General features: G+C 32.4%; 6 protein-coding genes across 14 annotated transcripts; 4 read left to right on the top strand and 2 right to left on the bottom strand.

Annotated features, from left to right (window-relative positions):
- The first annotated feature begins 2032 nt into the window (after nt 1-2032).
- On the top strand, nt 2033-4117 carry LOC137829146 (F-box/LRR-repeat protein At1g67190-like). Of its 2 annotated transcripts, none has more exons than XM_068635942.1 (2): nt 2033-2204; nt 2396-4117. In XM_068635942.1, the coding sequence occupies exon 2, from the start codon at nt 2652-2654 to the stop codon at nt 3909-3911; it is 1260 nt and encodes a 419-aa protein (XP_068492043.1). In that variant the 5' UTR covers nt 2033-2204; nt 2396-2651; the 3' UTR covers nt 3912-4117. The 2 variants fall into 2 exon arrangements, with proteins under 2 accessions (XP_068492043.1, XP_068492049.1); XM_068635948.1 differs by having other exon boundaries at nt 2048-2200.
- Nucleotides 4118-11568: 7451 nt separating this feature from the next.
- LOC137821373 (transcription factor TGA9-like) lies at nt 11569-18816 on the top strand. 5 transcript variants are annotated; one of them, XM_068625957.1, is made up of 13 exons: nt 11569-11953; nt 12131-12276; nt 12407-12495; nt 12802-12878; nt 13144-13374; nt 14200-14247; nt 14396-14455; nt 14559-14636; nt 14730-14775; nt 15753-16024; nt 16326-16547; nt 18183-18325; nt 18536-18816. In XM_068625957.1, exons 2-13 carry the CDS (start codon nt 12167-12169, stop codon nt 18621-18623), a joined length of 1464 nt encoding a protein of 487 aa, XP_068482058.1. In that variant the 5' UTR covers nt 11569-11953; nt 12131-12166; the 3' UTR covers nt 18624-18816. The 5 variants fall into 5 exon arrangements, 4 of the variants coding, with proteins under 4 accessions (XP_068482058.1, XP_068482049.1, XP_068482041.1 ...); XM_068625948.1 differs by having other exon boundaries at nt 12125-12276; XM_068625940.1 differs by having other exon boundaries at nt 11585-11953; nt 12799-12878.
- Nucleotides 18817-30764: 11948 nt separating this feature from the next.
- LOC137833835 (uncharacterized) lies at nt 30765-33545 on the top strand. Its single transcript, XM_068641953.1, has 5 exons — nt 30765-30894; nt 31213-32188; nt 32380-32571; nt 32652-32736; nt 32823-33545. Exons 1-5 carry the CDS (start codon nt 30765-30767, stop codon nt 33543-33545), a joined length of 2106 nt encoding a protein of 701 aa, XP_068498054.1.
- Nucleotides 33546-34363: 818 nt separating this feature from the next.
- On the top strand, nt 34364-35795 carry LOC137826023 (uncharacterized). The gene is made up of 5 exons (XM_068631867.1): nt 34364-34435; nt 34522-34800; nt 34881-34982; nt 35059-35490; nt 35579-35795. Exons 1-4 carry the CDS (start codon nt 34394-34396, stop codon nt 35473-35475), a joined length of 840 nt encoding a protein of 279 aa, XP_068487968.1. The 5' UTR covers nt 34364-34393; the 3' UTR covers nt 35476-35490; nt 35579-35795.
- Nucleotides 35796-43577: 7782 nt separating this feature from the next.
- LOC137816305 (uncharacterized) lies at nt 43578-53932 on the bottom strand. The gene is made up of 17 exons (XM_068619433.1): nt 53803-53932; nt 52543-52909; nt 51849-52086; nt 51092-51369; nt 49728-49877; nt 49414-49547; nt 48792-49332; nt 48614-48708; nt 48234-48296; nt 48051-48139; nt 47869-47934; nt 47091-47714; nt 46917-46991; nt 46747-46817; nt 46511-46568; nt 44961-45225; nt 43578-44735 (listed from the first exon to the last, which is right to left on the bottom strand). Exons 2-17 carry the CDS (start codon nt 52809-52811, stop codon nt 44077-44079), a joined length of 3675 nt encoding a protein of 1224 aa, XP_068475534.1. The 5' UTR covers nt 52812-52909; nt 53803-53932; the 3' UTR covers nt 43578-44076.
- A 13635-nt stretch (nt 53933-67567) lies between these two features.
- Nucleotides 67568-70178, bottom strand: LOC137828667 (uncharacterized). 4 transcript variants are annotated; one of them, XM_068635357.1, is made up of 5 exons: nt 70031-70178; nt 69687-69901; nt 68882-69093; nt 68357-68618; nt 67568-68033 (listed from the first exon to the last, which is right to left on the bottom strand). In XM_068635357.1, exons 1-5 carry the CDS (start codon nt 70044-70046, stop codon nt 67698-67700), a joined length of 1041 nt encoding a protein of 346 aa, XP_068491458.1. In that variant the 5' UTR covers nt 70047-70178; the 3' UTR covers nt 67568-67697. The 4 variants fall into 4 exon arrangements, with proteins under 4 accessions (XP_068491458.1, XP_068491452.1, XP_068491466.1 ...); XM_068635351.1 differs by having other exon boundaries at nt 69687-69937; nt 70031-70171; XM_068635365.1 differs by having other exon boundaries at nt 69687-69878; nt 70031-70166.
- Between the last annotated feature and the right edge of the window lie 1911 nt (nt 70179-72089).

Here is a 72089-nt window from a genome sequence, read left to right as displayed (position 1 = left end):
TACGTAATCTGTAATCCATGATGGAAGGTGGAGGAAGAATTAGTCTCTCATTCACCACCGAAATCTCGTCAGTCTTTTAGACTCTGTTTGGATTGAGGAGGGGATTTGTGAGGAGGGGAGAGAGTGAATTTGTGGGGATTAGAGAGGATGTGTGAGGATATGTGAGGTTGTTTGGATTGAGGGATGATAGAGTGGATTTGTGAGGATGGTCTATTGTAAATTTACAAATTTATCCTTGTTATTAAAAAATATTTGAATAATAAATTATAATTTTTTTTAGGTTTGAATTAATTAAATATTTTTAATATATAATATTCATAATTATGTATATTTTTTAATAAAAATTAAAAAATATAATGAAAATACTTTTGTGTTAAATTGAAATAAATTTATTAAATATATTAAAATTTGTGAAAATAATATTTATTATTATATTCATTTGTTACTCTATATATTATATATATATATATTGTTGATATATATTATAATTTTTATTTTTATTATTTTTATTATTTACAATTATATGTTGTTATTAATAGTATAATTAAATATTTTTAAAATTATAAATAATAAATAAATTTATATAATATTTAATTTTATATATTGTACTAAAATGAATGCAAAAGGATATTTTGGTAAAAATACAATAATTTACATCAATCCCCCAAATCTCTTCATGTTGTGAAGAGTGAAAAAAATCATCCACCCTCTCCCCCATCCTCTCCCCCACTCTCAAAACTATGGAAACAAACACAAAAAACACCTCCTCCCTCCTCCCACTTGGAAGCAAACACACCCTTAGACTACTTCCAAGATAACAGTCTTCGATTTCTTACATAGAAATATGTGCCTAATGAAAACGTCTCCAGTCACTTGTATGGTAAATTCATATGGTATAAACTTTCACTTCTACTCTTTTATTTTTCTGTCCTTTGTTTTACTTCATAGATTTTATTCATTCCTAAATATTATTTTTTAAATGTTTTTTTGTAAAATAAAAAAATAATACTGCAATAAAAGATAGGGCATTAATTGAAGTTAATTTTTTTTTATAAATTGATAAATAAAGTAGAAGTAGTTGAAGTAGGTTTATATTTTTTAAACATTATAAATAAGAACACAAAGAGAGAATAACACTATTTTTTAAAAGCCAGATACTCAAATTCTTTATACTGATGGGAACTTATTAAAAATTGTAAAGATTAATGAGTATCACAAAAATAAAATTATTCTCTTAGTTTTAAATTATTAATAAAATTGAATCAATAAAAAAATTATGTAACTAGCAGTTCTTCAAATCATAAAAAGAGAGAAAGACAAAAAAAAATCATAATTGTGTCATATGATGTCATATTGAACACTAACGGGGTATCATGCATTAGGGGTACGTACGTTGAAATCAAACAATAAATATATATTACAATAATTTATTGAAAAAAATTAAAGTTAAAGTGAAAAATCTATTAAATATAATAAAATAATTAATAATAATTTTTTTAGTCTCACAGACACGGACACTCATACGACATAGACATGAACATAAAAATACGTATAATTTTTAAAATATAGACAAAGATATAATATATATTATATAATTATGAATTATATAAATTAACAATAAAAAAATTACATACTTAAGTATGTTTCAGATTTTTTTTATCAGAAAAATATTTTTCATAATTAATTTAAAATAATTTGTTTTTTATTTTTATAATATAATAAAAATTTATACAATAAATTTGAGTTTTTAAAAAATTATTAATTTTTAAAAAAAATTATGTTAGAATCATACTAAAATTTTCAGAAATTTAATAAATATTTTAAATTAAATATTTCACCAATACATTAGAATCAAATACATATGTTTAACATATCAAACACCATTAATTAAACAATAAAAAGGTAGAAGAAAACATTAAAAAGTTGTATTGTAATTATGTAGACATAAATAAATATATAGTAATAATGAGTAATATTTTAAATAATAAATAGAAATAAAATTTTGGGGTTTATAAGTACTGTAGACATTAATACAAATTTTCAGAATTGTATTACGTGTAACTGAAAGGCGTAGTAAAATCATGGGAAATCCTAATCAAACTCAAAGATACCACTCTGAGATTTCACGACTCGTTCTGTGCGGTTCGATGGCTAACCCAATAGCAATCAACGATAATCCTCTTTCGTAATTCCTTATTTTGTAGGTAAACAACCATTTTACACTTTTCTGTTCTTTTCCAATCAATTATTGTTATTACTACTATTGTTCTTGATCATTATGCTTTATTTAATTTAAATTCTGATCCTTAATTCAATTCCCCGAATCCCATTTTACCTGATTGATTAAATCTTTATTACTTCCCCTAATTTCGTGATTGTTTGCAAACTGATCTAGCGAGAAGAGAAGAGAAATTGATGAGAGATGTTGGGCATTTTGCATCTGATGAAATGCATTCTAGATTCTGGATTGATTTCTGAGGTTTCTTCCAAAATTGCTATTGAATTGAATTGAAGGATTTTTGAACAAGTTTTGTTTTGGTTTTGGTTTCTTCTTTGGGTGTTGGTTGGTTGTTGTCAACACAAACACAAGACAAAGGCTGTTGGATAGATATAGCGTTGTGGAGGGTTTGCAAGTTGGGAATTGAAGCGTCATGGACCAGCTTCCTGTTGAAGTGATTGGAAACATTCTGTCTCACTTGAGGGCTGCACGAGATGTGGTGATAGCCTCTGCAACATGCAGGAAATGGCGACTAGCGTGCTGCAAGCACCTTCATACCCTCTCTTTCAGCTCCAAAGATTGGCCTATTTATCGAGATTTGACGACTACTCGCCTCGAGATTTTGATCACACAAACCATTTTACAGACCTCAGGGTTGCAGGCTCTCTCCATTTTGATGGAAGATGTGGATGAATTCTTGGCTTCAACGGTTACTGCATGGCTCTTGTACACCAGGGAAACTTTGAGGCAATTGCATTATAATGTCAAGACTATGCCTAATGTTAACATTCTTGAAATATGTGGCAGACACAAGCTGGAAATACTAGATCTAGCTCATAATTCCATTGTGGGGGTTGAGCCTAATTATCAGCGGTTCCCTTGTTTGAAGTCTCTTTCCCTGAGTCATGTCAGTATATCTGCATTGGATCTGAATCTTTTGGTATATGCGTGTCCAAAGATTGAAGCTTTGGAGCTTGTCAATCCTGAGATTGCAATGTCTGAGTCACAGGTGACTGTTGAATTGAGTAGTTCAACGCTGAAGAGTGTGTATGTAGAAGCAATTAGTTTGGACAAGTTTATATTGGAGGCTGATGGACTTGAGACCTTGCACTTGAAAGATTGCGCACTTGAGTTTTTTGAACTTATTGGCAAAGGGAACTTGAAGCATTTTAAGATTGATGATGTTAGTGTTATACATCTTGATATTGGCGAGACAGTTGAGGATCTTGAGACTGTGGATATCAGCAACTTTACAATTATATGGCCAAAGTTTTACCAGATGATTTCAAGATCGTCGAATTTAAAGAGGCTTCGGCTTTGGGATGTGATGTTTGATGACGAGGAAGAGGTTGTGGATTTGGAAACAATTGCAACTTGCTTTCCTTATCTGAGCCATTTATCTCTAAGCTATGATGTGAGAGATGGAGTTCTTCACTACGGTTTACAAGGCTCTTCCTATCTTGAGAATGTTGTTGTCCTGGAGCTTGGTTGGACTGTGATCAATGATCTTTTCTCCCATTGGGTTGAGGGGCTGCTTAAGCGATGTCCCAATCTCAAGAAGTTGGTCATTCATGGAATTGTTTCTGAGGCAAAGTCTCACGAAGAATGCCAGATGTTAGCCAGTTTCACTACATCCATGGTTGAGATGATGAGGAGATACATACATGTAGATCCACATTTTAAGTATGAATAGGATTTTTGTTAAATACCTTCCCATAGCTCATGCTTGCTATTAAGTTTGATTGTTTTGGCACATTTGCAGGTAACTCTTTGAATTCAAAAAGTTAAAAGTTGTGCACTTAAGGATTCACACACACACACATATAACATGTATGTCTGTGCTGCAATTAGGAACATGTTTGACGTATTTATAGTGGCTATGCTCTCGTTCTTCCATTTTTTTTTTCTGATGGTTTTATGCCCTCATTTTCTGCAAATCCTCAGGTAGCAATTAGTGACTATAATCATTCATACCTTGCAAATACTGAGTGGAGAGATACAGAACTGTTTACAAATATGGCAACTACTTAACTAGATGATGAATTGGTGTCAAATAGTGCTGAAGTGGTGATAATGTGAAACTATAAAATATTGTTTCAGTACGCTACTCTTTTACTGTGTAGAGATGTAAAACATATGTTTTTATGTAGATTGTCAGAGTAAGAAGCGATATTCCTTTTCAAATACTGGCTGGATTAAAATATCAGAAAGTTTACAGCATAACCGAAGTATCAACTTAAATCCACAGGTCATTTAGCTTCAGAAGAACAGCTTTTGGAGGTTGTAATGTCCTTAATACTGGGATGTTTTCAGTAAGCTTTTTCTTTTTCACAAAACACTAACATGGCTGAAGAATTACATAGAATTGGACCTAGTCTTGCTTTCCTTCTTAGTTTATAGGTTCATGTTATCACCACTTCAGCACTGAAACATATAACACTTTCACTTTCACCCTCACTTCAGCACAGAAACATATAATGATATAACACTTCTCCCATTGAGTCTGTCAAGGATTACATACCACACTTTCGCCGATTTTGATATATTAAAAAAGTTTTTAATGTATTTTAAAATATTAAAATAATTGTATTTTGAAACTACTCTATTAAGACAACATTAAGAATTCAGCAGAAAATCTAAATTTTTGTTCGTCTTAGGCCTTTGGTCCAATCTACTGCAATCATACCTCTGTATGTACGCTTCTTTGGCAAATTCTTTCTGTACCATATCAACGATTTCAATGAAATGACAAAAATATTTTTGTAAAAGGTGATTGTGGATAAAAATAACTTCTGGAACTCCTTTTCTGGAATATATTTTCAGATTTAGATTTTTGGAACACATTTCTAGATTTTGTGGTCTGATTTTTTGTTTTCAAAATGTTTTTTTTTTTTTTTTTTTTGCATTTTGGATTTACTAAATGAGATTTTGATTTTCAAAGTGTATTTTGTGAATTCCAGATTTTTAAATCTAAAATAGAGAATAATTTTGAAAAGTAATAAAATGCAAATTCAAATTAGTATGATGCAGGAATAATTTGCCTCTTGGAAATTAGGCCTTGTAACATTCCCCACAAATACTCAAATTTCAAGGCCTTATAACAACCTCCTTGTCACAATCCTTCCTGATTCAGAAAACTCACATAATTTTATACTTAATTTTACAAACACACCCTTCTCAGAAACTAATTTCCTAGAAGGTATATGTTTTTGGGAAATTTGTAGATGTCCTTTAAATTAATTTTCAAAAATATATTAAATACATTCCATAAACTAATTTTTAGGAATTTATACATGTCGTAGAAATATATTTTCAGGGTACATTTATACATTTTTTAAATTATGAAGTTTTTGGAAAATATTTAACACTTCTAATACCAAGAGTGTTAAACTTTTTTTGCCGGCACTCAACCTTGACAGACTCAATGTGGGGAAGAAGAGTGAAAGTGAAAGGCCATGTTATTCGTACCTTTTTTTCCCCTTCCCACTCCTTAGTATTTTTTTTCTTTTGAAATTTCCAATTTTGCCCTTTCAATCTAACCTAACTGAATTACATTTTTATGGGTTAAATTAAACTATTAAATTGTATTAATTCTTGTATTACATCCAATTAGAATTAACTTGCACAATCAATTTATAAATTTCAAATTGGATCAATTCACATAATAAATATATAACTCAATTATCAATTATCTAATAATTTAATTATAAAAAATATAATTTTATATCATGTGAATATTATTGATGAGTTTGTAATAAGTAGTGTTTTCATTATTTTAGGACAAAGACTCTTCATAAATATTTGTTCTTGGAGATTACCTCTGGTACATTAATCAATGATTAAGATATTGATAACCTAACTAAGAACAAAAATAATAAATAATAAATGGTATCTACCTAACAACCCTTATGCCTAAGCTTTCTATTATTGGATAAAAGCAATCTAGTTTCATCTTCAATTTCACAGGGTCAAACTATTTGGGATCACAACAAAGTAAATGAAACTTAGAAAAATAAAAGCCTTTATTTTGTATTGCAATAATACTTTTAAATTTAATCATTTTATGAATAAAACTTAATTACAAAATAATAAATGTTTTTGATATTAATAATTTCTATTTTTTAAATTTAATTTAATATCTTTTTGAAACAATTAAAAATATAATACATTTTATTTCTTTTAATAAAAGAGTTATGAAATTTTATATTTTACATTTATAATTAAATATTAGAAGAAAAATAAATGTATAATTGACAAAAAATAATTAATATTGTTTTGAACTTTGAAAATAAATTACAATTATATAGGAACTATTTTTTAAAAAATCAAATAATTAAAGGAAATGGAAAAATTATAACTAAATATAAATAAAGACTTACAATTTTAAGTCCATACAAAATGAACTTGTTTTAGATTTTGGTTACTGTAATTTGTTTTCTTTATTTTTAGTATTTTTAAAATTTTAAAATAATTGTTTTCGGAGTCCCTCTATTGCATGACATTCATTATCTGTTTATGCGTTGGACAAAAAGTTAAGAAACGATCTTAAATAATATCTATCAATATTAGTAAGTAAAACTCATAAATTTTTAAAACAAGTAAAATATATGTTATATATTCTAAAATAAATATTAGAGACTAAATTAGTGATTTCAAAATTTCGAAATACGAAAAATAAAGAAAAATATTTTACAGAAATTAAAATTAAAATTTCTAATTTTATAAGGAGTAAAAATAATTATTTCAAATTTTATAGAGATGTTTTTTTGATAGGATAAAAATCAAAACTTACTTATTTTAAATAGAATAAAAACATATTCAAGTTTAAAAATAAATTAAAGATATAAGACTTTTAAAATTAAGGAAATAAATTATATGTCTGTTTATTGATATGGTGTGTAAAACTTTTAATTGAAATTAAAATTTAAGCAGTAAAATAAAAAAGAATACACATAAAAAAAAATTAATGAAAGAAAACGTACGTTCTTATTTGAAAGAAATCTTAAATATTTTTATTTGATAACAAAGACTTAAAATTATAATATAGGGATTAATGTTTCTTCTATTTAAATTAAACATGAACTTAATTTATTCAGTTTTAAATTTAAATATATTTGTATTCTTTACAAAATAGAAAAATATTTATTTTTGTCCCTAAAAGTTTTCATTCTTTTTCTTCCTAGTCAAATTTGTAATTATTATTTTTAATCTTTATAAAATATAATTCTTTAGGCTTCAATTTTAGTAAAATATTTTTTTTCTCCAAAAAAAATTATTATTATTATCTAATTTTAATTTTAATAAATAATATTTAATTTACAAATCTTTAACACTTTTTTTAAATTGCACTTATGATATTTAAATAGTAAACTGGCCTCTTTAAACACACAAGTAATATAAGTATTTAATAATGTTATAAATTAATAAATTTTCAATTTTAAAATGACAACATCAAACAAAAGATTTTAAAAAATCAAAAGCAAATGGTTCATGTACTTGGAATTTAAACCTTATTTCAATAAAACTAATGTTTTTTTTTTCTTTATAATTATTAACACTACAATAAAATAATTAATTGAAAACTAATTTTAATAACAAAAAATAATTTGTTACTGCATTAACTAAATTAAATATATTTTAGAAACTAAAAAAATTGTATGTAAAGCAGTTTCTATTATAATAAAATTTTATAAATTTATAAATTAATAAAATTTATAAATTATGTTTTATATTGGTATCTAATTAACTACAAACTATTTTATATTATAAAATTGGTAGCTAAAGTTTTAGTAGCTAATTAGATGTTAATTTAAAAATTATTTATTAATAATAGAAACTATTTTAGATATCAATAATTTGTTTAGTTTCTAAAACATTATCTAATTTAGTCAATATAGTAACTAATTATTTTTTGTCTCTAAAATTAGTTTTTACACTACGAAACAAAATCATTGCATAAAGACTAATTTTAGAGACCAAAATAATTAGTTACTATATTGATTAAATTAAAGATCACTTTATAAACTAAAAAAATTATTGATATCTAACTTAGTTTTTATTATTATTAATAAAAAATTATAAAATAGTTTTTAAAATGATATCTAACCATTAACTACCAATGTTTTAACTACTAACTTCTTATATTCTAGTTTAAAAGACTATTTTAGAATGTAAGATATTAGTAGTTAAAACCTTCTAGTTAATTTAGATACCAATTTAAAAATCATATTCTAATTTTCTATTAATAATATAAACAATTTCAGATACCAACAATTTTTTAGTCTATAAAATATAATGAGTAATTTTGTTGTTTTTAAATTTGATTGGTATGTATTGTTATTTAGTAATTTTTGTATAGTATCCTAGTAATAATAACTGATAGATGTTTTGTTCATTTAAAGAAGATATAAATTATTGGAAAAATTGGGGGGTCATTTCAAGATTCTGATTGTCTTCTCGATGGGTCCATCTCATGACTGCTAATTCCCACACACTCCATCTCTATTTGCTCTTCCAAAGGCTCACACACACTGCTCAATGTCAATATCAATGCAAATAGTCACTCTACCAAAGCCAGAAGCAAAAAAGAGAAAGTTATCAGCAAAAGAAACACCAATGTATGTTCCTTTACTTACTTGCTTAGACCACAAGTAATAAATGACTTAGCATAATAATATATAGCACACCACAATCAACAAATGAATAATTAACTCTTCTAGAATCAACACCAGTTACCTCTCTCAAAGAATTACGGCTCAAGCTAATAAATGCTCCATTTATGGAACAATCAAACATTTGCATGTGATCAACATTGGTGGTTGGTTGTAAGGTATATTGGGAACAAAGGTACATACATACTTAAAAATATAAATTGACCTAATCTTTCATAGAGTTTGTGTTAGAGAATTTGTATTTTCAGCCAAATCACCACCTTTATAATGACCAATCATGAGGGAATAATTGGTGAGAAGCTATAAAAGGTGTTATTAGATGAGCACAAAGATATATATTTAATATTTGATTTCACCACTTTAGAGGGTTCATCGGGTAATTTGCATAGATGTCTCCCTCATCCTTCTTTTTCTGTCTCATCTTAATCAGCACACACATTTTCATAGCATTTTTTCAATGCAAAGTTCTGTGCAGTGAATCAAACAGAAGTTATGACAGATGTGATTTTCAATAGGGTTATCATCATCATATATTTATTTGTGAATACTGCTGAAACTGATGAAATATGATGCTTAAGATAGTGTTTGAGAGACAGAAGAAAAACACATATTGCAGATTATAGATATATAAGTATGGATTTATGAGAGTAATGAAGACAGAAAATGAAAATAAGTTGGAACTGATTTCATGATTGTACTGTGTACCATATTGGTTTGCAGACATGTATGTGTATGAGTGGAAAAGAATCTTAAGATGGCATAGTTTTAGGTGGTGACAGGGAATGGATGTTGACCTATGAACGAAGGGGAAAATACCAAACAAATCCATCTCAGAGGTGGGATTAAATAGAGAAAGTGGGTGTGGTTGTGGAATATTATTCTAATGGTTTTGGTTGAAATGGCATGAGCACAAGTTTAGGGTGTGATGTGTAAAAAGAAGTGACTTTGTTATGGCTCTTGGTTGTTGCAAAAAAGAAGTGAAATTGGTTATAAAAGGGTGAAGAAAATGAGCTTTAGTTTTAGATCTTTCTCTTTTGCCATCTTTAACAAGAAAAGGAAAAGGGAAAAAAAGAAAGAAAAACTTGTCTCATCTTGGTGTAGTAGAACTCATATGTTGTGTTCCTCCATAAATGAATGCATGACTTTATCTGATGAAGTACATGAGGGCCTGTGGAAGCCCCCACCACAGAACCAATAAGATAACACAGTCGGTTAGAGAAGACAGAGAGAGAGTGGAGTAGGACTCACTCTTCCTGCACAACTTATTTCTTTCATAACAAATCAAATGAAAAAAAAATATTTGTCTGGTTTTGAAAAATGATTTCATATTAAATTTATTAGTAATTATTTTAGTCATTTTAGCATTATATTTATTATGTGAATCATTATCTTGAAAATGTAAAATAAAGATGAAAAGGTGAAAGAAGAGAAGGTGAGAGATGAGAGAAGAGACATATCCATCTAATTATGCAGCCAAGAACATAAAAAAATCATTTATTTTCTTCTGGGTTGGGCTAGCAGAATTAAAAATTAGGATAGATAATTATTATTATTTTTTTTCATGAAAGAGTTGTTATTTTAACATTTGAAATTTCAATACGAAAAAACAATTACTCAATTATTTAGATTGTCGATTGATTTGCAAGAGGTCAACATACCTTCAAGTTATAACTATTAAATATATGAGAATAAGAAATTAAAAGATGGGAAGAAAGTAAACTCTTTGCATATAATTTATGTACAATACAAGACTTAGTTGAAATTTAAAAAAACAAATTTAAGGATAGAAATGACAACTTTACTAATGCTTTAATTGATTCACTTTATTGTATTTTTTTTCGGTCACATTAATTATGTTTATTTTAATTTTTTTATTCAAGTTTACTTATTTTTTCTTTATCCAAACAACGTGACTTTACACTTTTTTTATTTGATTTGCTTTATATCATACCTTTAAATGGTGAAGTTCAATAACTTTACACATCGTCTACATATATAATTAGTTGTTGTTTATATAAAAAAAAAAGTATTTTAAAGATGTTCTAATTCTTGTACAAAATATATAAAAAAACACACACATATATATAACATATATATGACATCACATATATAATATTATATATTTTTCATGATAAATTTAGAATAATTCATTCCTTCACCCTAACAAAAAATAACCTCTTTTTTTTATAATTTTCCGTTTCTTTTTCATATCAAATAATTTTCTTCCACTCATTTCTATCATTCTTGTATTTTCATTCAGACCAAATACCAAAGATAGTTATCTAATTTTTCTTTTAGAACTAAAAGCATGAATAAAAAGGAAGAAAAAGTTATTCCAATAAAAGTGATTTTGAATTTAGATCTTGCATATGCAATGTAGTAAATGCATGTTTGGTACAAGGGTACATTCGATCAAAATGGTTCATTTAAAAGTAAAACAACACATACATATTCCTTATATTTTTATCAATATCTAAAAGGAATAGATTGAAAATGTTTTGAAAACGCATTAGAAATACTAAGCAAAATGGTTTCTTTAAAAACAATATCCTTGTGTTATTTTTCAATCAAAATAAGAGTTTTACTTCCTTAATTTACTCAAATTTTTAATAATTTGTTTTACACCTGAAAGTGAAACATGAATTTGATTAAAGAATACAATTCTAACTTTTATGACCTATTTTATGAGACTTTGAAACTCCACAAGCTTAGAGAGACTGACACAACTCACAAGGTTGGTGAATTGCTTGGACAAAGTTTTGTGGTACCACACTACCACATGATGAGTTACTGAATCGAAGTATTTACAACTAGGGACAGTGATAAAGCAAGCCAAACACACTTATCAATCAGGTTTCTTCCTAGAGAAGGAGAAAAGAAAGACAGAGACACCCCATGAAAGATAAAATGTTGCAAGGATGAGCATACATGAGAAAAAGACTGGACCCTCTTCTTCTGGCAACTTATATATTTTACTTTGACAACAAAGCTTTGATCTTTCTTTACTGTGTGAACTTCTCCATATAGTATTCTTTTTGTCCATTGAATTCCAAACAAAGCAGAGGTAATTTAAAGTCATAAGACTACCTGGTTTTCATACACACAATTCTCTATATTTGTGTATAATATATATATTATATGGACACATGCACACAATTTTTATATTCATCGGCTTTGGCTACCAAGTTTTGTTCTTGTGAATTGAGTTTATTTCTACTGAATGAGAGCCTTTCAGTTTCAGCTTCAGAGAAGGTGAGAATGGTCTAAGTAGCTTTGCATGGCGGGCCAAAGAGTTGGAGAAACGGGTCTGTCTGAGTCAGGACCTTCAAGTCACCATGTCCCTTATGGAGTTCTTCATGGGATTAATACCTCAGCATCAGGGCTAATGTATTCATTAGATTATTTCTCCATCTCAGCACCATGTCCCTTGGAAGATTTTCTCAGACATATGGTGTTTCTTCATTTTTATATATATGCCTTGTTTTAATTTCTATTTCTTTTACCCTTTGTTTTTTAGGAATCAAGGGTCTGCTTTTGATTTTGGAGAGCTGGAAGAGGCTTTTGCTCTGTCAGGAATTAAGATAAGAAGTGATGAAGCCAAATCATGTATGTTTCATTGTTTTTCTTTCCATGGTTCTCCTTTTGATGGTCATGGATGTGAGCATAGAGAGGAAAGAAGTGGGAGGAGGAAGGAGGTTTGAATATGTATAAAGAGCTGAGTGGGGGGGTACCATTTCCCATACCAAAATGATAATAAACTTGGATGGCATAATCTTTGAAACTTGCATGATGTTCTGACTCCATGACCATTGAAAAGGAGGATTAGGTTCCTCCACCTTTTCATATGATTGATGCTCATAAAGCCTTTATTTTTGGTGATCCTCTGAGATTTTTCTTTTGTGATTGTAGCAGCTTTATTCACAGGCAGGCCTTCAGCCACACTGGAAATGTTCCCTTCATGGCCAATGAGATTCCAGCAAACCCCAAGAGTACTACTCTCTCTCACTTCTCCATCTTTGACCAATCCATATCCAGAGATGTTTACAACTAACACAAATTCAACAATATCCCAACCTTTTCATTTTTTTTAAAAAATTTGAGTAGGATATGGCTCAATTCAAATCTTCATTTTCAAAAGTCTAAATAATCTTTCACAATTTGGTTAATTAAGTACTAGCCAATGAAACAAAGAAATGGATTACTATATTGTTGGTCTTGAACATTTGAATCAAAATTTATGGTGGATTTACACAGGGAGGTTCAAAGTCAGGAGGGGAAAGCACTGATTCAGGATCAGGAGTGAACACTCTTTCAAGCAAAACTGAGCTCCAATTTGAAACAGAATCTCCCATAAGCATAAAAGCATCTTCTTCAGATCATCAACAGGCTTTTGATCAGCTTCAACAACAACAGGAGACAGCAGCTGATGCCTCAAGAGCAGGCACATCACAGACTCAATCAGCAGCCAAATCACCACAAGAAAAGGTTCTTAAAATAACTATTGTTGCCACTGTTAATCTCTCAGTTTCTCTCTTTCGATGTCCCCAAAACACTGGAAAAGTTGACCTCTTTAAAGGCAATTATTATTACTGTGTTGGTTGGTCTTTCTCTTTCCCTCTTTGTGCACATCTTCTCAGCACAGATCCCAACAGCCCTCAGAAAATCAAAGAGACACAGAGTTTCTCTGATTCCTGAACGATTTTCTGATGAATGTCTGACATGAAAGTGAGAGAGAGAGAGAGGGAAAGATGAACGTGACAAACAAAAAAACAAATTGAGAATCTTTTCAGTACTTATCAATCAATGTTTCTCTTTTTAACAGTGACCCACTCCCACTTCACTAGTCCTCCTTTTAAAAAACTTGTGCTTTCTCCCAATTTAATTGTAGTGTTAGAAATCTAAATCAAAACCACACTATACACCAACACAATGGCAGATAAAGATGCTTTTTTCTACCCTTATCATATTGATAGCACACCACCACAAGAGAAATTGCCTAATAAAGGGCCTTTTCATTCAGAAATGCCTCCCAAACATTCTGTGAGCAAATCACATTCATTTATTTTATCTTTGCGTTCATGTTTTAAAGCATGGCATCTCTTTCAGCTTTGCTTTAGCCAACCTCAAAGCTAGGATGAATTTGAGTAACGTTGACCAATTTTCTTCATTTTCCTTCCTGACTTATTTAGTTGCTTTTGCTAGAAATCTACAATTTTTCTGGTTTTTAAGTCCCTTTAAGTTCATCTTTCTATATATTTCTCACCTTTCAAATCCCTTAATTCTTTTTCTTTTGGGGTTCTTTTTATTCAGAGGAAAGGAGCTGCTGGTTCCACATCAGAGAAGCCACTTGATGCAAAGGTTTTGAATATGACACAATCACACACACATCTATATATAATATTAATATATATTTATATATATATATATTATATTCCAAGGTTGGTTATTTTTTTGGATTTTTCACATGGGATTTGTGTCAAGATTTTCATTTTTGCTTTGGATTCAGACACTGAGACGTTTAGCTCAAAACAGAGAAGCTGCAAGGAAAAGCCGTCTCAGGAAAAAGGTGTGTCCCATCAATTGATAAAAATAGAAAAAATATCGTATATTATAGTAAAAAAAATATAACCTCAGACACATTGCGTAAATGTGCTGTTCTATTGCAATAGGCTTATGTGCAGCAACTAGAGTCAAGTAGATTAAAGCTCACACATCTTGAACAAGACCTTCAAAGGGCTCGCTCTCAGGTTCTTCTTTTCTCTCTCATTACACTCACAATATTGCATAATTTTTTTAATTATTTATTGACTTCTTCTGATGATTATTATTTGTGTTATTAGGGAGTGTTTATGGGTTGTGGTGGTGCTGGTGGAAGTATAAGTTCTGGTGAGTTTTGTTCCTTTTGTTTGTTTCTTAAATGTAATTTCATTTTCTAAGATCAAAGATAGAAGTGGGTTTTACGTCATAATTTTCTGGTGCATTATGGAAAAACTGGTATAATGAGTACCTCAAAGATTTTGTTGGTCTGATCTTTTGAACAGCTTTTACAGTTTGGAAAGAAGAACATGAAACAAAGAATTAAGAGACTCAGTAGGGAGCAATTGCTGTTATTTACACGTAACTTCATTTTTAGTCCCTTGAAGCCAAAATCAAAAGTCAAATTTTGATTTTGAAATGGACTTTCAAAATCTAGAATCAGGTGGACAAGTCTCAGAGTTTGACCAAAATCTGTGGCCTAATTCGCGTTTGAATTCTCATTATAAAATTATAAAATAAAAACAGTGGATCATTATTCTAAAAAGGTCTTACGTGCTAACATATTAAAAACTGTGTGATCCTTTCTTTCTAAACATGCAGATAAAGCTTATTTTAACTTTTCAGCGAATTATTGATCCATGATAACTGCTTTTTCCACTTTTAGTAAAAGAGCATGATCTTCAGACAAAAAAAAAGTTCTGAACATACAATGATAATACCTCCTTAGATAATGCAAGGATGATGATTAATCCATTTATATATTTTCTTTTATTCAGAAGATGAATCTGCTATGTCTGTTTCATTACAAACCATATTTGCACCACTCACGAGACAACCTACATTTTAATACAAAAGTATAATCATTTCTTACATTTCATATATAAAATCAGTATCATATGAAAAATAATTTGTTATAAGTACTTAGTCAGTTATTACCAGTTTCTAACTTTTAACAAGACTATACTCCATACCAAAAAGAGTAGCAACATATATATATATATATATATATATATATATATATATATATATATATATATATATATATATATAGCAGCTATATATTATTGATGTAAGAAAATGGAGCTTTACAAATTGAGGTCTTGTAGGAGCTGCAATGTTTGACATGGAGTATGCAAGATGGTTAGAAGATGACCACCGGCACATGGCGGAGCTCCGGACCGGACTGCAGGCGCCGCTCTCAGACGGCGAGCTAAGAGTGATTGTGGATGGATATCTGTCTCATTATGATGAGGTTTTCAGGCTGAAGGGGGTGGCTGCTAAAACAGATGTGTTTCATCTTATCAATGGCATGTGGACTTCACCAGCTGAGAGATGCTTCCTCTGGATAGGTGGTTTTAGACCATCAGAACTCATCACAGTATGTATTATTATCTATGCACTTTTTTTCCCCTTAACATCATCTTTCTCAATCAATGTTATGATAAATTTAGTTATATATATATATATATATCAGTTAATACATCTGTTCATTTTTTGAACATGAACACAGTTGAGAGAGTTCATTAATAATAATAATAATGATGTAGTATAAGAACTGTTTCTCATACAAGTTTTGTTTTTCTTAACAAAATAACCCTATTTTCTTTTTTACGTATAATTTAGTTTATGTGATTAAAAAAAGAATAAATGAATGAAGTTATGTGTGTTATTTTGGTCAGATGTTGATGCAACAGTTGGAGCCCCTAGCTGAGCAGCAATTCATGGGCATATGTGGGCTCCGCCATTCTTCATTGCAAGCAGAAGAGGCTCTCACTCAAGGTCTTGAACAGCTTCAGCAGTCTCTCGTCGACACCATCGCCGGTGGCTCCCTCGCCGACGGCGTGCAACAGATGGTGGCGGCCATGGCCAAGCTTGCCAACCTTGAAGGATTTGTTGGCCAGGTAAAGCAGTATTATATATATACATATATATATATATAGAAAGATTATATGAGTAAATCACTATAATGAGTTATCTTATTGATTAATTGATAGTGTTCTTTTCTGAAAAAAAAAAATCTAGTAAATAGTATACAAAAAAGGGGAGGGGGTAACTTTTTAAGCAAAGATGTCATATTATTGAATTGATTGATCGATCACATTATCTTATATATAGCTAGGGCTATATTTTTCTTATGTCTTAGTGTTAAAGTAATGCTTTAATTTTTATGCACTCAATTTGGTGGGGAGGTTGACGTAAAGCTTCAGGTGACATCTGTGTCAAAGTTATTTGTATGCAAAAAATTTCCATTTGACTGTGTGTGTGTGAGAGAGAGAGAGAGTGACTTGTTCGTACACTCATGTCAAAGTTAAATTTGAATTCATAGGTGACTTGTTCATCCCTGGATTTCTAGCTTTCAAACAGCAACTGGTTTAAGAAAAACTTGGCGTGTTTGAAATTATTGGAAGGTTCATTGTTTTGTTGTTGTTGCAGATGAGTTGAAACATTTCTAAGGATCACATCTCATTAATCCATGACACGTTTCAGATAATAATGATGTCTATATGAAGTGGTTTTAGCAGTAGTTGATGAAATGTTACTGTCTAATTCATTGTGTTTCTTTTGCTCATTCATTATTCATCCTCTCTTTGCATGTTTTGCGCCGCAATGCTTCCTCGTCATATATAAAAGAAAACTTGAGCATGTATCTTAGGTCACACCCTCTTCTCACTTCAACTTGATTTAACATGCCAGTAATTTACTCCTTTTTACCTTTTCTTATACTTGTAAAATATGCAGAAAGTCAAAGAATCAAAAGCTTGAAATATACCCTTTATTTTATGAGTAATAATTGTCAAATTATAATTATAGACACTACCAAGTTCTTTGATAAGCATCATGGAAAGGTAGACTCTATTGTCTCAAGCTACAATGAATCCTATTTACAACTTATTTCAATATGATTAAATAACTTAATAATTTCCCATAAATAATTGGTTTGACTTAGAACACCCACTCCATGTTAATTAGACACGTATTTATCAATACAAAATGGTTTTCGGTATTTTAGTTTATAACTTGATCATTTTGCTACTAATATTTAATTAAGGTGCATCCATGTTCACAAAATGTTTGATTTGATGTAGTTTTTTCATCTCAAGATGTTTCAATCAGAAGTTGGTTATGGACAGTGACGGGTTGATGTTTATACATAAACCCTAGGTAGACTTATAATCATGAGTATTTTAAAAAGCAAATTGACAAGTGATTCCTAATTGATTAGATTAAATTCCAGTGTCATAAAACAAAATGAGAATACACTATTTTATAGGTGTATTAATTAGAATAAGTCTAATTAGTTCATGGATAAGACAAGCTCATACATACCCTTTGAAAACAAAGTGGTGTTGTCCAGTTTTAGCTAGGGCCCATCTCATGGGGTAGTTGGGGTTTGATTATACTATAAAAATGATCAAATATATAATTGATTAATTAATGAATTGATTTACCACCACACTTAATTTTTTTCTGACTTGATATTGTTTCAATTCTCACCCAATTATTTAATAAAAAATTGGTGTTTATATGAATTGAAGGCTGATAATTTGAGACAACAAACCCTTCACCAGTTATGTCGATTACTGACAGTTCGACAAGCAGCAAGATGTTTTGTTGTGATTGGAGAGTATTATGGCCGTCTAAGAGCCCTAAGTTCTCTTTGGGCATCAAGACCACGAGAGTAAGATTTACACACTCTGTTGATTTCTCTTGCTTTCAAGTTTCAACACTATATATATATATATATATATATATAGAGAGAGAGAGAGAGAGAGAGAGAGAGAGAGAGAGAGAACTATGGAACTGTATATGCAGCATTGATAATATAGGTTAAATCATTTCAAAAAAGAAGTGAAAAAAAGTGACAGACCCTTGTGATTTGGTTGAACAGGAGCTTGATGAGTGATGATAACTCATGCCAAACAACAACGGAATTGCAAATGGTTCAACCTTCTCAGAATCAGTTCTCGAATTTCTGAAACATGATGTAATTGAAACCTGACAAATGGATTTCTTTGAGCTGCTTTAGAAGGAAAGGAAAGGGTGTCAGCATCAAGAAGAATTAATTAATATATATATTTTTTCTGTTCAATCTTCTGCTCCTGTGCCTCTGTGTTTTGATGTAAATGGAATTCGAGTTTTAAGTGAATGATGAGGAGGCTTTCTACTTTAGCTGGAAGAGTACAAAAGTTTAATCATAAAAGTACATGACACAAATTTGCATAAAATTGATGCTATTGTAGCTAGCTAGTTGCTACTTTTAATTTTCTTTTTCACACACACACACCATATTTTAAATTAATTAATGACTTTAGAACTTAGAAATATAAGGTGGCACAAGTTGGTGGAAGAAGTTGCATTTATAAGTGGTTTTGGTTGCAAGTGGAGAATAATCCTATATATATATATATATAATATTTAATGCAGAGGAGACAAATTATGAAAGAAGAGGTTGTTTATATTTATATAAGAATTAAGAATCTGGTTTTGCATAGGGTTGTGTCTCTTCGTTTATTTGAAGTGGTTTTGTTACTACAACACAAAATACAAATAGGAATTATATCTTAATTTATTTGAAAAGAAAATCAACTTGGAATTACGCGTTTGTCTTTAACAAGTAATATATGTTCTAAAATAGAGCTGCTTAAGTTTTTCAATTTTCGTATAATATAATAATGATCTCACCGACACAACAGTGAGGAACATATTTTTTTATTCGTTAAAATAACTGGCTCATAAAAAATAGTTTTATAAAGAATATTATTATATATCTTGTGATGTTTATATATATGAGTTTTTTTTTTATGACAGGAGAGTACGAGAATGTTTAATAAAGTTACTCTCTTAAATCATACTCAAAGTATTTTAATTATATATAATTTAAGTTTTATATGTAACACATGTGAGATTTTTAAACTAAACTTCTTATATCCAACACTATTTTACTAGGTATATAAATAATATAGGAGGTAAAGATTTTCAATAAATTTAAAATTGACTTTGATAGACGTAAAATGGAAATAATTTTTTGTGTTGTATTATGTAAGAGTAAGATTATGAGTTTCATAAAATAAAAAAAATGTTATAATTGAAATCAATGTTACAGTCTATGATAACATTGGTGTCTTCCCATGCAGCTTGAGTTGAATCTATAAATTAAAATCTGAGCTTTTTTTTATCAGCAATAAAAAATCAATAAATGAGAACCATTTCAGGGGTGGTCCAACCCTTTTACAAACACACATACAATTTAACTCCTAACTCGACACCCAAAACCGCCGGTCAAAAGACCAACCAAACCTAGTGCTAACTAGCTTTACCGAATCAGCCGTATACAGGCCAAAGGATCCAGAACCCAACAGGGATAGGAAAAATAAACTTCGCGGGACTTTGCAGCAATCCAAGACCACACCTTTACTTGTGCTGAGGCAAAAACTTCTAACGCATTTGCCACTCCTCCATTAAAGACGACCGAGTTCCTATGCTTCCAAATTTCACTCACAATTCCAACCCAAATTGCTCCCCAAACATCATTAACCGAAACAGATGCCTGACTCAACCTGAATTGAATAAAATTTTGCATTGGATCCTGGCTCCATGGTTTAGAACTTTGCTTGGTTGAAGAGAGACAAATCCATTAGTTTACAAATAAGGTTCCTTATTTTATTTTATTTTTATTTTTTTGTCAGATTAAATAAATTAAAACTTATTTGGAAGTGATACGTGAAAAACCGAATGAATTTTTGATGTAGGTAAAAGTAGTTTGTAAACATTTGACCCCATGCGTTGAATAATAGGGAAATGACCAAAAAATATTTGAGTCCTAACTTTTGATTCTTCTTCACTACCACAAATATTTCTAGAACGTTACGTTGTAACTTTACCGACACCAATTCACCTACAACAAACTATTGTGGAAGAAGCTTTTTATTAGCACAAGTTTTCATGTGTTTGTTGTTCCTTGAGCAAGTGAGTTTTTAATTATGTCAAGTACAAAAATGGTGTCTTTAGCATCGGTCAAATACAGACATAAAAGGAAAGCAGCAGATGATAAATTGTAAACAGTGTCAATTTGTACTAAAAAAAATGATTTTATAGGAGATTATTTAATAAAAAAATGGATTAAAATTGGTAGAAGAAATGGATGCTAATTAGTGTCGAATGTTAATTCTACATAATTGGATAGTTTGCATAAAAAATATTTTTTTAAAGTTAATAAAATATAAATTTTTATATATAAATTTGAATAATTTTTTTATTAAATTAATTTCTTTTCTAATTTAGATTCAGACTCAGGTTCCAAATGCTCATAGCTACTTTTTTCGGACCTGTTGATGAACTTTCTCAGGGGCTCTACCTTCTCTTGGCGGATACCAACCAGGGCGATAAAGGTAAGGTGGTGCAGTCGACTGGTTGCGAATTGTGTCTCAAATTTGGACATCAACGTCGTGAAACTATCAACAGTTGGGAGGGAGTTTTGTGAACCAACTCAAACTCCTCTCATCAGCGATGTGGGGAATACCCTACACATGATCGCGTCATCTGAGGTATAAAGGCTCATGTGTGTAGTATATGTGTCCATGTGCTCGTCTAGATCGGTAGTGTCATCATAACGATCTCTGTTGAAGCCTTTCCAGTTGTCTAACAGTGGTACTCTGATTATGGAATCGGTAAAAGGGTGTTGGCGGACCAAGTCAAGGGTATCGGTCGTAGGGGCCGACTTGTTCGGGTAGGACTCACCGTCGACCTCTTGGATGTGAACTTTGTCCTTCGACTCCTCAACGGTCTTGGGGCCAGTGGGGGTGGTGAAGGACCTACGGACAAGATTGGTCAGTCCAACAGACGGGGTCCCCCTCCTCGAGCTTCCTTCTTTTCTCTTCATTCTCCTTTCGGAGAGCTAGGATCTCATCCTCATTCTTCCGAGTGATCTTCTAATTCCTTCTTTTCATCTCAGCCATCTCTCTCTACAGAGATATAAACAATGTCATTTGCTAAACTTCAAACATCCTTTCACTAGTCATGCTTCAGATTGATACCATCTACTTTCTTCTTCACACAAATTCTCCGGACCCCACAGTGGACACCAATTGTTCTCAAACGGGGTTGTGAAGTTGCTCCTTTACTTCCTTGGTCAGTTGATCGGTTTGCACTTATGTTCCTTTCCAAACAACCTCATTCTCCTTTGCTCGCTCCACTCCTTGGTCTTCAGGTAGTCCAGACTCATATGGTACCTGCAGAAAGCACTCCGACGCTCAAGTCAGATTTAGCATTCGACACTTGGTATTCTAAGTACTGTATAATGACGTACCTAATTCTTAGAATCCGTTCTATTTATATTATTTTGATAGTCCTTTTTTATTGGATCAGATTAGAGAATCAGGTCAATTTTAAAAGTGTATTACCTAATTCTTTATTAGTGATTAACCTCACTAACTCTGCTTAAACGTAATTGGCTTTGTGGTGTTGATCGGCATAATGATCAGAACTGAGACTCAATTGTGCGAACGGTACGAGTACAGTATTAACTTCTCCTACTAGACAATGTCTACTTGAACGTATGTAGAAATAACAATGGTTCAAATTTTCATACTTTACAATTAAATATAGATACTTTACAATTAAACATAAAAATTTCAATTATAATTTTTTTTAACAAATTATATTTTTTTAACAATTTATAACAACAACACAATTTAAATGTTGGGAAAAACGGATAATTTTCCCACTAAAACAAAACCCTAACAAAGCTACCCGACAAATAATATTGAATAAATAAAGCGGAATAATAAAAGAGATAAAGAGGAAAAAAAACACCCGAAAATTGTTAACGGAGTTCGGCCTGTTTAGCCTAATCTCCGAGCCCAGCACAAACAACTCACTTTTATTATTATGAGAGAAAATATTACAAATTGGGATATATAACAGTGAAGGAGGGGATGTTAATATATAACCCTCAAACCTCCTTCACAAACAATGAACCCACCGATGTGGGACTTGAATTAAACCAAAATCAACAATTTATATTTTTTAACAATTTATAACAACAACACAATTTAAATTCTGAATTTTGAATTCCGCTATTCAATTTCAATTTATTTACAACCTTAATATTAAACATCATTACAAAATTAAATTTTATCTTCACTCCCTCTTTTCCTATATTTATTTTCAAATAATAACTTTAACTTCTAATTTAATAGTTCACATTAAATACTCATTATCAAATTATCTTATATAAGATTTGTATAATATTTTAAATAAAAATTTCAAAGTTATTTATATTTTTTGCTAAATAATATGTTTATTTAAATTTTAACATATTACAAAAAAAAAATCAAATTTACTTTTACCACTCATTTTTATTTATTCTTAACTAGTCTTTTTAACTATTATTGTTATGTCTTTTTTATCATTTCTTATTTAAACAAATTATTTTAATTTTTAATAACTTTATTATTATAAATTATTGTTAAATATATTTAAAAAGTAATAAATTCATTTAATTAATTTAAATATATATAATAAAATTAATAATGTCATTTAAATAAGTAAACTTTTAAGCAACGGCTAACCATTGAACATACAAATGTCAATAACAAAAACCAATTTGTGTAAGGCAAACCAACGATACATTTCTCATTTAATTTAAAATTTATATTCTTTTGTGTTTATGGTTTAGAGTTTAGCATGCACTCTACTTCGGTCCCATTATTTCTATTTAGTATGTATACGGGTTACATTATTTATTAAGTTATTTATATTTATTTATTTATTATTTTTGTCAATAAAAAAATATTATCATTATAAAAAAAATTAAAAAAATATTAAATAAACTGAAATATGCCGAAAGAATTTAAAGAGGAAAAAAAAGGCAAATTCCACATAATTTTTACATATTTCCCCTTTTCTCTAATCATTATATATATTGATTCCAATGACCAATCATAACTTTTCAGTGTCTAATTTGTTTTTCTGGTGTGCCTGTTTTCCATATATTCTCATTCCTCACTCTTTGCCTCATAAGCATTGGTCTTCCACATTCCCTTTTCTAACCGATGCATCATTTTCTGACTCTCTGCTCAATGAATCTTCTACCCCATGATATTGTATCAGGCTTAAACTAACATAAAAAAAATATCACAATTTAACCTAGTTATGACATATTTATCTTCCAAAAACTTATTTGGTAAGGGTTTGAGAATCCAAAATGTCTGTCATGGTGTGAATGAAATGCATGGATAAGGATATATCCACTACAAGAAAATGATTTTGTTGCAGTGATAGCACACTTCTTGCAGTGATAGCACACTATTTGAGAGGGATGGAGAGAAGTAAGAGTTAAGAGTGCATGTGTTAATTATGTTGTAATGGTTACAGATAAGATACATGGCATGCACCTTCTTCTACATACACACGCCTGCATCTGCTCTGTGATGAACTTGCAGTGTAGACATAGACTTATAGCCTTCTGACACATTTGTTCCCAATCTTAGAGTCTCAAAATTAATTAGCAGCTGCAAGTAAGTGATTGCTTTTGGTATTGTTTGTGCATGTTTTCACATGCATGATGCATTTTAGACCTTTTGATTAATTAATCCTCAAAGGTTGAGTGCTGGTGGTGTACGTGTGAGTTGAAAGGGACTATACCTAACACATTAATTACGTGCATGCTGAGTACTTGATGCACCACTGTGACTCCACATGCATGTGATCTGAGAACAATTATTCATGTCTATGCATTAACCTGAACTTCTGTTCATCAATGACTCCTCTACTTAGTGTATAAACCAATTACTGTTGCTCCAAGTACTATCTTCTTGCACAGCAAACAGTTAAACCTACTTTAACCTAAAGGGGTTTTATCTATTTGTGGATCACTAGAGTAAAAGAAAAAATTATAATTGTTCTAATTTCATCAATTTAAAAAAAAAAAAACACAACTGAGATGTACATGTGTTTTGAATGTTTTTAAGAAGTTGTCGTACAAAACTTTAGTCGTTTCAAACATGATTGTTTTCATAAAATATACTAGTACTCAAATTTGAAGTTAGATAGTCAATAAGTATTAAATAATCTTTGAATTTTATGTATTAATGTTTTCTTTTTAATTAATTTATTTTAAGTTGTGAATTACAAACATTTATGAGAACACAGAAGGAAACTATTTAATTAAGAATGTTAGTAACAAATTTTAATATATTTTATTATTAATTAAAATGTATTGAATGTTTTGGAATGGTGGGCTCATTTGCAAATAAGTGGTGATACTCACTCCACTAAAAAGACAAAGAAACAATCTCTTGATAATTTAAAATAATAATATTTGGTTATATTTATTTTATTTTTTATTTAAAATTTTAATATATATTATTATATTATTAAAGTTGTTGTTAAGTGAGTGTATTTTTTAGGGTTGTCAAAATATTCTTTATGTTTGCAAATACATATGCTCCAGTTTTCTATATTTTCACGTGTCAAAATAAGTTCAAACCCATTAGCAAATTCACCTTACAACGAGTTCCAGACAGGTTACACCGTAAAAAAAAATTAATTTAATGAAAGTTTATTTTTATATTATCTAAGATTAAAATTTATATTAAGTTATTTCTTTAGGATTGTACTTTCTTTCGCTAAATCATTCATGGAGAACGTGTTTTCTAGGGTTTTTTAACCACAAAAGTCTTTCAAAATCCTTGTTAAATATTGTGGGTTTAAGAATATCCATAAAATACCATAGGTTTAAACACCTCCGTTAAATACCATGAGTTTAAAAATTTCCGTAAAATGACTTGTCGTTTGAAATAACCTTCAACTCTATTTTCCACCATCTCTAACGATCATCCTGACTTCTCTCTTCCACCATAGACACACTATTATCTGGCACAGGCTCAATGGCCGCTAACGACAGTTCTAGCAAATCACAATTCAGTCACACTTATGTCTATTATATCTAAGGAGAAGAAACATTAGATAAGACACTATCTTCTTCTTACTTTAATATTGCTTCTTCCATCATCTTACTGCCCAAACTTTATATATATCCTAAATAATTGTATTATCTGTCAAATGTGGGCTTCAAAGCCATGTGTGTTCTTGGATACGAGGGTTTCAAAGATTGCAAGAACATATTGCGAGGAAAAATTAACTTTATTATTTCTCACTTTCAAAATGAATTAATTATTGAATGCATTTTAAAATAAATGCCTTAATTTAAAATATTTCAAAATTATGAGAATTAAATTTTAAAAATTATAACTAAAACTAAAATTTCACATAAAATATACATACATCAAAAGCTAAAACAACATAAGTCAAATTTTTTGAATTATGAGCTCATAACAAAAAAAACTAGGAATTCTATAAACCAACTACTATCAATCATAAGAACTATGCAAATACTGTTGAAATACTTATTATTCAAGATTAGTTGTTGAAATACTTATTATTCAAAGTTATTTTGCTTTTAAAGTAAATTTTTGAAACTTTAGAAAACTTATTTGTAATGTAAAGTTACACCTTCAAAATTTTAGAGAATTTTGTTATAAAATATATTAAAACTATATAGTTTTCAATTATTTATTTATAAATAGATTTAATTTTATTTATTTATTGAAGTTTGAAAAGTATGGAGTATTTTATTGAGAATTTACACTAAATATTTGGAATTTAACAAAGGTTAAAAAAAACCTCAATTATTTTGCTGAGGTTTTAGAATAAACATTTGGAATTTAACGAAGGTTAGAAAAACCTCCGTTATTTTGTTGGGGTTTTAAAATAAACCTTTGAAATTTAAGGAAGGTTAAAAAAACCACCGTTATTTTGCCGAGATTTTAGAATAACCTTTGGAACTTAACGAAGGTTTAAAAAACCTCTGTTAATTAAATCAGTTCCTAGGATTATATTAACCTTCGCTAAATAATCTCCGTTAAAACCCTTTTTTCTTATAGTGTTGAGTTGGAAAAATATATTTTTTAAATGTGGGTCAAATTAAATTTGACTCACTTAACTCGTGGGTTAAACGAATTCAAGTTGAGTTGATCCATAATTCACCAACACCAATCCTTTATTATTTTTATCATTTCTTAACCATTTATTTATTATAACTGTTTACTACTTATAATTATGTACATTTGATCTTTTTAAATACTAGAAGAATGATTAATAATGTTTGAATGATTTAAATACTAGAATGAACTACAAGGAAACACGAGATTAGTTGCCTTTAAATAGCGTCGACTCTTAACAGGACGCATAGAGCGTCGGTTAAGCTCGTAAATGGAGGAAATAAAGATAGCATCAAATGCATCAGCTTAAGGGATGACACACGTGTATTGGTTGTTTGTGTCAGCCTAGCCGACACAAGCATTGTTGAACATTTATGTGTGAGCCTAACTAACGATAACATTGCATTCTGTGTCGCCCTAGCCGACGGAAGGCATCAGAGAATTTTTGCGTTTGTGTGGTCGACGCAATGTAAGTCATTAATTCCCAAATTAGATTTTCCCTCTTTCTTTCATTCCCAAATTCACAAAACCTAATCGCATATTCATCCTCTTCGTGATGCCTCCTTGCCTATGTTCTTCCTCATCTCGACGACGCCATCGTTGTTTTTCCTCTTCGTGATGCTCCATTCTCCATCCTTTTCGTGTTGGCTCTGTTCTTCGTCCTCTCCTCTATTCTCCCTCCTCTTCATGGCGCCTCCATTCCCAAGTAGGTGATATTTCTTTCCACCATTTAAAAATTGTTGTTTGAGGTTCTCACCATTTGCTCCATTCACTACAAGAAATCTAAGAAATAGCTTCCAAAATCTTGCGTGGGCCAGTAGCGGACTCTACTCTCGTCGGCCAAAATGGGTAAAAGCCCACGCAAAAATCACATTGGACGCAAAATGAAAAATTAGCTTTCAAATTTTTGCGTGGGCCACTTGCAGACGCTAGTCTCGTCGGCCAAAATGGCTAAAAGCCGACGCAAGAATGAGCTTGGACGCAAAAGTGACGCACAAATGGATTTAATTATTTTTTTAAGAGACAATCAATTTGCGTCGGCCACGGCCCACGCATATGTGTCGGCCACAAAGCCCACGCATATGCGTCCGCAATGGCCCACGCATTTTTAGGATTTTAAAATTTAAATTTATTTAATTTATAATAAATATTTTAATATTTAATTCTTTATTATATTTATTTTAAAATTATTTCTTTAATATTATAATAAATTATTTAATTTATCAATTTTTTTTATATAAATTAGTTAAATTAAATTTATTAAATTAAATTAATTGAGTAAAAGAAAATATATATTTAAATTATTTAAATGTTATATAAAATATTTTATTATTTCAAAAATTATTTATTTTAAATTTATTTTATTTATATATTGTTATAACTATTTTATTTTTGAAATTATGATATAAATTAGTTACATTACATTTATTAAATTGATGAAGTGTTTAATTTTAAAATTATTTAAAAGAAGTTATCTTAAAAAGTTTATAAAGATTTGAAAACATATAGAAAAATAATAATTAATTAAAAAATAGTAAAAATTAATAAAAATAAAATGCGTATTTAAATTTTGTAAATATTATATAAAATATACATAAATTCAAGATGAAGTAATTAATTAATGCAAATGGTAATGGATGTATTTAAAAATAGAGAATAAATTTGATCTAAAAATGTTTCTCATAAATTAATCATAAGATCATCTTAATGAATTAGTGAAAATGTATATGATACAAACATATTAAAATTAAGTGCGTGAGTAAGTAACTTATTCTTAATTGTTAGATTGATACAATATCCAAAGTGTTCCAAAGTTGACTACATGCTCTATAAATGTCATTGTTATAGTTACTTAGTATGATTTCGAAAATAAATTAATGTTTTCCAACTGAAGCACATAATAATGTAGTAAGTAACGAGATTATACATATGCAATATTCCTTATAAGTGTGTTAATATAGTTTCCCAATATACTAAATAATAGGTCTTTGACATAGTAAATTTAGTAGACTTAGTTTTTAATAAACGTAACATAAATAAGTAAGTTTCGACTAGGTGTGATATAGAATGAACTTAAAATCATGGAATAGAGTTCATGATTACATTTTGGATTATAAGTTATGTGCCATGGAAGGTTGGCCGAGACGAGTGGAATCATCACAGTCGGCCGACCCATACTACCGTTAACGCTGAAACTAAGGTCAGTGAAGCTAATCTGTCATTAAGGATAAGGTAATACAACCCTAAGCGAGATCCACTCCACTAATCAGACCCAATAAGGTCAGCCCATTAAAATAATATACACAGCACACATTCCAAGAAGAAAGGTATGTCATTTATTACTGTTCACCTACCAGAATAATGATCACCCGCTTCACTGACTTAGCGTCAGAGTGCCTTCGCATGTACCCCCCATCGGTGTTCGCCATAGACCAAGAGCCGAGGAAAGAAGCACGAAGATGAGAAAGACCCCAGTCAAGCACCCAACAATCTGCTCGACCGAGGGAAGAAGACGAAGACTTCAATAGTTGTCTAGGTCTCATCTCCCTAGTAGGAAGAAGTTAATAACCGTAGTCCATTGTCAAGGTAAGAGTTGAACTAAGAAGTGCATTGTAAAGGCTGAAAGAGAGTATCATAAGCAATTTGAGAAATATGAGTCATTTTGTGATAGTTATAGAAGTAACTTAAAATCCTGGAATATAGTTTATTATCAGATTTTGGATTATAAGTTAGAAGGGATGATGAGGGTCTCATGAGCAATTTCAATAATAGGATTCATTGATATTTGTGGTAGTAGATGTTAAATTCATTTTTTATTGTATAAATTAAATAAAATATTTTTTATAAATTTAATATAAATTAAATAATATTTTTTTACAATTTAAATTAATTTTATATTGTAGAAATTAAATTAAATTATTTTATATAAATTAAAGTAAATATTTATTGTATAAATTAAATTAAATATTTTTGTGTAAATTTAATTAATTTTTGTATTGTATAAATTAAATTAAATTGTTTTTTATAAATTAATAAAAGTTTTTGTTATATAATGAAATTAATTTTTTTTATATTAAATTTAAATATTTTTATATAAAAAATGTTTTAATTTATTTGGAGTATATAGAAATTTTTTGGGGTTCCCGGTTTTTCAAAACCCCCAAATCTCTGAAAACCTAATTTCCCAATTTTCGCGCGCGAGCTTCCTTCACGTTCAGCTTCCTCTTCAAGCTTCCCCTCCGCATCCAGCTTCCTCCACGCGAGCTTCCACCGCGTCGAGCTTCCTCTGCGTCAAGTTCTCCCTCCGCATCAAGCTTCCTCCGCGTCGAGCTTCCTCCGCGCGTGCAGCTCTCCTTCCGTTTCCTTCTCTACCTCCGGTCAAGCTCTGCCTCCTCCTTAGGTTCACATTTTACTAATTTTTTATTTGGATATTGAGTTGTGGTTGCTGGTTTGGATTATTGTTGGTTTCTGGTCTGATTATTGCTGGTTTGGATTATTGTTGGTTTGGATTATTGTGATGTCGCGCGTTTATAAGAGCCTCGTGGGTCACGGATTATTGTGATGTCGCGCGTTTATAAGAGCCTTCGCAGTTTCTTAAAGATGTTAAATTTCGTCTTTCCGATTTTGAATTTGGATTCATCCACTTTTGTTGTATTGAAAAATTGTTGTAAATAATTCTTTTCTTAAGCCACTGGATAAAATTATTAAACGAATCCCGTCAATAAAACTTAATTATTCTACCAAATAGTTTTTGTCTTCACTTCTCTTTTTCCTTATAATAATTGATAGTGCAGTCTTTAATGAAATAGACAAATACCATCTCAATGAAATAAACTTAATAATTGATGTAGCTCCAACAGAGAATTGCATACCCAAGACTTATTATGAAGCAAAAAAAGTTGTCTCTACTCTTGGCTTGAAGGTTATCAAGATTGATTGTTGTGAGGCTGGATGCATGTTGTATTACAAGGACGACATCGAATTAAATGATTGCAAATTTTGTGGTCTTCCCAGGTACCTTCCTCCAAAGGATCAGAACAAAAAATACAAAGAGTGCCGATAAAAAGAATGTTTTATTTGCCTATCATACCACGATTACAAAGACTATATATGTCAATGGAGTCAGCACGGCAAATGCGATGGCATTATGAAAACAGAACTAATGATGATGTTTTGCGACATCCATCTGATGGGAAAAGTTGGAAACACTTTTATAGTGTATATCCTGAATTTGCAGCTGAACCCCGTAATGTAAGGTTGAGATTGTGTTCGGATGGATTCACTCCTTATATCCAAGCTTCAGCATCACCATATTCTTGTTGACCGGTATTTGTGACTCCTTATAACCTACCCCCTGAAATGTGTATGACGAAGTCGTACATGTTTCTAAGTTGTCTTGTACCTGGTCCTACCAACCCAACAAAAAAAATAGATGTATACTTGCAACCATTAATTGATGACCTCCAAAAATTGTGGAGTGAGGGTGTTTTCACTTATGACATATCATCAAAAGAAAATTTTGTCATGCGAGCTTGTTTGATGTGGACAATTAATGATTTTCCAGCATATGCGATGTTGTCTGGGTGGGGGACTAAAGGGAAATTAGCATGTCCTTATTGTATGGAGGACACAAAAACCTTCACCCTTAAGCATGGTGGTAAAAGTTCTTGGTTTGATTGTCATCGACGGTTTTTGCCAACCAATCATCCTTTCAGGAGAAGTCAAAGGAGATTTCTTAAAAATCGAGTTGAAATAGATGGCCCACCTTATGCCTTAAATGGAAATGAATTATGGGAGATTCTTCGCGAGTTTCCAAAAGTGACAGATGGTCCATTTGAATCTTTGTCTGGGTATGGACAATATCATAATTGGAACAAAAGGGCAATATTTTGGGATATGCCATATTGGAAGGACAATTTGTTAAGGCACAACCTTGATGTTATGCACATAGAAAAAAACTTTTTTGATAATGTCTTCAACACTGTATTGGATGTTAAGAACAAAACAAAAGACAATCACAAAGCAAGAATGGATGTTGCTGAATTGTGTGTTCGTGGAGACTTGGAGTTGATTCAATTACAAAATGGAAAGTTAGCAAAGCCAAAGGCCAACTACACATTCTCAAAGAAAGATGCTAAGTCAATTTACAAATGGATCACGGAGTTGAAGATGCCAAATGGTTATGCCTCCAACATTGGAAGGTGTGCAAACGAAGAGAAGGGAAGTATGCATGGCATGAAAAGTCATGACTGTCACGTTTTCATGGAGTGTTTACTCCCAATATGTTTTCGGTCATTGCCAGAGTTTGTGTGGAGTGCCCTTGCTGAATTAAGTCGATTCTTTAAAGATCTATGTTCTAATACATTGAGGATGAATGATCTTGTCAGAATGAAAGAAAACATACCAATCATCTTATGTAAGTTAGAACAAATATTTCCACCAGCTTTCTTTGATTCAATGGAACACCTTGTCGTTCATCTTCCTATGGAAGCAATACTTGGTGGTCTTGTTCAGTATCGTTGGATGTATCCCTTTGAAAGGTAAAGATTATGTTAATTATTTTAATGTTTAAGAACATGTGCAACTTATAATAATTACTACTTTGCTTTAGGATGATGGGAGATGCAAAGAAATCGGTGGGTAATTTGGCACGAGTAGAAGGATCAATATGTGCATTCTACCTACATCGTGAGATAACATATTTTTGCTCTCATTATTTCAAACGTGTCAGCTTTTCAAATAGAAGTTTGAGAAATGATCCTCGAACATTTATAAATGAGGAAGACCCGCATACATTGTCGATTTTGAATAAATGTGGACGCCCTAGTGGTTCTAGCAAGGACTATTGGTTAAGTGATAAAGAACATCGTTCTGCCCATGTTCATGTCCTCATCAATTGCGATGAGGTCAAACCATTTCTTGAGTAAGTTTAATTGTACATGATTTGAATTAAATTATTGTAGGTTCTGTAATTCGCTAACTAATTGTAATCAATATTTAAAGATTGTTCTTACAAGTGTACTCAATCAATGACGAAGATGCTTCGACAGTTATACATGCTAATTTTCCCGAATGGTTTAAGAGCTACGTAAGTGTAACCTAAACCCATATGTGTTTCTTATTAAATCACACTTTCATAAATAAATGTCATGTTTTCTTATGACTAAAACATAGGTTCACGATGAAAGGAATGTAATAAACCCAAACTTGAAGGGACTTTCTTGGGGACCTAATTCAAAGACAACATCATGGAACATCTACTTCGTTAATGGATATAAATTTCATACAAAGGCATGGGCTAATGGTAAGAAAACAACAAATAGTGGGTTGTATGTTAAAGGTGTCACTGGCGGAGGAGAAAATGACTTTTATGGTACAATTCATCATATATATGAATTGGAGTATGTTGCTCTCAATAAGAAGGTCCCGCTTTTCTATTGTGAATGGTTTGATCCTACAATTAATGTTGGGACTAGATTTCATTCACAATATAATTTAGTTGAAATCAAGTTAAGTGGCAGATATGGACCCTATGATCCATTCATTCTTCCGCAAAAGGTCAAACAAGTTTATTATCTCACTTATCCAAACATATGTAAAAACCTTCGTGGGTGGTGTGTTCCAATTAAAACAAAACCTCGAGGATATGTGCAAGTTGACAACATCAATGATGAATTGCCGTATCAAGTTGAGGAGACGTCTAATGTGTTACTAGTTACAAGAATTGAACATTTACAATGTTTAGCTGACACATCTAATGTCGAACTACTTGATGACGATGATGATATTGAAGCACGTAATGATGACGATGATGAAGATGTTGACCTCTTAAATGAAGATTATTCAGAACATCACATACACACTGACGATTCAGATTTTGATAACAATGAAGACTAATGTATATTACTTGTAATTAATTATAAACAAAACATGTGATCATTACATATTTATACTAATATTATGAACGGATAATTTTTCAGGAAAAATGGTTAGGACTAGAGGGAGGGATGGTAGGATTGTTAGACGTGGGCAGCCGAGACGTGGGGTTTCTACATCGATGCACGGTGAGCTAGCTATAGACTTGGGAAACCTCCCTTATTCTGGTATTTTACCATCGTCTGATCCTGGTAGTCCATATATTTCATCCCATTCCTCGACACCATCTTCTAGCCCGTCTTTCTCCATCCCCTCGTCCTCTGGGCATGGAGAATTTCGGCATGCTTATCCACACCCCACTATATCACCTCGTCCTCTTAGTATTCCAGTACCACCAGGACCATCATCCTCTGCTCCGACTTACCATCAGAGTGTCCCTGAACCACTCCACCAGACTTAGAGTTTTCCACTCCACCCTACCTCTGGTACATTTGTGCAGCCCACCCCTGGTACATTTGTGCAGACTACTCCTTATCCCATTGTCCACACCACATCTTCTTCATCTGTCCCGACTACTACTGGCTCTGTGCAAGGCCTTTCTGACCATGTTGACCATGGTGCCACTGCTGCTTCAGAGCATAACCTCCCCCCTGAGGAGGTCCAGCGTGACCCTACTGGTAGGGTCATCATCCGACTTCTTGGTAGAGGGTAAGTCATCCTAAATGTACATTTAATTTTATCTTTATATTACTATGTTTGTAATTTTATTTGTTTGTATTTGTAGTTGGACACCAAATCATTTGGCTAGTGAGGCCATTGGACATTGCATTCGATCTCAATTTAGAGGTCCATATCATCACTATGATGCCATGCCTGAGGAGGACAAACTAAAATGGTGGACTGACTTTCAGGTAATTTTAATTTTTGACAAACTACAGTCACTTGTTTTCTTGTTTTTCTTGTGGACTCAAAGTAACTATTTTCTTCTTTTTAACAGACTAGAGTCACTTGGGCACCCCATGATGAATGCCAAATTAAAAAGGTCTACAAGTCTAAAGTCAAAAAAAGACTTTGTGACATGTTGACTAAGGCTAGGAGAAAGGCTGTCCGCCCTATTTGGATAGGTCAGCAAGCATGGGTTGAACTTCTAAACTATTGGGATTCACAAAAATTCAAAGATAAATCAACTCAAAATAAAGCCAATAGGAGTTCAGCTCGTGGTGGAGCACTGCACTTCACAGGTAGAAAATCACATTCAGATATTGCAGTTACCTTGGTAAGTACTTATCACTGCCTTACATGAAAATCATTTTACATTTGCAACCTATAATGCTTTTAATTGTACAACATTATTAGGAACGTCAATATGGCCGTCCTCCAGAACCTGATGAACTATTTATGGCCACCCACACAAATAAGAAGGGTGAATGGGTTGATTCTCGTGCTCGAGAAACTTATGTAAGTTATTCTTTTAAATTGTTTTATATTTATATTTTAATTTTCTAACATTTTCATTTTGTAATGATCTGTGTAGGAAAAGTATCATGAGCGCTTGAAGGCCCTTCAAGCAAATAGTTCTCAGGACTCTAACACTGATGTCCACCAACTTGATCCTGCAACTAAGCTTCAAACATGGAAGGAAGCTGCTGGAGGAAAGAGTAGAGGTCGGGTGTATGGTACGACAGACTTGGCTGCTAACATCCGCCAAGGAGTCTCTTCTCTCACCCAAGCCTCTGCGTCCGACACTTCACAATCTGGACATGTGACTGAAAATCAAATGCTTCGTGCTGAACTTAGTATGTGGAGTCAGAAGTATGCACACCTGGAGGATGAGCTGAAGGTTATAAAAGATAAACTTATCTCTATGGAACGTGACAAAACTACTTCCAATAGCACAACACAATTCGATCATGAGTATGATCCAGAACAGGATGATCAACCTGTTCCTTAAAGTGCATCCTATAATGTAAGTTTAACTATTTGATATTTTTATTATATACTAAATATTTTAATTATTTGATTTATTTATTTATATTGTTTATATTTTTTTACAGGTTTATCATATCACTATGAGATTCATTTTGCTACTTCTAGTTAAATTTGTAATGTACAATTTTAGTTGTAATATTTTTTCAAGTATTCATATCTTTTGTTTAACTATTTCTATTGCTTTTCTACTTTGGATGTGTTTGTGGATTTTGATTTCATACTTTGGATGTGTTTGTGGATTTGGGTGTTTATAGATGTATTGTGAATGATAGTAATTTGTTTGAATGTGATTTGGTTGGTATTTAATTTTTACAAGTAATCTGGTTAGAAAGCAAAATAAAATGTTTTTTTTTCTTCATCACATGCGTCGCCCATAGGCCCACGCAAGTTTTTTTTAAAACATGCGTCCGCTTTTGCGTGGGCCAAGCCCACGCAAAATCTGATATTTTTTAAATATATATTTTTATCATTTTCGTCGGCCAGACCGATGCATAAGCGAAATAAAATTCTGCGTCGGATCTGCCCACGCAAAAGCCGCCGCATATGCGTCCATTTTGCGTCTACCTATCTTCTGCATGTTGCGTCCATTTTGTGTGGGCTTGGCCCATTTTGCGTCTACCTATCCCACGCAAGATGCGCCCAACTTTCTGGCCCACGCTAGTTTTCATTTGCTTCCAGGCTTTTTTCGTGGGATGTGTAACGGACGCGGATCCGACGCATAAGCGTTCGTTTTTTAGCTTTTGCGTCCGTTTTTGGCCCACGCAAAATGGCTTTTTTCTTGTAGTGATTTCTTCATTTTTCAACTCCCATTTTGTTCTTCCGCAAGTACACCTCCGCTATATTAGGTTCTAGTGCAAATTTGGAAAGCACATTTGTAATGGAGTACTTTAGTTAAACCAAAGCTAGAACCAAAGTACCCTAGGCATGTGTGTTGGTTGAATTTTTGGTGGATTGTATTTGTAGAGATAATTCATGTATAAGGGTTGGGACACCCCTAAAGTGTCCTATTTAATTTATATATTCATTGCTGATAAAAAAAAAGATACACTTCCGCACCTACAAGTGTCCATTTTCTTCAAATCTGTGAGGTCCTTCGAGCTCCATTGTGGTAAGCAAAGTGTGGTGTGATTTTATGATTTTTTTTTTTTAATTTGATTTTTGAACTTATGAAATTGCAGTGGATTGAAGGGTAGGTCATTCATGGGATTGAAAGGATTGGTGGGTGTTTTGTTGCTGAAAGGTGAGTTGCATAATTTTTTTTTTCCAATCTTTAGTTTGGTTATGGATTAATTTTATGTAAAACATTTTATGCTACATTTTAAATAACTCTTGTTTCCTTTTTAATTTAGAATTATAATTCGATGCTTTATTTAATAGTTATATTTTAAATTTATATTGGTGAGTTATGATTTTAATTTTAAATTTTAAAAATTTTGGAATTGAATTTCATGGTTTAATGAATTTAGAATGGTATTACTGGTTGAAATGAAATTGTTATACAGTTCACGAACTCCAACAAACAAAACTTTTTTTTACAAACTTGCATCGGCCAAAGTTCACGCACATCTTCAATAATTTTGTTTTTTTCAAAATTCCTACACAATTAGCTTCCGCTTTAAAAATCGACGCTAATAAACTTTCTTCCACGGGTTTAGCGTCAGCTGCTTAACCCAGGCATCCCTGACATTTAGGCATCAGTTTTTTCACACTTGCGTTTGTTTTCAGTCGAAGGTGATGCACGTTTTCCGTGTAGTGATGTTTGTCCAATTATGCAATGATACTTTGATTTTCATTTACTATCTTTATAATAATGCTTGGTGAAATAGATGAACAAGATTGTATACTATAAATAATGACTTCAAATCATCCATTTAATTGAATTTCAATAAATATATAAAATAAGTTAGAAAAAACAAAACATACTTAAATAAGTAAATTCACCTAACACACCAACTTGTGGTAAGTCAAGTTATATTACAAAATTTCTGGCTCACAAAAAGTGTATTAAGTTAAATTGACTTATTTTTAACTTAACACTCAAATTGGTTCACTATGACATCTTAATCTTGAAGATTAATTAAGAAATAGAATGAATGTATCTATTGAAGTGATATGTTAAGGGTCTTTATAACCTTGTTCTTATAAGTAACCAAGGATAGTTATATTTATGATATTTCAAAATATTAATATTGTTATTTAATTATGTAAAAAAAATACTTAAACTGGTTTATTGATTCTTCAAAGCAAATGTACTTGAAAATAAATCTTATTTTATTTATTTGTTGTATAATATTTACTACAAAAAAATTATTAAATAAAAATTAATTTTAGAGAAAAAAAAATTAGTTACTATTTTGACTAAATTAGATATTATTTTAGAAACTAAAAAACTTATTGGTATCTAACGTTATTGATAAATAGTTTCTAAATTGATATTTAATTAGCTACAAAAGTTTTAGCTATCAATTTTAACTAAAACATTGGTAGCTAGTTAGATATCAATTTAAAAACTATTTATCAATAATAGAAATTAATTTAGATATCAATAATTTTTCTAATATCTAATTTATTTAATATAACAATTAATTATTTTTTGTCTTTAAACTTGATTTTTATTTAATAATTTTCTTTTAGAGATTATACTCCTTTTATAATCCATATCACTACAAGAAAATAATGAAATAGAAACCAATTTTAGAGACAAAAAATAATTAGTTGTTATAGTAACTAAATTAGAAACCATTTTAGAAACTAAAAAAAAATTGGTTTCTAAATTAGTTTCTATTATTGTTAAATGGTTTCTAAATTGGTATCTAATTAGCTACCAAGGTTTTAACTACCAATTACTTAGATTCTAAATTTGGTAGCAAAAACCTTGGTTGTTAATTAGATACCAATTTATAAACCATTTAACAATAATAAAAACTAATTTAGAAACCAAATTTTTTTTAGTCTTAAAATGGTTTCTAATTTAGTCACTATGTCAACTAATTATTTTTTGTCTCTAAAATTGGTTTCTATTTCATGATTTTCTTGTAGTATATCTAACTGAATTAACATTTTTTAGAGATCAAAATCTTTGCTTGAATTTCTCTTTTGTATTAAAATACACTCTTTCTTTTTTTTCTCAAAAAAATAAAATGAATTAATTGGGATGTTTCAATCCATTTAAAAAAAATATAAGAACAACTACAAATCATTTGATTATTAAATTTTTAATATATTTTAAGATATTAAAATCAGTGTATTTTGAAAGGAAAGTAGAGAAAAGAAACCTAATAAAAAATTCAAATTCAGATTTGGCAGTCTATCATATTCTATCATTAAGTTTGAGGGAACCTCCAATTGGATTTAGGAATAGAAATTAGTTGACATGCTCTAAGAAGAGTGGTTATAATATAATTTTGTTATTTGAATGCTGGATCCTTCATGATAATTTATTTTTATTTTCATAGTTCTAATAGTTTAGTCTGGGGATTTGTCTATTACTTTTGAATCAATAATGAGCAATTGGAATTAAATTATTTGGAAAGATAGCAATATGGGTCATTATCTAACCGTCCAATCTTGATGAGATTTTAGAGCACAACTTTATTTTTTGCTCAAAGTTTAATTAATGCATACGTCTCTTTAGATTAGGTACCATTTTATAATTTATGGCAAAGTAATGTTTCTTTTGTCTTTACTTTTTGTGTATCATATTGAAACATTAAAGTATTGAAACCAAAGAAAATGGTTAAATATAAAATGCAACATTCTTGTCTTTTCAAGTTCTAAACTCACCACACTTTATGTTACCAGGTTATCTCATGATTCTTCCTGTCAAAACTGCAAACTAGAACTAAATTAACAGTGAATCATATAATCAAAACGAAAGTTAAGTAGGCCTTTTCTTCCTACACCTCTATAGCTTCTAATTGCACCATCGTAACTTTTAAAATGATCACTTTATCCTTCATAAAGATGACTTTTGGATTACTTGGAAATCTTCTGAAACAAACTTTCAATAATTTATGAAACATGATTTCCAAAACACGAGTTTCAGAATAATGAGATGCTTTTCGGAAAGAGCATTCTAGAACAAGTTTCTAGAAAAAGATTTCCAGAACATATATAATACCATCCAAAACAAGCTTCTCTTCATTTTCCCATCTGAGTACAGTGATGATGGAGAATAGAGGTGCAACAAAGATGGTGACAATGTTAGAGATGGTGGTTGTGGCGACGTCGTACAACTTTTAGTCTTTTTGTTATTGGTATGTGGTGCAGACATGGTTATCAAACTCTCGAGTTAACTCATTAATTTGTTCGAGTTTACACTTTAATTTATTTTGGGTGAGTTGACTCAAAAGCAAATTTGTTGAGAACTCGGTGAACTTGCGAGTTTGCATCTGATATGGCGAGTTTAGAGGATTTTTTGCTTAAACCCAAATTAGACAAACTCACTGTTGCTCGTGTTAGGGTTTGTGTTTGCATTTTTCGTGATGGTATGTCTTTGTTCTGATCGTGGTGGTGTCTCTCTTTCGTGGTCGCCTATGCTCGTTCTTTGTATTCTAATCGCGATTTTCTTTGTTCTAATCATGATGGTGTGTCATCATCTGCAATCTTTGTTCGCCATGGTTGTGTTGTGTCATGTTGTGGTCATCTAGTAAGATTAGAAATGTAACATCTTTGTTCTATTTTCTTGTCCATATATGTAAGAGAGAATGCAAGCGCCAATGCACCTTATCTTAGAGTTTTTTTTTAATTGAAGATATTGGGATATTAGGGTAATTACATATATGTAGATATTTAGAGTTTTTTTTTCAATTGAATTCTAATTTTTTTTAAATTATTTTTAAATTCATGTTTTTTAAGGTATGTCTGGAGTGGATCAAATTCAACTAAGAGCAACTCAAATGCATACTCGTCTATTAAAAGTAGAAGTAAGACTACTCCATAAAATAGGTCAAATTTTTTATAGAAGCACGAGAAGATATTAATGGGAATAGTAAAAAAAGGAAAATGTAATTATTGTACAAAGATTGTGAGTGGAGGAATATTTAGATTCAAGCATCATCTTGTTGGAATTAGGGAGGATTTTGAACCTTCTACTTTGCTTTAGAAAAAATAGAAAATTTATGATAAAAGTTGATGTAGAAGTTAAGGAAATTTCATTGAAGAAAAGAAGGTTGAATATAATTGATGAATATCATGAAGAAAGGGAGGGAGTTGAAGAAAGATAAAGTATATAGTAGTAGGGGGAATTCAATTTACTATAAATCAAAATGATAAAAAAAAAGGATATAAAGAATAAGTTGGTGCTCAGGTTGCTAATTTTTTAACACAAATGTCATTCCATTCAATGTAATTAAAAATCCAGTTTTTTCAAAAATGTATGAAATGGTTGAGAAATATGGAGTTGGCTATAAACCCCATCTTATTATGATGTTAGAGAGAAACTCTTAAAGCAAGCAATGAAAAATACTGATTTAATACTTCAAGAATATAGGGATGAGTGGAAGATAACAGGTTGCACAATTATGTCTCATGGGTGGACAGATAAAAGAGGTGTTCTATTTGTAACTTCTTGATGAATAGTCTTAAAGGGATCTTTTTTCTTTATTCACTCAATACCTCAAACATCTCAAAAACAACTTATTTTTAAGATGTAGGATGATGTGGAATTTTGTGGGAGAAGAAAATGTAGTGCAAGTGGTTACTGATAATGCAACAAATTTCAAGGCAACTAGAGATTTATTGTTGCAAAAAAGGGAGACGTTATATTAGAACCTATGTGTTGCCCATTATTGATTTGATATTTGAAGATTTTGAAAATAATTTGAAGGTCATCAAATTACTATCAAGAAAGGAAGAAAGATCTCCACTTACATTTATGGCAGAACAATGTTAATTAGCATGTTGAAAAAGTTCACAAAAGGAAAAGACTTGATAAGGTCGAGTATGACTAGATTTTCCACAGTTTATTTGACTTTATCTTGTCTTCATTAATTGAAAGCATCATTATTGACCATGTTTAATTCTGAAGAGTGAAAAATAAGTAAGTTTGGAACTTTACAGGAGGGGAGAAAAAGTTGAAAATATGGTATTAGGTAGTCGATTTTGGAAGAATGTCTCAACATGTCTCAATTTTGTTGCCCCTCTTATGGTGATCCCAAGATTGGTTGACTCAGAGATAAAGTTTACAACGGATTTCATATATGAGGAGATAGATTGTGTAAAAGAGAAGATTAAGTACAATTGTAATGATATTAATAAAAGATAAGAATTATATGTCTTCTCACCTTCAAAATTGAATTACTTATTTGTGAAATTATTTTCAATATATCATAATTGATATTAAATGTACTATGAAGATGTTTGGAATAATTTATGTGGATAATCAACTTCAAAGGCCTTTGTATGCAATTGTCTATTATCTCAACTCCCACTTCCATTTTGAACCTAACTTTAGAGTTAATGATTCTAAGGTGAAAGAGGGGTTGTATATGTGCGTGAGAAGACTGGTTAAGGATGTTGTAGAGAGAAAGAAAATCAATTGCATCTTATTGATATGCTAGAGGGCTTTTTTCAATGGATGATGCAAAAATATGCAGGAAAAAACTACTTACTGGAGAATGGTGGGAGATATTTAAGGATGAAACTCCAAAGTTGAAAATGTTTGTTATCCAAGTTCTAAGCTTAACTTGTAGCTCTTCTAAATGTGAGAGTAATTGAAGCTCATTTAAAATGGTAATTTAAGTTATTTATAATTTTCTTTATTTGATTTATATATTTAATAAAAATTCTTATTTAATTATAGGTTCATACAAAGAGAAGAAATTGTTTGCATCAGACAACAAATGAATGACTTGGTTTATGTGATGTATAACTTGAAGTTGAAAATAAATAAATTAGAAGAATTGTTGCTCTTTCATTTGATGATATTGAGTCATATGATGAATGGATAACTAAAGAGAAATATGATATTGTTGAAATTGAACAAGCTCAAAGGTGAATATGATGGTGAGCATGAAAATGTTCCATGAAAATGTTCCCTTAGATGAAGTAATAATATATGATAAATCTAATCTCATGAATTTTTTAGTTTTCCAGTTATAACTACATCTGTTTGCTTTATCATTTATAACAACATCTATTAATTTGTTTTTTCATTTGCTCTTTAATAGAATATTCAATAATTTAAATATATGTGCAACAATTATTTGAATAATAACTCTTTTTAATTTTTTTTCTCTCTTTTTTCATGTTTATTATAAATGAGGTATATAAAACTAATAAGATCAATATAAAACTAATAAGATCAACTCTAAATTCACTTCATCTTGATAATATAACTTTTGATATTAATGTAGATGTGCAATTTTCATGAAAAGTTTGTTGATAATTAACATTGCGATGAAGAATATAATATCATTAGAAAATTCGACATGACATTTTTCATTTCTAGATATTAAGTTTCTATGACTTTAACAACTTATGTTTTTGGTATTTGTATAAACTTATTTAAAATAAGTTATATAATTATTATTAATATTGTGGATTTTTGTTTAGGTACTTTGATTATTGAAATATATTTTGTATGAAATAAACTATTACGAGTTTACTAATTGAATTTATAGAACTCCCAGAGTTAGATAAATTCTCGAATTTAATAACCTTGGATGCAGGTAGTAATCATGGGAGCACAGTAAGAAAACGTCAACCCTACCTAAAAAGTCAGAATTGGCCCAGTAGTATTATGGCATTTTGTCACGAGAAGTTTTTTTAAGTTTATTATTATAAATATGAAATAATGTATTCATTGATCAAGTTTAATTATTATATCGTAACTAAAAATTCTTAGAAAACAAATAACAAATAGCCAGTTGAAAATGAATCCCAAGCATAATTGTTTGCGTCTTTATTGGAACAGTAAAACAAAGTTTACATGATTGAATGATGAAGGCTAACTGAGAGAAAACAGCAGAAAAAGAGAGCCAAAGACTAGAGATAAGAGATGAATCGTTAGTCTATTCAGTCATCAATAACTGGTATTAGGTGGCTGCAGATGGAACTAATCTATAAGTTCAATCCCAGAAAAACTACATTAAAATTTCATTCCCCATTATTCAGGAGAAAACAATCAATAATGTGCGAGCACGTTCTACAACAAGGACATAATACACTGTAACGTAGCTGAAGTCACAGCTTGAGAAATGAAACCACTATGAATGGCAGAGAGCTACAATCTAATCTCCTATATAGAAAGTAATTTTCTGAGACAATGACTTGAATAGAGCAAAACTAGTTAGATTCATGAGAGAAGGGATCAAAAAGGCAATTTCATGAAATCCATGATTGAAGCTTCCTCTATACAACTTTCAACAAAAATATGGAATTGCAATTACAAGTTTCTCCACATCTCCCGTTTACCCTATAAATGTGTCAAAATTCGTAATCCCAATCACCAGAGAAACTCGAGCACCGTCAGGATCTTGATGCCCACAAGGTTTCACTGAATACATACAAACTCTCCTTCAGACATAATACGTGTAACCGGTAGAGTGTAAGTTATATCCCTTCACATAAGCATATTTAAGTCTGATAGGTCGTCCATTGGAATTTCAAGGCCAATAGAATCATGGTCTTGCAAGCCATCTTCATCAAAGTTCAACCAAGAACTAAGATCATGTGCGCCACCAAATTCTTCTATTGAACTTAAATCAGGAAGTGGCATATTCCCAAAGTCATTGGATTCCTTTATTTGAGAAGTGTCCACACCAGATAATGTAGCCCCATCTTTGCTACCATTGTTGACTGCATTAGCTGGTAAACGTGCAGCATCCTTCGCTTCCATAAACCTATCATGTCCACTAGCACTAATCTTTTGCTTCTTAGCTTTTGGTTTGTTCTCATTTTGGCTACTGTCCAGTGACATGCGTCCAGCTCTACCAGTCGAGTTTTGCCTGCTCTGGTCCCGGCTTTGATTCCGATCTCTCTCACTTCTCTTTCCCTTCACTCCACCATGAACAGCACCATCAAGATTTGATGCTCTTGAGGAAGAACCACTGACACCACCATTGACCAGCATTTCCCTCTTCTTTTCTTTGATAAACACGGACCCATTCTTGGATGATGCTTGTTCTGATGACTGAATTGAACCTTGAAAAGAATCAACCAATCCCCTGTCTGCATAATCTCTATGGCAATCATATTTCTCGGAAGCGCTAGAAACTGCAGCTGTAGCAATAGACACAACAAAAATTAAGTGGGAAAAAATCAAGTCAACCAATCAACACAGACAAATCTCTAGCATGTTAGCGAAGATACAGTCAATGAAACAGTACTTGCATAAAGGAAGAAACAGGGTGATCACTTATCAATGTTTTCTAAGACCTAATATATACTAAAAAGAGTAACAACACGTCTAATGATATCAAATACAAAAGCAGAATTTTAGAATACCTGATTTTCTTGCTTCAATTTGATGGGAAGTTTTGTTACATGTATTACTAGCTGTGCCAGAGACCATACAATCTGCAGGTTGAGCCTCATTCTCGCGTGAAGGTGGGGCAAACATTATATTTTGTAGGGTAGGTTCACTAAAGCAGTTAATGCCAGCCTCTTCGTATCTTTTACATCTTCCAAGAGTACGCTTGATAAAACCCAAAGCAACTTGTTTAGACACCTTGTGAACTGCACCTTTTGAATTTTTGCTTCCACGGCTTGCCTGCAAATATTTGAAATTGGTTAACTAATTATTACAGCGAATTAGAGAACCTCACTCATTCATTAACATAAAATTCCCAATTACCAGTGACCTTAGAATTGTAACCTACATTACCCACAATTCAATAAACTGATTATCTAGAAAAGAATACATTAAATGTGGAGAAATTGTCTATTGGTGACACTTTAAAATTGTCACGCAGAAGGTCATCACCAATATCATAGAAACTAGAAAGAATTTACGGGGAAACAAGGCAGAAATGGAACAGGGGAGGGAGAAACTATGGATCACTCCCATGTATGACTCAAAAATATAACCAATAACAAACTAAAATACAGCTATCTAAAGAAGTAGAAATCCAAGTTCCCAACACAGCAGGAAACAACACGGCATGTCTTGCAAATTCTAAGACTAAGAGAAAAAGAACTTGTATGAGTAAGTAGGAATTCACTTTCTACACTGAAATCAAATCTATCAAAGACTGATTTGGTGTTTAAGCATAATCTACCTACATTTAGAATATAGACACCAACAATATCTGCAAAGCAACCAAATATGTTGCTCTACATGACTGTATAGGACAAACCTCTGTTATGCTCTCCCGGTTACCAGAACCCGGGCATATAACTGGGTTGAATTGCTTATTGGTTCATAAATGTATCCAATGATGATACCAGAAACGACCTCAAGCTGGATTAAACTATCTAAATTCGGTACTGGAAAACCATTTTAGTTGAGGACTGATATTTTTCATGCAGTCTAAGGTGAAGAAAAACTGTTGTACTAAATTGCACGAGGGGCCCAAGGTGGAGGAAAATTGTCCAATCGTGTGACCGAATTGTTTGATTTTAGCACAAAGCCCAAGACATTTTCTCTCTCTAGCTTTTGAGGTATTGCACAAGGTGTTTAAGCAAAATATAAAAAAATAAACAAGAATTGAACCCACCCATTGACTCAGAAGGCCCATGTGCAGTATCGCACCACTAGATCACCAAGTTCTTTTTATTAAGTATGTGCCAAAAATGCATACACATACATATTTTAAACTTTATTTTACTTACACTGATTCAAATAGTTCAACTAGTAACTATGGTTCAACCAGTTCCCAATGCCTAGTTCTGATAAAATTGGTCACTGGAGTAATTGTGTGTTATAAGTACAAGATTTTGACAGAGGGATATTTATTATAAATCTTACTAAAATCAAGTATAAAAATGGTAAGGAAATTTGTAAATCATATCTTAATAAAAATACAATAAAAGGCTGATAGAGGAATATTTAGTACCAATCTCTTTCTGTAAGCCATTTCAGTAAGATGGTCAAATGCAGATTGCTCAATCTTCCTGCACAATAAGCTCATAATCTTAATAAAAATCAATTACATCTTAAGCACAAATTCAAGAAATGGAAAGTCGTGACTCATGAATACTAGAAAGTAAAAGGAAATTAAGACATAAGCTACAAAGATTGTGAAATTGAAGATAGAAAGAGGGTCAGAGGAAAAACATATTTAGCACTTACCGTCTTTCTACATCCCTCTCTTCTTGAATAGCTCTATCAATTTTGTCCAAAGTACTCTTCTTCCTTTGATTCTATTAATAAATCAAAATAAGGGATACAGATATAAGAATGGACCAAATTTAAGGTGCAGATAGATTTGATAAAAAAAATAAAATTATTTCGATACACACCTGTTCATACAGTGCTTTCTCAAGTTTCGCAATGTCCTGATTGATAATAGCTTCATCTTCTTCCGCTAAATCAGGCTGTGCCAAGCAAAGTAATATTAAGGATTATAGACATGAATCTAGTAAGCTTCAAATAACTATGATAATCGTAATTCCACATATGAAATAAAAGCCTACCAATATTTCAGGATATAAGCCAATGCTCTGCAACTCAAGCAGCAGTTTGTCATCCAGAGACATCATCTGATACTGGCCATCAGGAGAAGGAAAACCACTTAATTCAGCATGCTGCAGTTGATCAAGATCATTTGAACATATTTCTCCAGTGTGTGTGATATCTGAGAGAGAAAACTCTTCATCTCCCTGCCAAACTCCAGTGCTTTGTAAAGAACTGGATGTGTTTGGGTATCTAAATGTATTGGATGCGGTGCTCTTGTCACAGGATAGTCTATCCAATATGCAGTTCTTCTGAATTTGAAGATCCACCTCTGATTCAACTTCAGAATCCATTCTATCCCGATCTTTGGGTTCAAAATCAATTTGATTACAAGAACCACAGTGAGAGTCATCACTAGCACATTGTCGAGATATATTCTTTGCATCACTTTGGTGATATGATTCTTCACATTCCTCTTCTTCAATTAGAGCACAAAGAAGTCTTTGAAATAGTGGAGCAACCTTGTCCGGTCTTTCCATGTCCTTCTTTCCACCCAAAGCATCAAACTTAGTTGATTCTTCATCACATTGAATTCTCTTTCTTTCCTCTGAATCTTGAGTGGTCTTGTTATTTATAACAACACCCTGCGGAAATACAAATTTACTAGTTACCACATTCCTCCAGATGAAAATTGTGGTTTAATGAAAACCTTAAATTTACAGGAGATCAAGACAAAAGGCCTTCATTATTGATAAAATGAAAGATATAGGATAGTTTTGTATACTGCCAAACACTTACCAACAGATCTTGATCAATGCCAAACATATGAGATAAACTTTTATCAAATTCCTCGGCAACATTGAGCTGATTAAACAACCAAAAACAAAATCAGTAAGTCAGAATCTATTCACACATATTAGGAGTCATGGTAACTTCACAGTTCCAGAAAAAACACAACATGCTAAAGATCCAGTTCCTACCTGTTGCTTCAAGTAAGATGCATCATCCAAGCTGATAGACGCAAAAATAGACTCCACTTTATTCCAAAACGGACCCGAACAAGCAAGGTCTACATAAAATAAGCCACCAAAGTAGTGAAATATAAAACAACATACCAAAGACAAAAGCAATTAGAAGAAGGTAAAATGATTAAAGAAGCGTACTGCTAGTAGTACGAGCAGAATTTGCAGCTTTACATAACTCTTCACGATCATCATCAGATTCACCTGGACAATCACATTACACAGTGTGTGAAAACATAAAGAGAACCATATAAATTATACCCCTAATTTCATACAGAAAAATAAATTTAGTGATAGAATAAGTTATATGTATAATAATATAAATATAACCACTGAAAATCATTTGTTATGATAGCCTCTACATATCTGAAAAGTCAGAGTGATATGACATAACTTGTAAAAGTATTTCAGTTGGGTAAAACCTATATCACTACCAGACATAATCAAAGTGAAGGAATTTAGCCATCCCTACCATAAAACTAAAATTCCCAAATAAACTACCTTCTAAATATCAACAGTACCTCCAAAATCAGCAGAACCAATGTTCAGTTGCTTCCCTACACGAGTCACAACTTTGCGCTCTTTCTGCTTTTTTGAAGGAGGGCGACCATATTTGCTACATTCAACAGAAAGATACAAAGACAACTTTAGAAATGGAAGGACAAAGGATGAACTAGATCTAAAAATAAGTCAACTCACATTTTACTCTTATCATTAGGCTTCATGTCCTGTACTGGCTTCATTATTGGTCCATTCTCCGACTTTTCCCTTCCAGAAGGGAGGCCTGGCCTGACTAATGATACATTCCTTCCACCTCTTCCATGTCTCTGCACACTATCTCCAGATTCATCAGTTGTTATCTTATTCTTCCTCATTTGAAACATAGAAGCCCCAGCCTTATCTGATGTCATAGCAAAGTCACTGCCATTCACTCCTTTCTCTTTTATTTTGTTTTCCCCAGCTCCAGATTCTTCACTTTCAGATAATCCAAAGGGAGATGAAATATCATCCGGTGGTCTTTTATATTTTGGATTACTGTTGTCTACACTGCTTGCCAGTGGAAATCCATTGTTGCCAGCAGAAGAAGCTTTAACACTGAAATCGGAAGTTAGACAGCCTTCAGATGAGACCTGAACTTCAAGATTGCGTGAGGCAGGAGAAACTACTTTAACTCTTCGTGAGCGTGAATTTTTAGGTGGTCTCTGACCAACCCACTGGGTCATTGGATGTATAGAAGATCCTATGGATGTAAAAAGGCTTTTAATTATTTGTTATACCAACCAATGAGACTTCATATAAGAATTTGAAGGCAGTTACCAACCAGGAAAAGCTGTAGAAGAAGGTTGAGTGTTTGATGATTCTAGTGCACTAACTGAACCGGTCCTTGGTGCTCGAGATACCTTGTTTTTAATTATCGTGTTAGGGCTGCTTGCTGCGTCCTCCTGAGTGCTTGCCCTATTTATAGAAACGTCAAAATTTAATAAATTTGTAAATAGCAATCAAAACACATAAATGTAGACAACCAGTGTAAAACATTATTGTGTTAAATCTTAGTTTAGAATCTCAAAAAATTTACAGATAAAACAACTAAGCTGTAGAAGTAGAAATAAAGGCCATGTCAATATATGTTCAAACCTGTTGTTTCCTTTAGCAACAACTCTCTGCTCAGCTATGTGTTCCCTGTGAACAGAAACACCTTGCTCACTTGCAAGCATCATGCGCACACCCGTAGTAGTAACCTCTGAAGAGCCCTCAGACTTGATTCCACCAGATCCAGACTTCAATCTTCACCCAAAAAAACGGTATTAATACAAAAAAACTAGTTTTGCTTTTTGGTTCTCCAATAACAAAAGTTGAAACAAACCATTCGCCAATGATATGACGACCTAATATTTGAAGAATCACCCAACTAAACAACATTCCAAAGAGGAAAATTACTGGACAAAAAGATAGCGGGAGAAAAAGACCAAGCAATATAATGTAGATGAACTTTTATCTAATGCTGATTGTGATAGGTTAATCAACTGAAGAATATAGACAAACAATATACATGTAATTCAAGCTTAAAAGAATGGAATTTTCTAACTGGGTCTATCCTATAGCAGTGAAGAAAATCAACATAATTAACCTTGATGCATTCATCAACTGTGAATGTAATATACAGAGAGGTGTACAAATCATTTATCTATGACTAACAAGCTTCATCGTGGATATATTCCTGCAATTGATATATAAATTATTTCACTACCAAACATAGAAAGCAAGGCATTTAACTTTCCAGAAAAGGAATAAAAGAGGCCTTTAAATAAGTAATTATTCAGAGTACTAGTTTAGTATAAGTACATCTCTAACCAAGTATTTTTTTAATAGAAATGGGGATTATCAGAAGTGTCTAAATTAAATATCAATCTCTTTTTCAACTACAAAAAATTACACCATGGAAAAAATGTATGTCCAAGGGATTATTCAAATCATATAGATTATAAGTAACTCTGAACAATCAGCAAACAAGAAAAAAAAGGTGTACAGAAAGAAAGGTGAGCTTTATCGTCAAGATACCAAAACTGAAAGCTGTAATTTTACAAAACAAAACAAAAAATGCCCAGAGAGGCCCAGGCTCCACTTCTGTTTAATAGCCAATGAAGAGAATGGAAGTGAGAAAGTTTGTTTGCCCTTCTAAACAAGTAAACAACAGGAATGCTTTAAAAAAGGAACAAATAGCAACAGAATACTGAATGAATCAGATAAGTACATCCAACATTGATGATATTGAAAGTGCAAGTACCAATATCGCAACACACCAAATGGATTCCTTCAGAATGCTAAAAGGCATTAGATGTACAGGAAAACTCCTTCGCAACACACTTAACATAGTGAAATAGTCTTCATATATGTACAGAAAAACCTAAAAGGCCTCCAAAACACTCTCCATCTACAATATACACTTGCAAAATATATTGCAATTTAGAAGAAAGATAAAACTAAAACTAGTCAACTACCTGAAACCCTGAGCATCATAAAGTCGCATCTTCAAATCAGCATTTGCCTTTGGAATAGCAGTTCTTTTTACATCCCTTTCAGTAGTTGTAATTCTGTTTCCTACAGTTCCAACAGACCTCTTTTTCTTTATTTTTTGATCCAACCCTTCACCTCCAGCAAGTAATCTGCGAGTTTTCTCTTCGTTTCTAACAGAGCTCCCTCCAAGTGTTTGAACTAGATTTGCATCCTTCTCTGTGACCATCCGTGCCCTTCCAATAGCAGCAGACCTACTTTCCTCCTGGGAGCATTTCAGAGTGAACAAGGTCATGAAGAAAGAGTGAAAGTAAACACAAGCAGATTATTAACATAAATTAATAAATCAAAAACAAAGAAGAAAACAGAGCAAAAAGTTGTCCATTTTTTAAATGACATTAGTATTATCATTTATCAATGATTTACTTAAAGATTTAGATGACTGATTACTCAAATTATTCCTTTCTAAAATATTTAAACTAGGCTAGAAGCAACTTGAATATTTTCTTTTGGGATTAAAAAGGAGCTTGAAAATTTAAATGAGTAATTGATGTGTATATAATGCATTCCTATTTGGCCCTCATAAATATTACAGTTGTTAAAAAGTATTTAACAATATATATGACAGGTTAACAATATAGTATTTTAATAACAAATATATAATAATAATAATAATAATAGTAGCATCTTTCGTTATACAGATAAAGAATAAAAACACAGAAGTAACAATAGTATAACACATACCCGCACATCTGCCACTGATGTACGAATTCGCTTGTTCAGCATTGAATTTGAGGTCCTTGCTTCTGATCTCTGAGTTAGATTATCATTAGGGATTTTGTGAATCTGGTTACCCATCTTTGTCAAGTTTACTCCACTTCCCCTATCACTAGATAAATCAGTCCTTTGTCGCTTCTTTATGTTTAATGCCTCGTACTTTTCCAATTTAGACAAAGATTCCCCAAGCATTTTTGATCTATCCCTGATCAACAATATACATTTGCATTAGGACATCAACATGAATATACTGTCATAAAATGATAGGTAAACAATTTACATTTGAAACTAACTTCTACAGTAGACAAAACATAATCACAAATATTTTACAAATCTTAAGGTCATATAGAATTAAGAAAAAGGCCAAGCGTACTGATATCATGTCAAGAGGCTCACATTGAATAGAATAAATTACTTTATCTAGTACTTAAGCCGTGAGGCTCTCCCACCCACCTTATGGACTAATATTTTGGGTTGGACTTTCCTCTTGTACTCAATTCCTAACATTGTCACCAATTACACCCCCATAAAAATTACACGAACTGTAAGGTAATGAGACCATTCATTTCACAGTTTACTTAGTCATGCTAACTTATGTTTATCATTCAGCATTACAAATAGAACTTTTCTGAGGAAATTGGGTAGAATAATAATCATATACCTTGCCTTTCTGGAGGCATCCTGTACACTTTCTTTGAAGTGCTTTAGTTCCCCTGAAGCTCCAGGAGCCATGGGTTTAGGATGTGCACCTCCGAAAGATTGGTCTTCAGACGTGTTTCCAGCAGAAACACCAAGAACCCTTCTTAGCTCTCCTGTATATTTTCTATTGCCTACGGTAATTGAATCTAGTGGCAAACACTGTGGCAAGGATGGCATATCCGAAGAAGTTATCCCGCTGCTGCTGTTCAAGTTATTCCCAGAACTCAACATTAAGCTGTCAACCTTACTAAAGCTTAGAAGGCAGGTCAAAAGAAATACTTTCTTTTGCACTGCAGATCAAACTGAATCTCCCAATTCCTGCCCGAAACCTATCAATGCAGAACAGAAATATTGATTATTAACCGCTAGATAACATTTAGATAAACTTTTCCATAAACATAGTAGGAGAAGAAAATAAGATAAAATGAATTGAAGTTCTTTCATAAGTTAAAATCAACTTAAACACTAAACTTCAATAGAAGCTTCTGATCTAACTTGTCCAAAAGCTGAAGATGGTTAGTTTTAATTTATCAGAAAAACCCAATTCAATTTACTTCCTTATGTTCTTCTCCTTAACTGTTTACGAAGAAGCTTATCCAAACAATGCTAAAGCACATTATATAATAAAGAAATTAATAACGAGTCCATATACAGCTCCAAATAGATTTATACCACGAGATCAAGCAAAACAAAAGGAAAGCTGAAACAAACTACTTATGAAAACTCCTTACTGAATGACTGTCAATAGAAAATGAACAAGCTTCCACTAACATCAATGAAACCATCCCATCCCATGTCAACGAAGGTTACACTTACACTCCCTAACGTACATTACCAATTTCACGAAATCCCAACACCAAATTCCCCGCAACAAATAAAACTAAATGCCAAACATCGCATAGTTCAGAAAAGACAAGTAAAACCGAAAACAATTTTCCCCTCGGTAAGTAAAAGAGAAAAAAAAAAACGAAATTGGACCGAAATTTTGTAGTAAAACCGAAACGGCAACGAATAAATAAACGAACTAGACAATGGCAACCATCATACAGACAAGGGTGTAGGAAAATTCACGGAAGATCGGAATTGGGGTTACGAGGGAGAATCAATTGGTTGAGGGAAAAAAAACCCTAGGTTGAATTGGGGAAATTGGGGAAAAGAGGGTTGGAGATGAATTGAAATAGTGAATTGAAAGAACGGAAAATCGACGATCGGAAAAGAGTACCTTGAAGTGGAATTGAACAAAGTCAAGCGCAGATCAAAGTTGCAGAGTTGAGTCCCAAAAAGGTAAAGATATATTCATATATATTCATATATATATATATATATATTCATATGTATTATCTAATAATAATTATATAGTTATAAAAACTAACAGTGGTATATAATATATTATATAGGCATAAAAAAAAGTTGTAATGTGATGAAGAACCAAAATAAGACCCAAAAAATAATAAAACTATTTTTAGGAAAATAAAAATAGTAGTATGAACCAAAATAACGCGGGAGGGTACATTCTACGCCGCCTCTACCGTACGCCATTCGTATGTGTGTGGTCGAGTATGTATCTTTATGAATTCTACTTAAATACACTAACTTTAATAAATACATGAGAGATTATTAATTAATTTTAATAATTTAAATTACTTGACATAGAACAAAAGTTTTATATCAATAATGTCTGAAAATTATATTTTATTTTATTTGAGCACACAAACAAAATCAAAACTAACAAAATCCAAAAAAAAAAAAATATTCTGCGGAAATAATTATATGCTTTGTAAAATTCCTCTAAATATTTAAAAAAAAAACAAATGATATTATTTTCTACAAATTAAACATGCATATCTCTATATGTTTAGAAGAATATTTTACCAGTAAAATAAAAGAAGAATATTTTAATAAAACTAATAATATTTTATCGGAAAAATGACTAAAATTTATTGGGAAAATCAAAAACATTCTTAAATTAAAAGACACGATCATTTATTTAATTTCAAAAAAAAATATTGCTTAAAAAGTTATTTATCAAAAAACTAAGAAAATGATGGAGATTTGAAAATAACTAATTAGTTGAGATGAAACTGTTTGAAAAGGGGATAAATGTAAAGATTAATTACTATGTCTGTATGTAAAAAGATATAAACTTTAAGAATTTGGAAAAAAATAAAATTTAAATCATTTATCAAGAACGTAAAGCTTAACCGTTAATTAAGATGAAACTAAAAGTTTAAGTATATAAAATGGGTAATGTTTAAAGAGGTTAAATATTTTTTTTTTAAATTTTTGTTAGTTGTCTTTCTAATTTAATATATCATTACAGTAAAAATTATTAAATAGCAAATTATTAAAATACAAAAAATAATTAATCATTATATTAATTAAATTAAATATTATTTTATAAATTAAAAATTATTAATATTTAAAATAATTTTTATTATTAATAAAAATTTATAAAATAATTTTTAAATTGATTATCAATATTTTAGCTACTAACTATTTTAAATTTTAAATTAATTTTTAATTAAATTAATGATTAATTTATAATAATTAACAGTAATTAGTAGTTAAAAAATGTTAAATACTAATTTATAAATTTTTATTATTAATATAAACTAATTTAAATATTAATAATTTTTTATTTATAAAATAATATCTAACTTAACTAATATAATAATTATTTATTTTTATATTTAAATTAATTTTTATTTAATAAAAAATTAATAACTCTTCTTATCAAAAGCGTATATAAGTCAAATATATTGTATTTTAAAAAAATTAAGTCAATGTAGTTAGTTTTACTAGAGTGTGTGAGAGTTTGTGTAAAGTTATTTACAGATAAAAAAAAAATACTAAAGTTGAACAAAATTTGACAAATCTGGTGGTGAAATGATTTTTAATTCAATTTTAAAATATTTTGCGTCAGTGTAATTTATGTTTATTGATCCTTTACGTGCTTTTTTTATTCTGTAATTTAAATTTCACTTTCTATTATTTGATTGTTACGTAAATTATAAAAATTATGACACTTTTATATTGAAACAAAAGACAGAAAATTATACAATAAAAATTGGTTTTGATTTTTTCAAAATTTAAAAAGCCATAGAACATATTTTAGTTTAAGTTTAACAATTTTTCCAGTATTATGATTTAAGAAATAATTCACAAGTTTACTAGAACATCTACCAATATAAATAAGTAAAAAATAATAACAAATAGTCTACAAGAACATGAAGGTTAAATAAGAAAGAGTAATGAAACCCATAGAAAAGTTTAACGTGGTTAATTAAAGTATTAACTAACTTTCATTTCCAATTGTTAAAAAACCTACTATAATATGTATTATAATTTGAAATTTCTCTAAAGACTTTCAACTATATATAAGTTACAACAATTCATATCAGATTCTATTTATACAAAAAAAAAATAAGATGTCAAACCAAACTTCCGTAAATCATGTCTAAATAATTAGAGAAGATACTCAAGTGTTTTCATCAAATGAGCTTGAAACATCAAATCAATCAAACGGACTCTATGATAACAAACTATGTAGCATGGATACAGACACGAAGATACGTATAATATCTAAAATGTAGGATACGGAGATATAAATCTATATATTATATAATTATGAATTATATAAATTGACAATAAAGATTTATGTGCACAAGTATGTTCCAAATTATTTTTGGAGCAGAAAAATGTTTTTCATGACTGGTTCAAAAATATTTGTTTCTTATTTTTATAATCATAATGAAAATGTATTCAATAAGTTTGATTTTTTAGAAAATTAATGTATTTTTTCTTTTTAAAATTGTGTTAGAACCATACTAGAATTGTCAGAAATTCAACAAATATTTTTTGAATTGGACACTTCACGGATATGTGTCCTACAAGTGTCATACGAGTGTCGGTGTCCGATATGAGTATCCGACACTAACACGTCATTTAATAGAAGTGTCTGAGCTTCATAGATAACAAATGAAGAAAATAACAATTGATGTAGAGTGGACAATCTCATACTCTCTAATGTTTTGAAAACATGCACATGAAGAAGACAGACAAACTGGTCAAAATAGACGATCTTGTTCCACCAAACGTTCTTTAATTATCAAAAGATTTATACATTAGATAGTTTAGGAAACTTAACCAAGATTTTTTAAATCAATTATCATTTATGGTAATTATTCTAGACAAAAGGACAAATGGGGTAGGCGACCTTAAGTCCAAAATGCTCAATGTAGTCAAGAGTGAGTGCACCCTCAACCAATGTGTAAAAGATGATTCTTCCCTCTACCTTCTGAGGTATATAATGATGAATCCCGATTATGGCCATGATTCTACATTAATTAGCCTTGATGACTAATTAACTTAGAATCCCATGACCCATGCCCAAATGTCGTCTAAGCATAAGATTCAGAAACCGATCATCGCCATTATGAGTCGGTTATAGGACTATTACCCTACAAGCCCCCCCAGCCTCAAGTGTAGGTTGTTGAGGCTATTATAAGCGCTCCTTTATTGTTGCCTCATTCATCAACCGAATTTATGCACTTTAGAAATAAGCGAGCTTGCATTTATTACTTCTTTGGTATGCATCACTTCAATTGTCGCTTACACTGGCATATGCCCACGTGTCGCGCTTCCATTGGGAGACATTCAAAAAACAGTTTCCCACACCCACGTCTCTTCATTTTCCCGCTTGCCCCCTCTTCTTCCCTTCATAGTTTTGTGCTTTCTACAACTTTCTACCCATCTTGTACTTTCTACAACTTTCTACCCATCTTGTGCTTTCTATAACTTTCTACCCATCTCGCCTTCACCTCTTCTCCATTCATCTCGTACCGCTTTCCTTCTTTCTATCAATCTCGCTCCCAGGCCCTTGGATTTATCTGTTGTTGTGCTCCATATCCTTTATCGTTACTTGTCTTGTATGTGTTGCACGTAACTTTTGTTCATGGATTATTACTTTATGTATCCCTAGGTGAAACTTGACATTCATCGTGAAGTTTCTATGTTTACTTGTATAAAAAGAATCTGAAAATTGCGTCATGCTATCTCTGTGAGTCATACCCCTTCAAAAAAAAGATGTCATCCTTGTACCCTGTAAACCTGAAGAACCTATGTGCAAAGATTGTATAAATGAGCTCCACTTCTATTTCTTTTATGAAACGCTATTTACCAAGCTTGGCGTTTGACTACCACTTCACCCTTTTGAAAAAGAAACCTTACCACGAACGTTGTCCCTGCCCAACTTCATCCTAACAATTGGGCTTTTGTCCGAGCCTTTCATATTTTGTGTGAACAATTAGGCATTGTTCCGAGCTCCAATATGTTCTTTTATTGTTTTGAATATAAAACCTCAAAACGGACCTCTTGGGCCTCCGTTAGCGGTGTTAAGGGTCGACACTTTTATCTCTCTTCCAATCTTCATATAAATCTTTCAAAGGCAAATTTGTTAAAGTTCAAAAATCCGACCATAACCCTAACCTCTTAGACGAATTTTCTATGTATTGGTCGTCCCATCCTACATGTCAACCTTCTTGATCTCCTGAAGACCTTGACAGTACTAAATTAAGTGACTGCAAAAAACTTGATGACATAGGGATTGTCTTTGAAACTCCGATCCTTTTAAAGCTCGAGTACCGACCTAATGACTTAAAAGTTTACATTGGTACATTCTTCTACCGTTTTTCATTACTTCTTCTATCATATTTTGTCTGCTGACTCGTATTCTTTGTTTCAAACAACACCATGTTCTTAACCAAAACAGTGATGGCTCGTCGCACCCGAGGTGCCTCGACCAAATCCAACGCCAAACCTGTTGTGGCTGACTCTTAAAAACCACCACCATGCCTATCAAGAAGAAACGCCCTTCTGAAAGTCACCTACATGCCGACCCTATCGATTTGGAGGACACTTCCTCTCATCACCAAGGTTCTTATGCCGCAAAGTTGTCTAGAAAAGAAAATAAAGAAAAAGACAACACTCACCTTCTAACTGACCAACCCTCTTCTTGGTCCGAGTTGGTCTCCCTGTTTGACCGCATGGCGCATAGGCTGATGCAAAAAGATACTGAGGAAGCTCAAAAGTCACCCAAGGAGCGGGCAAGATTTTACAAATGTCCAAAGAGTTGCAAGCTGCTCGTTTAGAAATTTCACAGTATGACAACAAGGTAACCGAAATGGCTCAGGATAGAGATGATGCATTGGGCAAACTCCAAAGGACCATCGAGGATTATGTCCGACACCGCGAAGAACGTCAAGTTGCCAATCGAGCCTGAGAAGATACTAAGGCTATGTTGTAGAACAAAATATCCACCATAGATGTTGCCTTGGAAGTTGCGAAGGACGAGATTTCCAAGTCGTTTGTTGACGGCTTCAATGGTGCACTTGAACAATTTCAAGTTGTTCAACCTAACATTGACACCTCGGTATTCGATCCCTTCAAGAGTGTTGTTGATGGCAAGATTGTCGATGAGTGAGACCCAACTCAAGGTTCTTTCTCTTTTGAAAAACTCTTAATATATATTTATTTTGTAAATGTAGTCTTATCTCTTGTGACCTATGTTTGGCACTGAACTTATGTGATTTGTCAGCAAACAACTTGGACTTATCTTTTAATTATAATACTTGTACGCAATGACTCTCTTTTTGTGATCTCCTCTTAACAAACCACGCCTTTTTTAATAGAAAACGGAGTTTCTTGTGACTGCATGCGTTCTTATTCAACTCCTTCAAGTGCACCAATAAAAATACACACATTTACAAAGTCGATCTCTTCACGATCTTTTCTTGTGAAACCGTTAACTCTCTTCGATGATTTTCAGCGGACAAAATTTGATATGACTTATACAAGCAATCTCATGGATAATATGTTTTTGCCAAAGTATCTGTACCTTTAATTGTAGACCCAAATCATGTTTATAAATCTTCGTATCCTTCTTTTTATGGCTTGAGATTGGGCCTTTGTCTTGATTTTCTCAGCTGATAATAGACCGAGAGTAATGAACCGAGACTCTGCTCGGCAGCATGGAGGGTAAGAACCCTTCCATGGTTTTTAAGTGATCGAGCCTTCTGGCTCAGCACCATGGAGGATGAACACCCTTCCATGGTTTTATTGGGCTGAGCCTCTAACTCAGCACCATGGAGGGTGAACACCCTTCCATGGTTTTTAGTGAACCGAGCCTCTGGCTCGGCACCATAGAGGGTGAACACCTTTCCATGGTTTTTAGTGAGTTGAACCTCTGGCTCGGCACCATGAAGGGTGAACACCATTCCATGATTTTTTAGTGGACCGAGCCTTCTAGTTCGCACCATGGAGGGTGAACACCCTTCCATGGTTTTATTGGGTCGAGCCTCTAGCTCGGGACCATGGAGAGTGAACACCCTTCCATGGTTTTTGGTGAATCGAGCCTCTAGCTCAACATCATGGAAGGTGAACACCTTTCCATGGTTTTTAGTGGACCAAGCCTTCTAGCTCGACACCGTGGAGGGTGGACACCCTTCCATGGTTTTTTAAATGGATCGCTAATGGATAAATCCTTCTTTATAAAACAACATTCATGATAACGACATAAATATTATAAGTTTGACTCCACACATAAAGTAAATAAAAATGAAATTTTAAAACGCTTTAACATTTTAAATGTAATAAAACTGTAGGTTGGCTATATTCCATGTTCGTGGAATGTTCCCTCCATCCAAAGTGTTCAACCGGTACACTCCTTTCCTGATCACCACACGTATTCTGTAAGGTCCTCTCCATCTTGCTGCTAATTTGCTCTGCATATTTGCCTCTGTCCTTCTTAAAACGAGGTCTCCTTCACTGAACTTTCTCACGTGTATCTTCCTTAAGTGCTTCGTTTCTATCCTTCGTATCCAATTGCAAAAGTCTTCCTTCTTCCAACTATTCTTCTGAGAAATCTTCCGCCCTCTTAGAAATCATTTCTATTTCAATGGGCAATACAACATTGCCTCCATAGACTAATCCAAAAGGCGTATCTTTCGTAGTTGACTACACCGTAGTGTGGTACGACTAATAACTCTAAGCAACATTTCCACCTATCTGACTTTAGCCGCTCCTAGTTTTTTCTTCAAACCCTGCAGAATTACTTTGTTTGTCGCTTCCACCTGCCCATTAGATTGAGGGTTCTCCACCAATAAAAATAGTTGTCGAATACCCAACTCCTCATACATGAGTCTCATCTTTCGACTATCAAATTGCGTTCCATTGTCTGATATCAACTCCTTAGGTACCCCAAACCTGCACACTATTGACTTCCATACAAACTTGGAAACTTTTTCTGTTGTGATGATTGTTAAGGGCTTAGCTTCCACCCACTTCGTGAAATATTCAACAACCACCAAAATAAATTTGAATTGCCTTATTGATATAAGGAAAGGTTCCAAAATGTCAATCCCCCCATCTGAAAAAGGGCCATGGGGCGATTATAAAGTACAAATGCTCGGCCTGGAACTTTTATATCATTTGAATGCTTCTCACACTTATCACACTTATCACACTTCTTAACATATTTTAAGCAATCATCCCTAACTGTAGGCAAGAAAAAACTTGCTCTTAAAATCTTCACCGCCACAGATCGTCCTTCGATATGACTTCCACACACCCCCTCATGCACCTCATGCATTATCCTTTCTTTCTCAAGCTCGTTCACACATCAAAATAACGACATTGAGAACCCCTTCCTATACAAAATTCCCCAAATTAACTTGTATCTAGTTGCATTCTTTCTCAACACACCTTGTGCTTCTACATCTGTAGGCTCCTCTCCTTCTTAAAACTACTTTAAATACATATCCATCCAACTCTGCTTGTACTTACTTCCATCGTTTCTCCAATGGTCACACTGGGTGTTGCCAAACTTTCCTGTATGACCGAATGATGATTGTCTGATCTTTTGGTGTTTGCCAATTTGGACAACAAATATGCCTAAGCATTCTGCTCTCGAGGAACGTGTACCAATCCAAACTCTTCAAAATCGACCGCCATTGTCTGCACCTTCTCCAAGTATTTAGCTAAATGTGGATTCGTTGCCTGGGAATTTCCTGCCACTTGCTCAGTCACTAACTACGAATTGTTTCTTACCACCAACCTCCTTACTCTCATATCACATGCCAACCGCATCCCTGCCAACAAGGCCTCATACTTTGTCTGGTTATTGCTTGCTCTAAATGCGAATTTTAAGGATTTTTCTACTAGGACCCCATCTGATCCTTCCAAAAGTATTCCTACTCCTTTACCTTGCACATTCGATACTCCTTCTACTGACAAGATCCAACCTCCCGAGCTACATAACAAATTCTCGCCCGCCGAAGGTGCTAATTCAACCACAAAAATACATGGGGTCGGACCAAACCCATACCCTAAAAAAGGATTTCATATTATGATACTTCTACTGCCCATTTCATCATTCTTCCTGCCAAGTCCAACTTTTGCAAGACCTGCTTGACTGGTAGATCCGTTTCATAATAATTTGAAAATTTTGAAAATAGTACCTTAATCTTCTAACCGTGATTATAACGGCCAAAGCAGCCTTTTCTAACTTCATGGTGATGCCCACATTTCTTTCAACCTTTGAAAAGCTTCCTCACACTCCCTCGTACATGTGAATCGTCTGTTTCCCTTCAGACATTGGAAGAACGAAACTAATCTTTCACCTGCCTTCAGAATAAAATGCGATAATAACGTCATCCTTTCTGTCAACTGTTGTACTTCCTTTATGGACGTCGAACTCTGCATGTTAAGAATTGTCGCGCATTTCTCCAATTTCATCTCAATTCCCCTCTCGGTCAACATAAAGCCCAAAATTTTTCCTGCCTTTACCCCCAAAAACACATTTTTCAAGGTTCAACTTCAACTTATACTTGCCTAAGGTCTGGAAAAGCTCCCTCGGGTCTTGGACATGACTCTCAGCCTTTATGGACTTTACCACCATGTCATCCACATAAGCCTTCACATTCCTACCTACCATTCTACCCAGAATCCGATCCATCAACCGCTGATACGTCACCCCCACATTCTTCAAACCAAATGGTATCACCGTGTAACAAAAGTTTGATAAGGTTCCCATGAACGTTGTCTTATCCTCGTCCATAAGATGCATTCGAATTTGATTATAGCTAGAATACACATCCATAAAGCTTAACAATTCACAGGCCGAAACCCCATGTACTAACATATCAATGTTAGGTAATGGATAAGCATCTTTGGGACACGCCTTATTCAAATATGTGAAATCAGTACACATTCTCCCCTAGCCATTACTTTTCTGCACCAACACCATATTGGTTAGTCAAGAAGGTGTTAGAAAATATGGTCTTTAAACAAGAGGCGGGGTGAATTGTTTTTAAAGAATTTTCGAAAGCTTTTGAAGGTTTAATGAAATTTTGTGTATAAATCTAGAACATGAATCAAATTAGCTTAGAACATCAACAATTATACAGCAAAACAACAGAAAAACAATCGGTTGTTTCTTCGAAACAATCGGTTGTTTATATCACTTGAAATACCAAACAGCTTAAAACAGAATTTAAAGGAGTTCAGGGTAAGAGAGAATCACACAAACAGTTTATACTGGTTCACTCTTAAGCCAAGAGCTACATCCAGTCCCCAGAAACCACTAGGTAAACCACTATGTAATCAAACCAAATTACAAAAACACAACACACCAAAGTAGTGATCTTGAACCCCTCAAGAAACACACTACCTTTGGCAAACCACACCAAGAGTATTGATCTTGAACACCTAAAGAACACACAACACTCCTTGGCAACACAATACTAGAAATACAGTAGGTTTAGAAAGGATTACACCTTATCACAGTACAATCTGAATTGCATACAATTTCGATCCTATTCCACTCTCACTTGAAAATCTAAAGCTTGATGTGAATCTTGAAATCTCAAAAACAAATCTGTCAAACTGAATTTCTTAAAGTTGTTTCTTACATGTTTGAAAACATAAACAAATCATTTATATTTTCCAAAGATTGGTCAAAGCATTTAATGAAGGAGTGTATTCAGTTAGAAATCATTTAAAATAGATTCACCATTCAAAACTGAATTCTATTAGCATTTTCAAAGAAACAATCGGTTGAAATCACGAAACAACCGATTGTTTTGGTTTGATAATTAAGTCAACCAAACCAAACAACTTTCAACCTTTTTCAAAAAATCCTAAGAGTAAAACAACCAGTTGATTCGACAAAACAATAAGTTGTTTTTCACTTAGTTGGAAAAACATTTAATTTCAAAAAGGTTTTAATTCACATTAGTTTTAGATTCAACAAGGGAGTGGATCACACTTTATTCTACCCAGATCCCACTCAAACACAACAACAACACCGCCTTTTATCAAACATCTTGGATTTGGATTCTTAAAAGCATTTGATCAGTCTTGATCAACAAAAGGGTACTGGATTTCCCGAACATACCCTACACTCCTGAGTTTTTCTACCTCTTGATCTACTATTTGCCTTCTTTCCTCACCCAGTTTCCTTCTTCTCTGCACAATTGGTTTTTCCTTTGGGTTAATTGACAAACAATGGCACATAAAATATGTGTCTATTCCTAGCATGTCTTGTACTAACTATGCGAAAGCACCCACATAATCTTTTAAGCATTCTACCAATTATTTTTCTCTCTTTGCTCCCATATGGCTTCTAATCTTAAGAATCTGACCCTCACTTATTACTATCGATTTGAATTCCTCCGGTCGGCTGAGGTCTTTCCCCCTCATAATCCACCCTTTGTTCTATCTCTATCTCATCATCTATTCTCACCTCCCTCTTTATCTGCCAACATCTTTTTTTATTTTTTAAACTTCCCTCATAACACATTCGAGCTGCCCTCTGATCTACCCTTATGACTCCAATTACACCCCTATCAGTAGGATATTTCATCTTCATAAGAACTGACGATATTACTGCCCCTAACTTATTTATAGTTGGTCGTCCTAATAATATATTATATGAAGAAGGAGTGTTGACAACCATGTACACGATATAGATCGTCTTAGTCCCCTCTCCATCCCCCGAAGGTTATCTGAGCCTCTAAGTAGCCACACACTTGTACTGGTTCTCTTGAGAATCCTACCAACACTCCCTCATAAGGCTCCAACTCGTCCATCGATCCTCCCATAGCCACAAAAGCATCCCAAAATAGTACGTCTGCCGACAAACCTAGATCAACCAAAACCCTATGAATACATTGGCTTATCATGACAACTGATATAACCACAAGATTGTTCTCATGTGGAAAAACATCCTCCAAATCTTCTTTTGTAAAACTTAGGGTCAACATAGGAGTAGTTTCAGTTGCTTAGCACATTACAAACTAAGCATATCGTTTTCGATCCGCACTAGATAAACCTCCTCCTGAGAATCCACCTGCAATCATGTTTAGATCCCCCATCACCAATCTTTCATGCCTTTCTTCTCCCAGACACTCTCCTCCCTGCCTTCCCATCAGGTCTTTCTTCCGATCTTCACCTCCTCCACTTTCCTCACCCGTTTTTGCTTTAAAAACCTATAACAAACCTTTTTGTAATAACTCTTCAAAGTATAACACCATTTTGTGTCATGACCATATGATTTATGAAAACTGCACCAGGCATTTGTATTGTTCCCCAAACTCCTAGTAGTTATCTCATGAAAACGCAAGAGTCTGACCGTATTCACATCTTTGACAATATCCTTATGGGAAACTGCCAATTTTGGTGGGGCCTAATCAAATCTTCCTTCCCTTCTGTCGCTGTAAAGTCTTCCTCCTCCATAAGGGCCTCCACTTGGCCTCTAGTCCCTTCTAGTTTTAAGCGAACCTCTCCTGTTGTTGGTCGACAGAAACCCTATCATTGTTTTCTTCCCTTTTGTTCTCGTTCCATCTTCACTTCTTCTTTCCTCCTATTTCTTTTTTCTAGCAAACTCTTCTACTTTGATATATGACGCAACTTTTAAATTAATAGCCGCCATATCCTCTGGCTTTCTTTTCAACAGTGATTCCACCAATCCTCCTGACCGTAAACCTCTAATGAAAGCCTCCACACACATTACCTCATTAGGTTGAGGGATCTTAACCACTATCTCATTGAAACAACGCAAATATTTTTTCACCAACTCCCTTGAATTGTCTCACTTCGAACAAATTCGTTATTTTCGGTGGTTTTGACTTATTTCCCGCAAAATGGCTGACAAATAATCTAATGAAAACCTCCAACGATGTTACCGAGCCTTTTGGTAGATTGCTAAACCAATCCAGGGTTGTTCTTCCCAACATTTTACATCGAACTGACTCTAACCCTCCATAGATTAACATTTGTGCCCTAAAAGTTTTTATGTTGGCATTTCGATCTTGTTTTCCTGTAAATAATCCAATCTTGGGAAAAACATAATTTGCAGGAATGGGCTCATTCGAGATTTCCTCCGAGAATGATTGGAAATTTGGCTTTGCTTCCTCCACCATGCGTCCCCTTGCATTCCACCCATCCACCCGCCTTGTAGTTCCTCATTCCATCTTTGGAGTTATTCTTGCCCTCTCAACGTTTCCGCCATCTTCAACCTCATTTTCTCCTGTGTTCGCCTAAATTCTTCTGCACGCTCATCATTCTGCTTCCTCATTGCCTCCATCATCTCCATTAACACTTAAGTAGAATATGGAGGAATTCCACCATTTGAGGCTCCATTTGCCTCCTCCTCCACTGTAGCTCGCCTCGTTCCTCTCATCCTGGCTTACGTTCCGAATGTATGGCACGGGACTAGATTTACCAGTCCCACAATGGGTGCCAAATGTTCTAGACAAGAGGACAAAGGGGGTAGGCGACCTTAAGTCCAAAACACTCAATGTAGTCAAGAGTGAGTGCACCCTCAACCAATGTGTAAAAGATGATCCTTCCCACTAGAGACTTAAAGCAGAATGTTCAAACATGATTAAATTTCAGTATAAGCTTAACCAAATTGAAAGAAATCATTTTTTTGAACTAGTCCCACCAAGATTGATGACAAATAATAAAAAAATCTTCATAATAAAGAGGAACTTACTCTTTTTAAAAATTCGATCACTTAAAAATGATCTCTAAGTCCCAACTATAGCAAGGTGTGACCAGATTATGAAGAAATGAGGCTTGGAGAAAAAAAATTGAAAAGAAAATAGAAAATATTTTTTGTTTAAGAGAGAGAAATAATCGGGGAGAAAAACATCTTACAAGAATCAGAAAATTGAATCTAAAAATATGTTTATAGATATTCCTGAATAACCCTCAGATAAATTTACAAAATAGATCATCTTTCTATAAAATTGATTTGTCATCATCTACTAGACAAAATTCATTTTATTTTATTTAAAAGCACTATAAAATTTTCTTAGAATCATGCAACTGGTTTAGTTTGACCAGTTTCTGCTATGTACTTGAGATGCACATTAAGTAGTTTCAAACACGTATAGTTATAATCTTCTGTCATTCGGTTCAACTTTAATGACTGGTATGTACAAAGTTCAAACTCTTTAAGACTACAATCACACACAATAGCATAATTGAATCATTACTAGTGCTTAATTATTGTTCATATATCATCCTTCCAATTTGATCATTCTGTGATCCATTTCTTCAAATAGCCAGGTCAAATATCTTGAAGTACATTTAAAGCTTCAACAAGGTCCTACTTTGTTGTTGACTGAAAAAAAAAGTGCAAGTTATTTCAAATTTTGCATTTTCAGTTAAAAAAAATTAATGACTAGCTCCAACTTTGTGACCCAGTTGCAATAGACTGCATGAACAAACAACAATTTGATAGACTAAGCATAGGGGAAATTTTATCTCTTTGGTTTATGACAGTATAACTTCCCCTGCAGTCCCAATAATCTGTGCAGTCTCTTTTTCACCCTCTTTCACTTTCATGTTCCCTAGTGAAGTTTCATGATGATTCCACTAAATAAGCTGACCTTGAAAAGAGAGCATAAATTTATAGAAAAAAATGAAGTAAACTACATCTATGACATTTTCCTTTCAATAAACGAATATGATTTACATTTTTGACATTCTCTAAAAAAGAAGAAAAATTAAAACAAGAAGAAAAGTTTATAATGTAGTGAGATTAATGGCAAATCAAGAGACAAATACTCCTGATCTAGGCTTATATGAAAGATTTTGTTCTCCAAGTAAAAGTGCCTTCAGAATGGCCTCACATACGCCACTATAGTGCACAATCAAATGACCACCATCTGGAACTTCATGATACTGTATCCAAGGCAGCTTCTCTGTAACAAACCTTTGGATTTGAGAGGGCACTACCTTATCTTCATAGCCCTGCCAAATGTGAGCTGAACTTGTGTTCTGAGAGAATGGATTACTTAGCTTCAAAGGGTCAAATTCCCAGTTGCCAAAGGCCACCAGCCAATCATCCTTCAGAGTGTCAAAAACAACCTGTTCCCTTAATTTTTCCTGTAAGTGAGAACATATATACCAGCATCACAATTACCTCAAAGAGGTTTTTTCATGATCTTTTCGGATAAATTTCTAAAATAACAGTTAAAGAAGAAGAAAAAGTAAAATAAAATCAGTTTCTCTAGTGAGTTTGACTTAAGAATTAGTTTCCTGGAGTTGTCTTATTTAACTTCTTTAAAAGGTGATTTTAACTTATGCTAAACTAATTTTAGTTTTAGTTCATGAGAAAAATTTAATTTATTTTATCTTTTATCTTCTTCTCCAAACAAAATCTATCTATATTCACATAATAGAACAAGTGAAAGAAACATGTAACTTGCCTTGCTAAGCATTGGGAACCCAGGAATGGTTTCTAAGATATCTATATCTCTTTTGTTGAAGAAAGCTGGGTTTTTTTCTATGACAGAATTTGAAGGGAGCCACTTCTGAGTTACCCACCAGAGCAACAGTCTAGGAAAATATTTTGCAAGCAAGATGGCACACTTGATAAGTTTCCTCCTATAGTCCTTTTTTATCAGACTCTCAGGAAAGGAAGGCCATTGATAATTTATCACTGGGGCTATCATAGCTACACCTGCTAGCCTGCATCAATGTTTACCTTGTGGTGAAATTAACACTCCATTTCCAACATTAAAAAGGGGAAATTTTGACCATTATTTTCTGAGTTTATTTGTATTTTTCTTACAAATAATCACAAAATTGACTTTTTTTTCTGGAAAACAGAAAATAGTCAAACATGTGTTTAGAAATGTAATGTCATTTATTGTATTATTTGTGAAAACAAGAAGCATTTTCTGAAAACAAACATGTGTTTAGAAATTTATATTTTGAGGCTTGAAATTTGCCTGTTGGGGATGTAGTTCAAACAACTCCAGGTAGCACATGACCCCATAGAGACTCCAATCACATAAAATTTTGACCCTATCTGTAACTGATCAGCGAGCTCTTCAATGTCAAGTGCTTCACTTTTCAGTGAGCGTTTGGGGTTTGGCTCACTTTCTCCATACCCTGCTCGGTCATATTGCAGAATACATATACCCAGTTCATCAATCAGTTCCTGTAGAATTAGTGTTACTGTTATCTTAGCAGTCATGTTTAATAGGCACACAACAACTTCTATGCTTATCCAAGTTTATAGAGATGCTTCAAAACTTAGTGGGAAAAAAAAAGGGCTCAAATAAACACATCTTCTTTGTATACTATATAACCAGAACACCTATATGTCTAATGATTTGCCATTAGTATTTTGAATTGTTGATTCATTGTGAGATGACAGAACCAATAATTCATTATGTAAATGGATTTTTCTGTTCTAATACTCCATCAATATTTATCAAAAATTAGATCAAGTGACAAAGATATTGTTGAGAAAAGGACAACTTTTTCCACTTGAGATGGTTGTTGCTAACTTCTCCAATAACGCTCAGGGGCACAGAAAACGGAGTCAGTCACTGCATTTTGAATCTACTCTACTTGTTTTCCCCACAGTTTATTTCAATCAAGCATGTTGTTTAGCACTGTTGATAGCTTACTGTTCTTTACCTGGTATGCTAATTAGATCTAAATCTACTCATCCAACATAACATGTCTACTGTTTTCAAATCAACACAAGCAAGTTTTGTAAAGAGAGATTGAGGTAAGCGTATATACTTGGGGTGCCAAAAAGTTCATGTCTTTGGAGCTTCCGAAGCCATGTACAATGATGATGATGTGTTTTGCTTGGTCCTTGGGGACACCCTTTTCTCTATAAGCAAGGTATCTTCCATCTCTGAGTCTGACTCTTGGTGAAACTTGAACACCATCTGGTGAATCATTGTCTTTTGGAGGGGGGAGTTGAGTACCCTGGTAAAACATTCCCAGAAGACCTATGAGTAACACTTTTGCTGCTCTAGAAACCATCCCTATAGGAGTAGAGGGTAGATCTAGGACACATTACAATGATCACATAGATGTGCTGGAACATGAAAAAGGTAAAAAAGTGAGAACATGCTTACCTGTCACAAACTGCATATGTTCTCTGTAAGAAATTGAGGTGTTTCAAATTTTCAAATCAATGGTTTATAGGTGCTTGTGTTAGTTTCCTCTGTCTTTTGACTTGTAGATCTTGGCTAGCCTTCATGCATCACTGGGGATATGAATGAATTTGACTGCCTTATATGGAATTTTGTGCATTTTGACTTTCTTTAACCCCATTGGTCTTTTGAATGTGGTGGAGAGAAACTGAAAATTAAGACAAAAAAAAAGTTTGAAATTTGAATGGAAAAGAAAATGAAAGAGGTACTTTTATTATCAGAAGCTAACTTTTTTTCCCTCTTCAACTAAATAACAGAAAGTGTAGTGTTGTTTTGCAATTTTTACTGAGTAAGTAATGCACTGATGATCTAAAAGGATATTACATTATTATCTAATCACAAACTATCATGTATAAAATATTCTAATAATTATTTTTAGAAATTAAACTCATTTTCAATAGATTGTTTATAATTAATATGGTGTTAAAAGAATATGCTGATTCCTGGTTTTTACTTTGGTGAATATACTCTTTCCAATGTTCTATTAGACAGCAGCATTTTTCTGGTTCCTCTCCCTGTTGTTAACATACTACTGTGGTTGGAACATTTCATGTTGAGTTTGCAAACAGGCTCACAGGGATGTAATCTAATTGGCTCTTGACAGCATTGTCAGGTTTTTCAGAAATGTAATTTTTCTCTCACAGTAAATTTATCTTTATTCTTTTTCTCTTTTTTTTTACATTTTCCTCTTTAAAAGATTTTGCTTTAAATCAGAATCAGAACCCATGGTCATTTTTGGAAAGATGTTATATGTGGGAAATTTTCCACATGTAGTAGTAGCCACCTACCATGATACTATGGAAAGAAATCAATTCTCTCCTCCAATGATTTATTTCTTTATGAAATCAATTATGTCCTTAAATGTTTTAATTTTTTTTACTAGTATTATGTTGACAATTTTGGATCATATTGTAATTAGAAAGAAAAATATTTTTTATTAAAATAAAATAATTTTAGAATTACATTATATCATATTACATATGTAAATTATTTTATTGTGTATTTATTAAAATAACATTTTATTTTTTAACTATAGTTGGAGATCCCGATTAGAAATTAGAACATTTCATAATATATAAGTGTGTGCAAACCTCACCTCATGAGTCGATTTTATGGGATTGAATTAGGCTTAAAGTCCACTTCTTAATATGGTATCAGAGTCATTTCGAGTTTAGAGTCTTTCATAGTATATAAGTGAGTGCAAATCTCACCCCTTACCCCATAAGTCGGCTTTGGATCAGATTGTAATTAAAAAGAAAAATAACATTTTATTTTTTAACTGTTGTGATTTCATGATTTATGTATGGATAAAATATCTTCACTTATTTGACAGTAAAAACTACATTTTTTTTTATCTTTTGAAACATTTGTTTTATGGTGTTGAAACTTTTGAAACATGTAAGTATTTTATTTTATAACTCAATATATTTATTATTTAAAAAATATCTCTGGCCATATCAAAGCTGACCACATAAAATATGAGGATTGTATCTGAGGTCATCACTGTTCCCACACTTACATCATAGTTTTGGGGTTTATACCAAAATGTTTAGAATATTCTTGGTAAGCTATTAGGATAAGTTAGTGAGAACAATTTCATTAGAGCATCTATGTTTTGTTTGCGTCTGTGTTTGTCTGTGTCCTTGCAAGTTTCAACTCAATAAGCCAAACTCCAAACTTACTTTTTGGAACAATTGCTTAATTTGCAACACTTTTTTTCGTGCAAGTTATTATTTTGTGAAAAGTGACGTTAAAGAAATCCGATACTAATAAATTGTTAACAAATCTATATAAAAATTAAGAAGTTGCTCTCGATTGAACCTTGACTGCATAACTTTTGGCTCTGAAATTTGCTGCTATATTGTACTAAGAAAACATTTGAAAGATTATTTTGATAGAGTGACTTTGAAGTTCAATGGTTTACAAAGGAAAATATTTTATTTTATTTAAATAAAATTGGCTCGTGTTTAATTCACTACAA

This window comes from Phaseolus vulgaris, chromosome 11 (genome assembly GCF_000499845.2).
Source record: "Phaseolus vulgaris cultivar G19833 chromosome 11, P. vulgaris v2.0, whole genome shotgun sequence".
Classification (NCBI taxonomy): domain Eukaryota; kingdom Viridiplantae; phylum Streptophyta; class Magnoliopsida; order Fabales; family Fabaceae; genus Phaseolus; species Phaseolus vulgaris.
This window is presented reverse-complemented; position numbering and strand designations above follow the sequence as displayed.

Coding starts and splice junctions, on each gene's coding strand:
- LOC137829146 (XM_068635942.1), top strand. CDS start 2,652: ATGGACCAGCTTCCTGTTGAAGTGATTGGAAACATTCTGTCTCACTTG.
- LOC137821373 (XM_068625940.1), top strand. CDS start 12,167: ATGGCGGGCCAAAGAGTTGGAGAAACGGGTCTGTCTGAGTCAGGACCT. Junction 12,496..12,798: donor AAGTGATGAAGCCAAATCAT/GTATGTTTCATT, acceptor TTGTGATTGTAG/CAGCTTTATTCACAGGCAGG. Junction 18,326..18,535: donor TGGGCATCAAGACCACGAGA/GTAAGATTTACA, acceptor TTGGTTGAACAG/GAGCTTGATGAGTGATGATA.
- LOC137826023 (XM_068631867.1), top strand. CDS start 34,394: ATGCCTGAGGAGGACAAACTAAAATGGTGGACTGACTTTCAG. Junction 34,436..34,521: donor AATGGTGGACTGACTTTCAG/GTAATTTTAATT, acceptor TCTTTTTAACAG/ACTAGAGTCACTTGGGCACC. Junction 34,801..34,880: donor CAGATATTGCAGTTACCTTG/GTAAGTACTTAT, acceptor CAACATTATTAG/GAACGTCAATATGGCCGTCC.
- LOC137833835 (XM_068641953.1), top strand. CDS start 30,765: ATGGAGTCAGCACGGCAAATGCGATGGCATTATGAAAACAGAACTAAT. Junction 32,189..32,379: donor TGGATGTATCCCTTTGAAAG/GTAAAGATTATG, acceptor CAAACGTGTCAG/CTTTTCAAATAGAAGTTTGA. Junction 32,737..32,822: donor CCGAATGGTTTAAGAGCTAC/GTAAGTGTAACC, acceptor ACTAAAACATAG/GTTCACGATGAAAGGAATGT.
- LOC137816305 (XM_068619433.1), bottom strand. CDS start 52,811: ATGTTGAGTTCTGGGAATAACTTGAACAGCAGCAGCGGGATAACTTCT. Junction 47,715..47,868: donor GCATTGATCAAGATCTGTTG/GTAAGTGTTTGG, acceptor GTATTTCCGCAG/GGTGTTGTTATAAATAACAA. Junction 45,226..46,510: donor TGGCTTACAGAAAGAGATTG/GTACTAAATATT, acceptor AAATATTTGCAG/GCAAGCCGTGGAAGCAAAAA.
- LOC137828667 (XM_068635343.1), bottom strand. Junction 69,094..69,686: donor TGAACTTTTTGGCACCCCAA/GTATATACGCTT, acceptor CTAATTCTACAG/GAACTGATTGATGAACTGGG. Junction 68,034..68,356: donor GGTTCCCAATGCTTAGCAAG/GCAAGTTACATG, acceptor TCTCACTTACAG/GAAAAATTAAGGGAACAGGT.